Below are 72089 nucleotides of genomic sequence, written 5' to 3'. Positions count from 1 at the left end.
CAGCCTTAGCAGCAGCTCCTCCTCCTACATATGATTTGGGATCTTCACAAGATGCACCCTCATGGTTTTTATCCTTTCAGCAAGACTTCTCCACTTTTTTATCTGACGTGCAATCTGGGATTCAGAGTATCAAGGAGAAAGTTACCTCACTTGATCAACGCATAACTCAGATTGAGGAACATCAAGCAAAATCCTCTAGGGGTGGTGATCCCATGGACATCAGCTCAGCTCCTCGCAGTGAAGTTGATAGTTCTGAAATAGAAACTGAGGACAAAGAAGAAGGATCTAAAGAAGAGGAAGATTAGAAAGATGAAGAAACTAGAGTAGATGACCAGCTGATGTTGTATTTATAAGTTGTTTGCGTTATATGACACTATTTACTAAATTTGTTTTATGAGTTGTTTTTTTTTTTTTTTTTGACACTTTTTGAATGTAATTTCCTCTATGTGTAAATACATCTTTGCTGTTATAATATGACTATTTCCTATCCCTTGCTTCTTTTTGAATAATGACAAAGGGGGAGAAAATTGTTAGCAAAGATAATAAAAAATGAACTAAAATGTAATATGCTAAGGTGAAACATGGCGCATAACTTGTAAAGATACAAGTAAAAGTGAATAAGTTATACAAATATACAAGTAAGAAATCAAACTTTATGAGCTAAAAGATCCATATTGAATAAAATGCGACACACTTGTTAAATATTACTACATGTTGGATGAAATGCTTATTGTAAGGGGAAACCTTTTTTAAAGGAACTCTCACCTTTGCTCCTTGTTTGTAATCATAAAAAAGGGGGAGATTGTTGGCCTAACTGGACTTTTCAATCAGTTTTGATGATAACAAACAAAAGATAATCTAACTTGGAATGGTTGAGTAATAATGTTTCAAAATTGGCAATAAGGATCATCATGGATCATCAAGCTATATTCACCAACAAGTGATCCAAGAGAAGCACAAAGCAACACCAGATTGATCAATGCATGAGGAATCTAAAACCAACTCAAGCTAAAGTCCAAGAGATTTCAAAGTGACTATGTCATGGAAGATTTTAAGCTTAGAGTATAAGGTTTTAGGATGAGCAATGTAAGTACTTCAAAGTTGAATATTTATTGAAATATCATTTGAAGCTCTTTAGGGGAAATATGTGGACTTAGAGACCTATTTTAAAATCCCGTAAAATGTTTTATAAAAGAGTAAAGAAAGAGAGCAAAACAGATTTTTGAAACTAAAATGAAAAAAACCAGAAAATGGAGAGTTTAGAAGACTGAAGTCAATGCCCAAAAGATTGAAGAGTCAACTTCAGAAGATTGAAGTTTAAGTTCAGTCGTCTAAAACATTACTTTAGAAGACTGAAGATTAAGTTCAGTCATCTGAAAATTTATTTGTGAAACACAAAAATAGGCGGAAGCACATCAGAAGACTGAACCCTGACTTCAGTCGTCTGAACTCGAAACTTTAGAAGTCTGAACCTCAACTTTAAACGTCTAACCCTGTGTCCAGTTCAAGAATTTCAAAGCTTTAAATTACTTCAGAAGACTGACCCCAAAGGTTCAGTCGCCTGAATACTGTTAACAGTCAATTTTTTTAAATACTTTAAATGTTTTAAAATTGGTTTCTTGTGCTCCAAATTTCCTAAAACTTGGAAGATACTCCAAGTAATCTTGGGCAACACGAAAATACTTTTGAAAGCTTATAAATACATAGTTTTGCAAATCAAAACACACTAATAATTGAAAAATCTGCATCAAAGCTCTCTTGCATTCAAAGTCACTACTTGCTCAACCACTTGCAATCTAAAAGTGCTGACATTATGAAAGTGTTGATCATCAATCCCTGAGTTCTACATACTGATTTCTCATATATGGAGAAAAGGGGACTTGGTGAATTCTAATTTTGAGCTTTGAATTGTATTTGATCTTTTGATATTTAAATTTTGAAGTATATAGATTTGAATTGTACTAATCAACTTTGTGTGTAAACACTCTTTGTACACATCTACTTGCTATTTCTCTTGTAGTTATTGGACGATTCCAGGCTTGTTGGATGGTTGACCGAACGAGAGAATATCGTTTGGAGAGGCGGACTCTAGCCTACTTGAAGGAGTGGTTGTAAAAGGTATTGTTCCGTCCGGTAAAGGAACTAAACTAGTGGAATCCTTTGGTGGTTTGTCAAAGGCGAGGACTCTAATCCTTTGGTTGTGATCATAAGTTGATTGATTTACTTTCTTGTTATTATATTAAAGCAAGTAAGAAGCTAAAAAGAGATTAAATTTTTAAATAATTCAATTCACCCCTCTTGGAAAAACTATTCTAATTTCAATGCTATATGTGCATAAGATAATACAAAACGACATCATATTTCCCAAAGCATGGGACACAATTCCATACCAAGTAGAGCATAAATTCCATTACTTGGTGACTTTCCACCCCAACCTTTTCCATAGTTTCAAATTTAATTTTTAGTTCCCTTTCCCTGTTCCCACCCACAACACAATTTTTTCTTTGAAAAAAAAATGGAAAAAGAAAAAATCCAATCCCACCAACTTCAAATTGGCTGTCCAGGTACACCTAAGTCAACATCAAATCTAGAACATCCGAAGTGTCAAAATTGGTATCTCCATTTCTTAAAAAAAATGAAAAAGAAAATTCTCTTGACTTCCTATTTAATTTCACATTTGGACAAAATCTTATCATAATCTTCTTTTTCGGCTGCCTTACCTTAATCTAATCACTACCATGATTCTTTAACATCACACTTCCACTCATCAAAATCAAGAAAGCCATTGATATTGTTTCATCGTCAGTACATTTGGACAAGTTTGATTTCAATATAATAATATTTCATTTAAAAGTTAATACCTCCTCACTTCAAATAGTAATCTAATAGTAACCTAATCTGCTCTGCTCAATTTGTTCATAAACATGGAGTTTAAGCAAGAAAATTTTGAATTTAAAGTACGAATCAAAATTAATAAACATGCATTAACAAAGAAAACATCTCCATCACCACAATAATCACAAGAAGCCCAGCCCCATTTAATGATGAACTTCCATCCCAATCACCACATTCAACGCTACCATCCACCCAGAAGGCAAGAAATAGTTTTCAAAATAAATGAAACTAAAACGGAGAGAGAGTTCAATGAGAAACAGAGCACCAGAAAACACATGAAGAAGAAGAGAGTGAATGGCTGAATTGCTTTGCATTAAATTAGGCATAAGGAGAGAAGGTGTTGTTCGTCCATGTCACAATCATTTCCCATTTTGTTGCTCCCTCTGAGAAGGACTTCTCCAGAACCCAGTATTGTAAAACCTATCCCACATCTCCTTCTCCAAATCCATGGCCTCCTTCTCCGATTCATCCATTTTTCCCGCCTTCTCCGCCGCGGCGTGCGGCGGCGAATGATTGTGCAGCTCCGGGTCGACGCAGCAGCGTCGCTGCGGCAACACTCCTTTCTTGATCAGCCGCCGCCGGCGCTTCTTCCTGAGCGCCTTCCGGCAGAGCTCCGCCGGCACCTTGTAGACCGCGAGCACCAGGAGGTTGACGAGTCCGCAAGGACAGCAGCAGCATATCGCCGCGCACTCCGCTGTTGTGCCACCGGCGACCTCCGCGAACCGTGCGCTGCCGGTGGAAGACTGGTTTGTCAGGAGCGGCTGCCGGCGGTTCATCGACGGCGGCCGGAGCACGATTTGCCGAGGCATGGGGATCTGCAGCTGAATCAACCAATTACAACCCTTTAGGGAAATTGATCGAGGTCGCGGGATGTTGATTGAGGTAAAGAGGTGGAACTCATGCCAGAGTACAGGGGAGCGGCCGATTATGAAGGAGACAAGGCGATAAATCCGATGGGAAAATGCAATTTTCAAGAACAGAGGACGGAAATTTCAGTTACGGGATTCCCAGACTCGGGACAATAATTGCATAAAATACAAAAAATTAACACGAATATCTTATGTCCTCACGGGAATCGCTAAATTAAGAACAAAAAGACAAATTAGCCCTGCGCAACCAATCGAAACAGAGATGCAGCTCCGACGGAGATTTGTTCGACCGATCTTGAAGAAACCGAAAAAACTAATTAACTGAAGATACCCAGATGCAGAACAGGGGAGAATTAAAGATAGAAGGAATCAATTGAGGGAATGACCGACCCCCCTCACCAACGGATCAAGAACCGAGGATGAGGGGCGAGACAACAGGGACTTGCTGCTAAGCCCCGCCCTCCATAATCAGGGGAGCGAGCTAGCAGAGGCCAAGCTGGAGGACTGAACCGGCGAACCTGTTTTCGGTTCAGCCGTTGGGTTTTGTACCAACCCGAATGCGCCGGGATGAGGAGATTTTTGGGCCGCTAAACGCTTATCTGAAAAATAAACAGGGTGGAGGAGTTCAATAAAATAAAGCCTTTGACTGGTTCTCTTTCCTCATTCTTCTTGCCCTTCTTCTTCCTCCGCCCTGTATGGTTAATACTTAATTGTTTTCCATCTATGGTGACCTATAAATATGGAAATTAAAAGGCATTGAATGGGGGAAATCCTGAAGCAGAGAGAGAGAGAGAGAGAGAGAGAGAGAGGGGCGTGGGTGGAATTTAAAGGGGGGGAGACACAGAACCGGAGGTGTAATATGGCATCAATCGAGTGTAATTGATTCTATTGGGAAGTTGAGAACAGTGGATTTGGGGTAGAGTTCCTAGAGGGGGAGACAAAAGGGGCACCCTGCCCTAAAGGGTGAGAGAGGATGGGGATGCCGATGGTGTGTAATTTGGGGTTATGGGGTGATGAATTGTATTTTGCCTTTTTGTACCCACAGACATGGCTCTGTTGCTCTGCTTCCATGGGATTCATGAACTTGTGGCTGATATCTTGTGGGATTTCTAGGATCCACTTGGAAAACTCCCCCATGCAAGTGGAGAGAACCAATAAATTAAATTAATAATCCCACCAAGAACCAAAAAAAAAAAAAAAAAAATGAAAAAGAAAAGGAGAACATCAATAAATTCTTATTTTCTATATATGATTTTTATATAACTATCTTTTTTTTTCAATTTAAAATGTGAAAAAACAAAAAAAACAAAATTCAAACTTGAATCTAATATTGCTATTTCAAGAACATATTGTTTGTTTCTGTGATGGAGAAGGATGCACATAAAACAAATATTGCATAAGAATATATATATATAACAATTGACTTTGTTAAGATTGATATTAGAGCAATTGATATATATATATATATATATATATATATATATATATATATATATATGAAAACAGATATATTTTTAGTAGAATTTTGAATTGCAAATTTTAATATATTTTAGGTTAGTTAAGTTACATTCGATTCGCATAATATTTATTTTTATGAATAAAATAGAATAAGATAAAAATATAATAAAAATATATTGAAATATAAATAACTATATATAAAAAAGTAGAATAAGAGGCTCTTTTTGGCCCCCAAATTTCAGCATTATATTTTTTTGTTAATTTCGAATAAAAAAGTTTAAAATTTAATTCACCAATTAAACATTTTATGTGCAAATAGATAAATAAATATTATGATTGATCAATTTTATTAAAGTAAATAACTAAATGGAAAAGTAACTCAATAACAATAGAATTATCAAATTCATCTTACAACTTAAAATCAAGTGTGAATCACCGAGAAAAAAATATCAAATTATGCCACAAGAGTTTTTTATTCTCTCTATAAGAAATATGAAAAAAATTTAGCGATTTGAGATAGATCAATAGTCGTCACATTGGATTTAAACGAGTACGTTTTTACTTGTTAAAATGTGTTAGTTGTTGGACCTAGATAATTGGTTCCTAGGATGGTCCACTTGTCTGTTACACCCTGAACCTATAAATGGGACCCAGGGGTAAAAATGTAAACCAACCAATTCTTGTATCATGCAAAACATCTAAGACATAGAGCAAGGATGAGGGTCTGACCCCGTGGGGTTCCCAGGCACCCTATACACATCCAAACACACAGAATATACGCAGCGAAAATACGGTCATTCTATATACATACAGTACCATACCAGAGTCTATACAAGGACAGAATCAAGGTTCCATCAAACAACGTACAACCGGGTGCCCAACACATTTCAAAATGGCAACCCACAAAAACACAAGTCCTAACACTTACCCAAGCGCTACCCGCAGTACACTAGCAACTACACTCCCTACACCAGGACGCTAGTTCCGATTACTCGAAAGACCTATAAAAATGTATGTACAGTAGGGGTGAGACACCTTTCAGTAAGGAAGAACACAAGTTATATCGGTGTGTGGCATTTGAGTGTTATTATGATGAAACATACACGTAGTTAAATGCAGTTCTAGTACTAATTTCACACAGTGCATACATGCACACGCACACACACACATTATCAGCAATACCGGTGTCGTCACACCCATCGGCCTGAAGCCGGCTCGCGACATACGACATTGGCCCGTAGCCAACCAGCAAAACACGGCGCCACCGGCACTTGGCTAGTCCCCGACTCCCATGACATCATACGTGCGCTAAACTAGTGGATCCACACCCTTCCGCCTGATCTGCCGAAATAGGCTCACACCCTCAGATATAGAGCCGGACACTCTGCCAATCTACGGCTAACGATTTCATACGCCCTCGGATATAGAGCCGGACACTCTCAATACGTAGAATAATTTGGAACCGCGTTCCTACTAGCATTTCAACCAATCACACACACGTGCATGCTCATATAACCAAACAAACCACATCCATTTGATAATCTAAAATCATGGTTTTTCAAACATATACAGTTTAAAACAAGTCAAGGCACGACCATCCCTATAATACAGTATAAATCAACATATACATTCAGTTTTTAACAAAACCAATGATGCAGCCCGTCGCCCCCTTTTTCCCAAAATTGTAATAATGAAAAACTCATAATTTTCCCCGTTAGATCCCCCCAAATGAGTAGCCAAAACATACACAGGATCATGAACCATAGTTCTACCGAGTCCGATTTCAAAAATAACCGATATAAACACAATTCCCCTTACCTTTTCCCCAAATAGTAAATCTCGAACTCTAAAGCTCCTAAACAGTGAACCGAGTTCCAAAACCTACAATCAATAGTACGGAAGATACTCACAACACTGTTCTCTACTAAACTACCAGATCAGAATTGAAAATCGAGCCTTACCTCGATTTTACGCCAAAACTCGAAATCAGCCGAACCGAAAATCTGATCTGTAGAACTTGTAGAGAATCCTTCCACGATCCTCATGGTAACTTCAAATTTACGATTCTCGCAACGAACGTCGAATAAATTTAGAGAGATAGAGAGTAGAGAGAGTTCTAGAGAGATAGAGAGAAGATATTTAAGTTTTCTTAGTTTGGAAGTAATGAAATTTCTATTTATAGCCCTTTGACCCAGCCACTTCTCGTCGACGAATTGCATCCTTATTGATGAGGCTCTATAGTCTTCCCATCGATGAGACCAAGACCTTGTCGACGAGTCTGGGATCTCCAATTTTCTGAAACCCCTTGGCTTCTCCTCGTCGACGAGCCTCTGAACTTTGTTGACGAGAGATACAAGGCCTTCGTCGACGAACTATGACCTCATCGACGAAGCTTGTTCAAATTCCAATTTTACCCCTATATTAATTATTTAAACCCATTTATCATGGTTCAGGTTCTTACATCCTCCTCTCCTTACAAAAATTTCGACCTCGAAATTTGTCATCTCTCATCCACAAACTCGTATATACAATTGAATACATACACGTAACTACAGAGAAAACTGGCGACTACTACAGTGCATTCCCATCATAACACATACCTACACACCCTCACTTATGGTGGAGGAATACCGTGGTTACAACATAAACTGTCTCAGGAGTTCACAATATACACACTCTCGACGACTAACCACCTATTCCAACCCAAAGTAGGATGACGTACAAATACTCAAAACAACTATGGATACTTCTAGTGTATTTCCATTTCCAGTTCCCAAGAAGCCTCCTCAACCTTGTGGTTCTGCCACAATACCTTCACTAATGGTATATCTTTGGTACGAAGCTTCTGAATTTTACGGTCCAGAACCTGAACAGCTATCTCCTCATACGCTAAAGTATCCCCAATTTCCAAACCATTATAACTGATAACATGTGATGGATCCAACACGTATCTTCTCAACATGGACACGTGAAACACATTGTGGACCCTCGAGAGTGCTGGGGGTAGTGCAATCCTATAGGCTACCGGACCCACTCGCTCAATAACCTCGAATGGTCCGATATATGGATGTATATGTGTATGTGTATAGGGCATCCGTGTACCCCACAGGGTCGAACCCTCTTATTGTATTGTATCATGTATGTTTGAATTGATATAAAGATAGGTTAGTTTACTATATTCACACTTAGGACCCATCTATGGGTTTGGGACGTGACACTCCAGCCCAATCAATCCTCCATGTCCTATCTATCTCCCAACGTAACCCATTCTCTCCTTCATCTCCTAACTTTTAAAGCCCATCTATCCTTGGCCCATCTCCGCTTAGTTCCTCCACACCTTCCAGCCCATCTATTCTTGGCGCGGCCCAATCCCCTTCCCCTACTCCCAATCCTTCCCCTTCCCCTTCTCCAAACACAAACCCTACCTCAATTCAGGTGTTTGACGATCCTCCCCAATCTCGCTCAACTCGGCATCCTTCCTCTCCTTCCCCTATTCTTGTTCCACCACGATCCCCTATTATCACTCGTGCCCAAACAAATTCCTCTTGTCCTCGCCGTTTTACTGATGGTACTGTCGCCTACCCCACTCATCACTGTCTCACAAGTTCTACACAGGTTCCGAATGATCCTTCGAGTTTCAATCATGCCTCCAGATTTTCATAATATAATCAAGCTATGTAGGCCGAGTATGATGCGTTTCTTCAAAAATCAAGGCCAATATTTTAAAAATAATATCAATAAGCTATTTTTCATCAACTCTTTTCTAAAAGGTCATTTTAGAAATTCACAGGCAGTCAAACTAAGCCTAAGAATCTTAGATATTAAACCAATTCGAAATCAGCTTTCAAACATGCTAAAACTATGAGAATTACCATCTACTTGCTCTACCTTTCCACTTTACACGCATTAACTATTATGTGTTTCACAATTTTGAGTTCTTCATGGATGCATTTTATCTTTCTAAAGCACTTAGTTGTACTTTTGTCTCCTTGTTGCAATTGGGAATAGTCTAATATTGATAGGTCATATATACAAATTCATTCACTAGAATACGTACAACAATTTAGCATAATCCCATATCTTATTAACTACCTTCAAGGTACATAATATTATAGTATTTTGAGGTGTCATTAAATTCCATGTTGTAGTATGTGACTCATATAAAGTGGAATACATGTACAGAGAAAGTAGGCTGAAGAAAATAAGGAAACTGATCTAAAGAAAAACTGTCGATAATTTTCATAAGTACATTGATGGTTTCTTCCAGATGCCAATTAGGAAGAAAACCATTGACCGTTGATATAAGTACATTGACTGTTTTTTTCCAATACTGAAGAAAAATCGTTGACGATTTTGTTCGGCATCGTTTTTGAAATTTAAACTGGGACGGTCAATAGGTTGGGGGTGCGAGGGCAAATCCTAAGCGGAACGGTACAGAGGTATTTGAGGAATTTTAATTCTAACAGTTCTATATGTCTAGGGTTTATATAAATAGAATGATGTAACCCTATTTTTGGATATAATAAATTTCAGTCACCACTTGCTCTTATGGACATAGACATTTTATCGTACCATGTTAAATATGCGTGTGTGTTTCTTGCTTTTCTTTATCTTTTTGTGTTCCTCTTTTATTCATAATAATCTGCGTGTGAATTACTGGCATGGGCTCTATGTAGTGTAAGTATAATGCACAATTTACTAGGCTTAGTCCTTGGACTTTGATTCTAGAATTAGGCTCAACAAACTTATAATAATCATTTAGTTAAATTCAAATTTTATTTCACTCAGCCTTATAATTAAACTGCTCATGAATTTCGTTTGACTATTTTTGTGTTTGGATTATTAAGTAAATGAGTTCTAAAATTAAATTTAAAAATGGAATAAAATAATAAATGAGTTAGAACGAATTTTTATAGCTTATAAAGACTTAATACCTCTGTACTCGTATGAATATAATATATTTTTTAAAATAAAATATCTAACAAATACGTATGCGGGCGCAAGTTCACTGCAAGCTTCTCTTCTCCAACGTGATAAAGGATAAGGCTAGGAAAATGTGGGGTCCACTATGACGTGTCAAAACCAGAAACAACTGGCCACGGTGAACTCATGCTCACGCGGTTACTCCACGAGTGCGGTAACTCAATCAGGCTATGATTGACACCTGTTCTTCGTAAAGTACGAAACGTGAATAGTTGATGTGACGTGGCCTGCATCGATGAGCCCCACAGATGTCGACAGCTTTCGCTGTTCTACCACGTGGCAACTGTATCTTTCCTCTGATTATTTTATTTATTTATTTATTGGTGGGATCTATTCTCATTTTTGACTCTAGCAAATTGAAAATTTAAAACGGTAGCCTGCCTGCGTTTTGGTGCTCCGCCCCCTACGGCCTACGCCCCGCCGCTGCGGGGGCAGACGGCCTTTGTCCTCCAAATCCGTCACGTGCTTTTTAGGTTAATATTTTTTTTTTTATTTTTTATTTTTTATAATACAAATTCATCACGTTCAATCACAAATAGAATATATAATATATTTATATATAAATAATATATAACTTCGATTATATTAGAGAAAATAATAATTGTAGTACAGAAAAAAAAGTAATAAAAAATATCACCCTCAAAGATTAACTCAAGTTGATATAAGTGGTTTATGAGATTTTTTGAAAATAAGATGCCTTCGTTTCATTTCTACAAAGAAGTTAGTCATTAATAGAATGTAATCAATTTGGTTCGGCCAATTTTTTGTAAAATTCAACACCTTAATTGAATTATTGAGTTCATTGAACTGAATCGAATGATGGTCTAAAATCGAACTAAAAATATTACTTCATTCAATTTGCCTTGTTCATGGTTTGAGCTCTTAATAGGCATCGATTATGCCTAATAAAAATTAAAGTGGATCTTGTTTATTTTATTATTTATACCAATTTTATTAAGAAATTTGTTTAATGAAATTCATATTTGATATATAATTGAATACTCTTTTTTTAAAAATGAATTATTGAATTGATTTTTTAGGAATATATTCAAGAAAATAAAAAAAAGTTATGGATTACATTCTTCACAAATTTCAAAATTGGCAGTTGAAAAAACCTTTTTGGTTTGGTTTGATTTTTTTTTTTTTTAAAAAACACAGAAGCCAAACTAAAATATTCAAGTTACTACTTTTTTTTTTTTCTTTTTCAATTGAATTGTACCAAATAACATAAAAATTTGATTGATTTCCACTTGGTTCGACTTGATTCAATCAATTTGAGAGGTTTCGATCGATCTTATTATACCTTTAGTAATTAATTTATTAAATAGGAGTTGCAAAATAGATGATACCCTTTTTCAATTTTTACCTTTTATTTTTCATTATATATATATATATATTAAAAATAAAGATAGTGAAGAAATTGCTATTTTTATTTTCACCTTTTACTTTTCATTATATATATATATATATATATATATATATATATATATATATTTCTTATTCTCTTTCGGCATAGATGATGCAATTCACATGTAAGATATGAGTAGACGTGTGTATTTAAAATCTATTTAGCCGTCTGATAGTAGTCATAGTCTTAGACTAGTAGTGCTTGTACCTCCAATTTTATTGGTTGTACCTTAATAATGGAATGAGGAGGAGAGGAGGCATGCCCTAAGCTTCTCTCCTTAGACACGAATCATCCTTGTACTTTGCCACCCATGTTGTTGTCTTCACCCGTGGACTGTTCCAATGGGCGAGCCCTTTGTGGGTCCCTATCATTTTTTTTACCTATGTAATTTGAGTTTTTCTCCATGGGGCAAGCTACATTTAATTTTTTTTGTTTCTAATCTTCCTCTAAGTGACAAAGTTTGAGATTCAAAGGTCAAATCAATTATAAATAATCCCTTATATTATGGTTCGAGGATAATTTTATAGAAAACAAAAAAGTTTTTGTCGTGATTCTTTGATATTACAAATTTACGTGATATCAAGTGAATAAAGAGAGAGATAGATTTGTGTATCTAGTACCCCTTACTAGAGAAATTATACAGGAGACCTCCCCCTCTATATATCCATATGTCTGTTTTCTTAATGTTATACATGTGATAAATTAGTCATACATTCATCAATATCAAAGAGGGATCCATTTTCATTGAGTGCATAATTAAAGAAATAGGTACACAGACACGTGAAATGGTACGTCCCCCGTATAATTTCTCCTCTTACTATGAGTTCTAATAATTATGGACTTGTGACATATAACATTATTCATTCTAAAGGGAATACGTAAAAGTCTATAAATGCCATTTAGTATAGTCATTACAGAAGGAGAATCTAGTGCCATCAATTTGATACATTTAACCTATAAGAGGAAGCCTATAAAAAATAGAGGCTTATGATGAAGACATGCTTTAAGTTAATCCACATGAAGATTATGACTAGTTTATCTAAATTATATCCACATGACGACTTAAGCATCAAAGAATGCTTTGGAAGCTATTAGTGGTTTCCTAAACTTTATTTTTCTTTGGTATAAATGGTTGCCACGTTTTGTTGGAGCTTACAAGATGCCTTGGAGTAAGATCAAGAACCAAAACAAAATACATAAAGCTATTATAACTAATATGTGTAGTTAGATTAGTTGTTCAATTGCTGTTATTGTATCTATATATAAGAAGACTACTTGTATAATAAAAGTAGTAGTTCAGTTTTTCTAATAAAAGAGAATATAGTTGATTCTTTCTGCTTGCATCTCAAAAAGGCATTCCTGTATTTTACATGGTATCAGAGCAATGGCTTCCGACAGACACATTGATTGAACTTCACAGGGAAATACTTATTGCAGGAGCAGCATAGTCATCTTCAAAATTCGAAATTCAACTGTAGACACAACTGTGGTTGATCAAGGGAGTTTTTCAAATTTCAGAAATTAATTGATTCAATTTCTGATTGTTCTCTTAATTTTTTTTTTCTTTTCTCTCTTTACTGTTCCATTTCTATGGTGGAACCTGAATCTTCTACGCATTCTGCTTCTATGGCAAATGCTGATGAATTTTCAAGAAATCCGTCGGATGATTCTTCAAGTGTATATTACTTGCATCCATCGGATAATCCTGGTGTTCTTCTAGTTTCTGAAATCTTGACTGGTGCAAATTATGTTGCGTGGAGTAGATCTATCTCCATTGCTCTTACAATTAAGAATAAAATTGCATTTATAGATGGTACTCCGCCTCAATCAAATTCTGGTGATTCTCGGATTCAAATTGCTTGGTTAAGAGCAAATAATCTCGTTTTATCTTGGCTAATGAATTCCATAGCAAAAGAAATTCGTGGAAGTCTGCTGTACTTCACAGCTGCGTGTGATGTTTGGGAAGAACTCAAAACAAGGTATCTTCGAAGTGATGGTCCAAGAGTCTTTACCCTAGAAAAATCTCTTAATTCAATTTCTCAAGGAGCAAGATCAGTCACTGAATATTTCAATGAATTCAAGACACTCTGGGATGAATATATTAGCTACAGACCAATTCCAAGTTGCAAATGTGGAATTCTTGATAGATGTTCTTGCAATCTTTTAAAGATTTTTACAGATAGACAGCAATCAGATTATGTGATGAAATTTCTCATTGGTTTGCATGATTCCTACTCTATGATGCGAAGTCAATTACTTCTCCAATCACCTTTGCCTTCTATGAGCAAAGTTTTTTCTTTGCTACTACAAGAAGAAAGTCAAAGATCATTGTCTAATGTTGTTGGTTTTTCCATGGATTCTCATGCTATGATTGCTGCACAAACACAGAAGTCCGTTATTACTAATGGTACTCGTTTCACAAAATCAAAAGCCAGAGGAAATATTATTTGTTCTCATTGTGGATATACTGGTCAGCTTGCAGATAAGTGTTTTCATTTGATTGGATTTCCACCTAGATGGAAAGGTTCACGAGGCAAGAAAATTATTACTCAAAATGGAAATACAAATACAAATTTGTCAAATGCAAACGTTGCTTCTTCTTTGGAATTAAATTCAAGCATCTCAAATATATTTTCTCAAGAGCAAATTCAAAACTTGCTGTCCTTTGCAAATAGCCTTTCAAATACAAATGCAACCCCTACAGCAAATACAGTCTCTACATCAGGTAGCATTTCCTGTCATGTTGTTTCAGCTGACAAAAACTCTTCCCCATGGATTCTTGATACAGGAGCTACGGATCATATGATTTGTTCTCCTCATTTTTTCACTTCAATTCATCTATCGAAACAACCATCTGCAGTTCATTTGCCGAATGGTCAATCTGCCCCTGTTATTTTTACTGGAACTGTTCATTTTTCAGCTGATATTATTTTACATAATGCTCTTTATATTCCTTCTTTCAGTGTTAATCTCATTTCTGCTTCAAAACTTACTAAAGAAAATTCTATTGGTTTATTTTTTCTTCAATCCAAATGTATTTTGCAGAACCTAATCAGCTGGAAGATGATTGGTCTTGCTGAAGTAAAATCTGGTCTATATCATCTACAACAATCTCCTGTTATAGCAAGGGATAAATCTGATCTCAAGTGTAAATCTTCTGTTTCTTCAGCAAATAATTGTACTATCAATGCTGATATTTGGCATTTTCGCCTAAGACATATTCCCTCTACTAGAATGAAATTTATCAATGCTATAAATCCCAATGTATCAGCAAATCCAATTCATATATGTGAAGTTTGTCCCTTAGCCAAACAGAAAAGGCTTGTATTTCCTGTATCAAGTAGTTATTCCAATAAAGCTTTTCAATTAGTTCATTGTGATATTTGGGGTCCTTTTTCACCTGTTTCATATTCTGGTTTTTATTATTTTCTCACTATTGTAGATGATTATACAAGATTTACTTGACTTTATCTCATGAAAACCAAAACAGAAACTCGTAATATTCTCACAAAATTTGTTTCTTATGTTCATACTCAATTCAACACATTGATTCAAACTCTTAGAACTGATAATGGCCAAGAGTTTAAGATGCCTGATTTTTACAATAGTCATGGCATAATACATCAATTATCCTGTGTTGAAACACCTCAACAAAATGGTAAAGTTGAAAGAAAACATCAACATTTACTTAATGTGGCTAGAGCTTTGCTTTTTCAATCCAAATTGCCACTTTCTTATTGGACAGATTGTGTGCTAACAGCCACACATCTTATTAATAGAACCCCTTCTTCTAATCTTCAAAATCAAACACCATACTTTCTTTTATTTCAAAAACATCCAGCTTATAACTATCTAAAAGTTTTTGGGTGTTTGTGTTTTGCTAGCACACTCACTGCTCATAGAAGAAAATTCCAACCAAGAGCTTTGAAATGTATTTTTCTGGGTTATCCTCCAAATGTAAAAGGGTATAAACTTCTGGATCTTGTTACTCTCAAAATTTTTATTTCCAGAAATGTAGTTTTTCATGAATCTATATTTCCTTCCATACCAAACACAATTCATACACCTTTTGTTTTTCGTAATTTTCCTCAATATTTTGATTCTTCAAAGTCCACCCATTCTTCAACTTCTATTACACATACTCCCCATTTTGAGGACACTTCCATTGAACATACTCATATTGATACTCTCAGAAGATCTCAAAGGATCAGAAATCCTCCTGCATACTTAAAGAATTTTTATTGTGGTAATATGGCTCAAACACTTCCAGCATCTCAATCATCTTCCAATTGTAACTCAGCTTCTGTTAAAGGTAATCCTCATTCTATTCTTCATTATCTTTCTACTTCTCAGTTATCCCCTAAATATAAAACATTTGTTGCTGCTGTTACTTCCACTTTCGAACCTCACACATTCAAACAGGCTATTGTTCATCCTCAATGGCAAAATGCCATGGCAGACGAACTAAAAGTTCTTGAATTAAACAATACTTGGGATCTTGCTATTTTACCATCCAATAAGACTGCAATAGGTTGTAAATGGGTCTATCGTGTAAAGTTCAATGCTGATGGCACAATCGCGAGGCATAAAGCCAGACTAGTGGCCAAAGGCTATACTCAACAAGAAGGGTTATATTTTTTTGATACTTACTCTCCTGTTGCTAAAATGACAACTGTGCGAACATTACTTGCGGTTGCTGCTATAAAACACTGGCATTTACATCAATTAGATGTAAATAATGCCTTCTTACATGGAGATCTTAATGAAGAGGTATATATGCAATTACCACCAGGCTACTCTTCAGCTAATGACCCTCGTGTATGCAAACTCAAAAAGAGTATCTATGGATTAAAACAAGCATCACGCCAATGGTTTTCCAAGTTATCCACCTCTTTGCTGCAAATTGGTTTTACTCAGGGCAAATCAGATTCTTCTCTCTTTATCAAAACAACTTCCTCAGCTTTTATAGCTTTACTCATTTATGTTGATGATGTTATTATTGCTTCTGATAGTATTGATCAGATTAATGAAGTTAAGAAATTTCTCCATGATTCTTTTACAATCAAGGATCTTGGTGAATTAAAATACATCTTGGGTTTGGAAATAGCCAGATCAGCTAAAGGCATTGCCATATCTCAGCGAAAATATGCCCTGGATATTCTCCAAGACAGTGGTTTCTCTGGCTGTAAACCAACCAATTTTCCCATGGATTCTACTCTGAAACTCAATATTGCAGATCTTTCTCCTTCCCTAACTGATCCTGCATCATTTCGAAGGCTTATAGGTCGATTGTTGTACTTAACTATAACTCGGCCTGATATTGCTTTTTCTATTCAAGCATTAAGTCAGTTTATGGCTAATCCAAGTACACTTCATCTTCGAGCTGCTGAAAGAGTTCTCCAATACATTAAATCTACACCTGGTCAGGGTATTTTTATGTCTGCAAACTCATCTCTTTGTCTCAAGGCATACTCAGACAGTGATTGGGGTGGTTGTTTGGATACTCGTAGAAGTGTGTTTGGTTTTACAGTTTTTCTTGGCGATTCTCTTATTTCCTGGAAATTGAAGAAGCAGCCTACTGTCAGTAGATCATCTGCTGAGTCTGAGTACAGAGCTTTAGCTACAACTACATGTGAAATTCAATGGCTTCTTTATCTATTAGTTGATTTGCATATTTCTCATCCTCAAGCTGCTTTATTATACACACACAGCAAACCAGCTTCTGAAATTGCCTCTAATCCTGTACATCATGAAAGGACTAAGCATATTCAGCTGGATTGCCACCTGGTTCGAGAAAAACTGTAAGCAGGCCTCATCAATATAATTCATGTTCCTACTAAGCACCAACTAGCTGATATCTTAACCAAGCCTCTTGGTTCAATCCATTTTCATCATCTTATTCACAAGATGGGAATGATAAATATCCATTCTCATTTTGAGGGGGGGTGTTGGAGCTTACAAGATGCCTTGGAGCAAGATCAAGAACCAAAACAAAATACATAAAGCTGTTATAACTAATATGTGTAGTTAGATTAGTTGTTCAATTGCTGTTATTGTATCTATATATAAGAAGACTACTTGTATAATAAAAGTAGTAGTTCATTTTTTCTAATAAAAGAGAATATAGTTGATTCTTTCTGCCTACATCTCAAAAAGGCATTTCTGTATTTTACACGTTTTGTAGACATATGCATGTCATTCATGCACACATGCATGTCAATTCATACCCATCCATGCACACATATCCGTGTATGCTCTTGCACACTTGTCTCATACATATTCATGTGCAATATTCACACACTTAAACATGCATGCATCCATGTATTGGCTTGCATGCATAGACATATTGTCAAAAAAAGGACCAAAATTGTAGGATCAGTTTTAAAGGACGCGGAATTAGTCACGTGGACCGTAAAACGGATACGTAGAAACTCGATGCGTAATCCAAAGAAAAAAAAAAAAAAAAGAGAACCAAAATTCCCAAAATAATAAGATTTTACCTTAATTTTTTTTATTATAGGTCAAAATCATTATCGAACCTCTTCCACTAATCATTGTTGTGAGAATTGGGGGAATGATAAGATTTTGCAACGAAAGATCCCCACGTTGGCCCGCTTTTCATAATTTAAATGCTTGGGGAGAGCTTCATGGGCCAACCCAGCTTCAGCTTCAGCTTCGAAAGATGTAAGATGTTGGTGCCCAACATCTACAGAAACGTGCAAGCCCACAAGTTGATTTAGACGGTTAGGCAAATCAAATTAGGGCTTAGTTGGCCCAATAACTTTCCAAATAAATAAATAACATAAATATGTTTATTCAAATTGTTCAAGAAATTATTCATTTTATTAATTTTATTTAAAAAAAAAAGAGTTATTAGAAAGAAAATATTGACCAGGAATTATCACAACAAAATTATGAAATGTGTGAAATACTTAAATGCTTTGGTTAGGCACTCTCGAGATTGTTTGTACATATTGCAGTAAATATGCATATGAAATTTGATAATTGATTTTAACAATGATATCACATTTTAGCACATTATTTTGCACTATTTGTTCAACATGATTGTCTACTTTTTTTTTTTTTTTGATAACCCGGGAACTCCTTCTATCATCGTGCCACTTTGAACACTATGGTACAGCACTAAATCAGGAGGTGAAAATCGCCCACTCATTGACACACTCCTGATAATTCACCGAGACAAACTCTGAAGGGGGAATCGAACCTGTGACCTTGGGGTCACCAAAGTCACAAGTCGCCCTTATCACTTGAGCTAACTTCACTGGGCATAATGGTCTATTATTAATAAATTCGGATGAAAAAAGGTGGTATTAATATAAATTGTATGTAGTGCATAGAATTTGCAAGATGTTATAAGGGACTTATAGACTATAGACTATGTAAATTTGTTCGGTATAGGACAATTTAAATTGTGAAATTAATTTATGAAAAAAAAAAATAGTCATACACTATATTAATGTCAAATGAGAATTTTAAATGTAATTTTCAAGTGAAAATTAATTGTGCATATTTTTGAACAGATATAATATATCAATAACAATATGTACAAATATATTATTTTTATGAAAGATCACTTCTGTAACTTAAGAATATTGATGTAGAAAATGTTTTTGACATTATTTGTAATAATTAAATCAAATATAAATGTACACATGCCATGCAAAAAATTGTATTAATGATGGGCTAGTTTAGATCAAGGGTTTTGCTTGGAGAAAGGTTAGAAAAGGAAAATTGAAAAATAAATAAATCATTTTTTACTATATTTTCTCAAAATTGTTCCCAATTGGTTCAGAAATGGTTAGGCCCATTAGAAAACCATCCCCTTTCGCAGTCTCCTTGCTTTTTATAGTGGGGCCTTGTCCATTATCATCGTCTCAACACCATCCTTCCAATTTTGATGGAAGAATTAAGATTTGGCATTTCAAGGCTTTAATGAAAAGAAAAACACCTTGCTGATTTCTCTAAGTTAGGTTATTAAACACACTTAAGTGGTGTTTGGTAGCATAGTTTTTTAATCTTTAATTTGGATTTGTATGAATTTATAACAAATTTAATATAATTTAATATTAAATTTTGTCTAAATCCACTCAAATCCAAATCAAATATTTAAAATTTATGCTCTCAATCATTGGGTTTGAAAAGTTGTAAGAAATTAATATATAGTTTGTAACTATTTCCCAGTAATTTCTGAATCGAAAAAATGTTCAATTTATTAAGTGTTGATAGTAAATATTATACTATATGAATTTTCAGAAGTCATAATTTTATACTATATTATTTAATTTTTCTCAAATTTCATCCTTCCACTTGTCTATGCTGACAGAGCTAGTCCCCTCCTCCTCGGCAATGTTTCACTCTCTCTCAAATCTGCTCTTTCCTAAAGAAAATATATCCTAGATTTATTATTAGAAGTTGGATTACTAGATTGTAAGCCTGCAGATACATGAATAATAAAAAATCACAAGCTTGGAGAATGCCTAGACCAAGTGCCAACAGACAAAAGAAGGTACCAGAGATTGGTTGGGAAACTTATTTATCTCTCCCATACACGGCCTAACATCACCTATGTAGTGAGTGTAGTAAGCCAATTCATGCATTATCCAAGTGAAGATCATATGAATGCGGTAATTCGTATTCTCCAAAACCTAAAGTCCTCCCCTGGAAAAGGACTCATGTTCTCAAGAAACAACCCCTTGAGGGTTGAAGGTTATATAAATGTTGACTGGGTAGGGAATATTTCAGATAGAAAATCCACCTCACGCTATTTCACGTTTGTTGGAGAGAACTTGGTTACGTGGAGAAGTAAAAGGCAACAGGTGGTAGTATTATCAAGTGTCGAAGCCAAGTTTCATGGGATGACTAAAGTTTTGTGTGAGCTTCTCTAGCTTCGAAGACTATTAATCGAAATTGTTCGACTTTGCCCCAAGCTACGAGATTGACTTATTCTGTGATAACATGACTACTATTGACATTTCTCATAATCCAATCTAGCATGATCAGACCAGGATGTGGAAGTAGATTGACACTATGACGCCACGATTTTCGTACAATTTTTTTTCTCAATAATAAGTAAATAATCACACGTCATCAATGACATTCACAAATCGGTCATGTCAACAATCCTACTATCATTCGCCCGACCCGATTCGCATTAGGTACCAGGTAAAAAGTCATTTTTTTTATAAAACCTAATAGCGGAAGACAGTGTATTTATATAATTTAGAATACAATATCTAGGGTATCTACATATACACATATACATCATTATCACAAACTCAAAAACTACTCAACTCTAGGGGAAATTACACAACCCCTAATCCAAAAACTCATCATGTATGTTAGGGTCTCAGCTCCCTATGATCATGGAGCTCTATCACCTAGTCTATCTCTGTTCCCTGAAAAATTTAAATAATTTGGGTGAGACACATCTCAGTAATACGGAATAAATTATTTACAGTGTGTGTGTGATGACCCAAAAAAAAATATATATATATATATATATATATGATTAAAGTACAATAATAATAAAATAATAAAAATGGTCATTTAGTTAATATCAATATATAAGTATTTTTCTGTAGGATCCTTGATTCCATATTTGATGCCTAAGAAAGACCTTGTCTTAGCGAGTGCTCAGAGACCATTGCGGCTCAGTCGCTCCCTGGAGGTCGGCCTGGTCAAAATGGAATTTCATAGGATAAACAGGATAGACACTATTTGTACACGTAAATAAGTATATATACATAAAATAGTGTTTTGACAGACATAATTTGTCGAAATACATAATAAGATAATAATAATATAGGTATCATATGTGGGGCCCACAATACTATGTGGGGTCCACATGAGTCCCGGAGCCACAAGACACTGTTTATATACGTAAATAAGTACATAAAATAATGTTTTAACTGATATAATTTGTAGAGATATATGATAAAATAATAATAATATAGGTATCCTATGCGGGGCCCACAAGACTGTGTGGGGCCCACATGAGTCCCGAAACCGTATGAAGGTTTTCACAAGTCTCAAAACTATGCAGGATGCATAAAATCGTATAAGAGTTATTGGAATTACGTACGATCCATTTGGGTCTCGAAATTTGTGTGGGGCCCACAAGACTACATGGGGCCCACAAGACCATGTGGGGCCCACATGAGTTTTTAAAATTTAAATTTAATTCTTGTTCAAAAATAAAATAAAATAAAATAAATACTAAATATAGTTTAAAATTAATAACAATGATAATAATAATGATTAAGAAAAATAATAAAATAATAAAATAATTAGTTAGGTAATGGATTAATTAATAAGGTAAGTAATTAATTAAAAATTTATTTAGTGAGAATGGTGGCAAGCACTCCCAAATGGCCTCCACTCAAGTTTAAAATTAATAACAATGATAATAATAATGATAATAATGATTAAGAAAAATAATAAAATAATAAAATAATTAGTTAGGTAATGGATTAATTAATTAGGAAAGTAATTAATTAAAAATTTATTTAGTGGGAATGGTGGCAAGCACTCCTAAATAGCCTCCACTCAACCCATACCTTGCCCATTCTTTAATTTTTAAAATTATAATTTCACCTATCTCCCCACACTTTTATAAATTCTATTTCTTCCCCAAAATTTTCCTATAAATAGGGAGCTCTCAACCTTCATTTTTCACAACAATTTTCCAAGGAAGAGAAGGATTAGTGAGTGAAAGAATTTGTGGTGGAGAGAGAATTTTTGAATAAATTCTTAATCACCCACTTTTTCCGATCTCATTTCTTAAAGATAATTATTGTGTTCGTAGCACACGGTAAAAGAAGAAGGTAAGTAAATTTGATTATGTTAGTATTTTTATTCAAAATTTATACCCGAGTTTATTTGTAAGTAAATTTTGATTATGTTAGTTTCTTTTTATTTTAAATTCATACCCGAGCTTATTTTGTACGTAAATTTTAATTATGTTACTTAGTTCCACAAAATTTCCATGAGTTTATTTTTACGCATATTTAATTATACCAGTTCTATCTTTACTATACCTGCATTTATTTTTGGGTTAAGAAATGTTCCAATCCCCTCGGGTAAATTTTCAGCATTTCTTTCTATTCAAAAATAAAATTATATATATTTTTAACACAAAAATTGTGTGGCATGAGTTTAGTTCTACGTTACATTTTTTTTATGTAAATATGAGTAAAGCTGAGATTTTCACGGTATTATTTTAAATTGCATAAATTATAATAAGATGATTTTCAAACCCCTTATGGCAACGAAAGTTCAAAGTTACAGATGCTCGGTACCGCAGCTTAAAGTTTATACGGATCAGAGTGCACCCACACTGTTTACAGAGTGGTTATTTATGTTAGTGGATTTCTCCTGAGTGCACACCTGGTTTAAGTCCAGGACTTAATAAGGAAAATCTCACTTAAAGTTTACGTACGTTGATTTAGTTTGGTCGGCCAGCCAGCTAAGTCCAGTCTTCGGACCGCACAACCCAGTCATGGGGGTAAACATGACTTACGGCAAATAGGCCTAAGGGTGGTTTTTATAATATATGTTTATACATATTTAATTACGTATACAAGCTACTGATGATTTGAAGGAAAAGTATAAGTTTACGTGAAAAGGATCATTCTGGTGCTTAAATGACGATCTAAGGAAAACGTATAAGGAAAAGTATATGTATGTTTATCATTAAATGTTTTTACAGTTTTAAAGTTAAAAGTTTAATTTAGCAGTTATAATATATGATTATAAAAATTTACTGTTGAAATTGATGACAAAAGTTTTATGCAGAAATTTTTAAATTTATATTTATTCTAAAAGCAGTCTTGAAGTTATATTATTAAATATTGTTTTACAAAATTCTTTAAAAGCTCATTTTAGCCACACACTAATAATAATCTTATTTACTTACTGAGCGTCGTCTCACCCCAATCATATTTTATTTCAGATAACTCTGAAGGACATGTCGGAAATCAGGCTTAGCAAGCATGCGGGTGGGGATTAGAAAAATAAAGATTAATTAGAAATATAGTATGATTTCAGATATTTACGTTTGTGTAATTTTCTTCTTTTGAAATAAGTGATTGTAACATGAATAATTAGCGCTCTGGTTTAATAAGAATCGAGTTTATTTGCTTCCGCTGTAAATCAGTAGTAAAGAGTTAATATCCCAGGCCCCTCGGGGTCGGGGTGTTACAGTGTGGCCATATAAGTTCAGTTATAATACACTTTACTTTTCAAATCATCATTTCATTTGAGAAAATATACTGATATATACATTCTTATAATCATATAGATATACAACACAAGCTTTTATAAGCTTTAAAACCATTTCTTAAATTCAATAATTTTCAACAAATATTTACCCCGAAGTTCCTGAGAATAGGGAAGGTTACCCGCCCATACAAGTAGTTTCCCTCTGCCCTAACACGTTATGCAGTCAGGAATGGCTACATCTGATACCTATCAGGGCACTCACCTTACTCAGTAAGTCCTCAGGTGGAGAGTTTCACTTCGCCTCAATTATTTATTTTATAAAACACACACTCTTTCATTTCTCATAATCATTTCCCATTTTAACTCATTACATATTTATGTATACATAAATTCACATTTGTGTACTTTACATAATACATTGGATCACATAATTCCCATTTTCAACATATTCACGATTTCCATACTGAGCATACCTCTCAAATGGCATCAGTAGGAATCTCTCTCTCATACACACACAGAGTCTCCATACTGCGAATACCACCCCAACGGCATCAGTAGGAACTTCACACACACACACACACAGAGTCTCCATACTGAGCATACCTCCCTAACGATATCAGTAGGGACTTCACATACACACATAGTCTCCATACTGAGCATACCTCCCCAACGACATCAGTAGGGACTTCACACACACATACAGTCTCCACACTAAGCATACCTCCTCAATGACATCAGTAGGGACTTCATATACACACATAGTCTCCGTACTGAGCATACCTTCCAAACGGCATCAATAGGGACTTCACACGCAATTTTCATGCTGAACATATCTCCCCAACGACATCAGTAGGGACTTCACACACAATTTCCATACTAAGCATACCTCCCCAACGACATCAGTAGGAACTTCATAACACAATTTCCATACTGAGCATACTTCCCCAACGACATCAGTAGTAACTTTATACATACAATCTCCCTACCGAGCATACTTCCCCAACAACATCAGTAGGAATGGAATACCACCCACCCGTAATTATTGTGCGGTATTGGTATATCATCAATCATATTTCAGTATATCTTAATTCAGTTCATTGTAAATATGCTAATCATTTTCTATGCACTTTCATTATCTCATAATAATATATATCATATTTCACGTATTTCCACATTTCTCAAAATACTCATATTAGTAATTTGTACAAACTCATTTTTCATGCAAATAATTTCTACTCACGTATAAATATCACATCAATCATTCTCGTTTCAATATTTTCTCAAAAAATACACATCGTTATATTCCACATTTTACATATAAGTCACATACCACACAATTTTCATTTAATATTCACAATTTAATATTACTCACATGCCACACAATTTATCTAATATTTATATCATAATCATTTTCAGGAAAAATACCATATGCTTATTTTCACATATTAATTTAAATAGTAATTCTAAAAATATTGTTATAATTTATTCCCTTTACATGACTTACTGAGAGTCTCATTAGGACCTAAATCCTACGTCCTTGGCGCTCGAAATTCAACTCCTGAAATTTGCATTTTTCCCAGATTAATTAACCTATTTCTCCAAAATAATACCCATCTAACCTCCCCTAGGCTCCATATACTTCAAATTAATATTTAAACTAACACTTAATAGTCCCACTTAATTTTTTGAATTTTACCTGCGGATCCCAAAATTACACCCGCGGCGCTCACTCGGATCTTAAATTTCAAAAATCCTACTTCAACCTCAGATGCTCAACATTTTAGCATTTCTAAATTAATCCTAATTAATTAAAAATATGGCCCTTAATAACCCCCGTACCGCAAATTTGGGGTTTTGCCCACGACGACTCCATGAGAATTTCGTCCCGCTAGACTTGTAGAGAATCGTATCTAAATTCTCGTGGTGGTGTTCGTTCGTCGATTGGGCTTATAATTTGTAAAAAATTAAAGAAAAAGGGGAAGTTGGCTTACCCCAAGAGATACGCCTACGCCGCTCCTACTACCGATCCGCTCCGGTAGAAATGATGGCAGCGAAGAATGGAGTCCAGCAGTATCTTCAGATTTTTGATCAGGCGAAAATCCGCCACGAAACCGAGGAGAGAGGGAGAGAGAATGAGCGGAGGAGAGAGAGTCCATTGCGCGCAGGAAGACAGAAGAAGAAGAAGAAGAAAAAAAAAGAAGAGAAAAAAACAAAAACAAAAAAAAAAAAAAAAAAGCTTCAGGAGAGAGAATAATAATAATAATATATTTAATTAATAATAATATATTTTATTAATAAAAAAATAAATTTTAATTATTATTTTTTATTTTTTATTTTTTTTATAAATTCGATTAATTAATTGCTTAATTAATTAATTAATTAAATTTTTTTTTTTGGAATCACTCCACTAATCTTCTATATCCCTTTTTGGGGTTATTACATTCTCCCTTTCTTATAAAAATTTCGTCCTCGAAATTTGCTCTTCATCTACTTCCCATCCTTAGAGAGAAATACCCCAATTTTATTAATTACCCTCACTTATGGCGGAGGAATACCGTGGTTACAAAGAGGGTTCTGGGAGATTACAACTATTCCAAAATTCTCCCAACGCCATTCATATTTCAAAATTAAAAATCCTATCTATCCTACGTTACACTATACAAATAAAAACTACATAATATCATTCTTTTCACTCTGACTAGTTCAGCTCTAAACACCACTGAATAAGTGCGGATATCTTTGGTGCATCTGATCCTCTAGTTCTCAGGAAGCCTCCTTAACGGCATGATTGCGCCACAAAACTTTTACTAGTGGAATCTTCTTCGTACGTAGCTCCTATTCCTTCCAGTCAAGAATCTGCACTAGTACCTCCTCATAAGCTAAAGTGTCTTCAACTCCAGTGCTTCATATCTGATCACATGAGAGGGGTCTAGAACGTATTTTCTCAGTATAGAAATGTGGAATACGTCATGGATCTTAAATAGGACCAATGGTAATGCCAAATGATAGGCAACTGGACCCACCCTTTCAAGAATCTCGAATGGTCCAATATACCTAGGACTCAACTTACCTTTCCTCCCAAACCTCATAACTCCCTTCATCGGCGTCACCTTCAGGAACACGTGATCTCCTGCGTCAAACTCCAATTCTTGCCGACGAGTATTAGCGTAACTCTTCCTCCGGCTCTGCGTTGTCCTGATCCTGTCTCTGATGAGTCTGACTTTATCCCGAGTCTGTTGTATCAGCTCTGGCCCCAATACCTATTTCTCTCCAACCTCATCCTAGTACAATGGGGATAAGCACCTCCTGCCATAAAGCGCCTCATATGGTGCCATCCCAATGCTGGCCCGGTAGCTGTTGTTATATGAAAACTCAACCAGTGGCGTATACGGCATCCAACGACCTCCAAAGTCCAGCACACATGCTCGCAACATATTCTCTAGAATCTGTATCATCCTCTTTGTCTGTCCATCAGTCTGAGGATGAAAAGCTGTGTTGAATGATAACTGAGAACCCATGACCTCTTGTAGACTCTTCCAAAAATAAGATGTGAACCGTGGGTCTCTATCTGAAACTATGGACACTGGGACACCATGGAGCCAAACTATCTTCTGGATATATAACTCAGCCAATCTATCCGTGGAGTAGCTAACTTTGATCGGCAAAAAGTGGGTAGTCTTCAGTCAGTCGATCCACCACTACCCAAATAGCGTCCTGTCCACGCAACGTCGACGGTAATCCTGTGACGAAATCCATCGCTATATGCTCCCACTTCCACTCAGGAATGTGGAGTTGCAGCAATGATCCCATCGGTCTATGATGCTCAGCCTTCACTTGCTAGCATGTCAAACACTAATCCACATATTGGGTTATCTCCCTCTCATGTTACTCCACCAGAAGGACTTTCGAAGATCCTTGTACATTTTAGTGCTACCTAGATGTACAGTATACAAGGACTGATGTGCTTCCTCTAGAATGACTTTCTTGATCTCAGGGTCGGCAGAAACGCATAACCTGGTACGGAACCTCAAGGCTTCATCATCTGAAATGCTGAACTCCGGTTCCTAACCATCCTGTACCTTTCCCACAAGCTCTACTAATTCTGCATCATTCCTCTGAGATGCTTTAATCCTCTACTGTAGAGTCGGCTGTAAAACCAAGTCAGCAATAAATGCCTGGTGATCGCCCTTTACCAGCTCCACACCGAGCCTCTCTAGATCCATCTGAATCAGATATTGAATCTCCACTGATTTCCGACTCAAAGCATCAGCAATCACATTAGCCTTTCCCAGGTGGTAGCTGATAGTGCAGTCGTAATCTTTTATTAGCTCCAGCCATTTCCTCTGCCTCATATTCAGTCCCTTCTGCGTGAAGAAATACTTTAAGCTCTTATGGTCAGTAAATATCTCACACCTACCCCCATAAAGATAGTGCCTCCAAATCTTCAGTGCGTAAATAACCGTCGCCAACTTTAGATCATGGGTAGGGTAGTTCTTCTCATATTCTTTCAACTATCGTGAGGCATAGACTATCACTCTCCCTTGGTGCATCAACATGCATCCGAGCCCCTTATGAGACGTATCACTGTAAATTACGAACCCCTTTTCTCTTGAAGGAATCGTCAACACAGGCACAGTGATGAGTTACTGCTTCAACTCCTAGAAGCTCTGTTCACATTTATCAGACCACTCAAACTTCACTCCCTTCCTAATCAATCGGGTAAGTCGGCCTGACAATCTAGAGAAGCCCTCAACAAACCTACAGTAGTACCTAGCAAATCCCAGGAAACTCTTGATCTCGTGCACGTTCTTTGGTCATACCCAGTCTATTACCGCTTCAATCTTACTTTAATCAATAGAAATACCACTCCTAGATATGACGTGTCCAAGGAAGGTAACCTGTTCCAGCCAGAACTCACACTTCTTGAGCTTCGCGTATAACTTCTTCTCTCGCAACACCTGCAACACTATACTCAGATGCTTCTTATGCTCCTCTGGGCTCTTCGAATACATATATATCATCAATAAATACTACCACAAACTGCTCCAAGTACTGGTGAAAGACCTTGTTCATCAGATCCATAAACACTGCAGGAGCATTCGTCAACCCAAACAACATAACTAAAAATTCATAGTGCCCATACCGTGTTCTGAATGCCGTCTTCGGAACATCTTCTGCCGCCTCAACATCTCTCGGTGTTAGTGCTTAAACTCACGCCGGCATAGTATTCCTCTGCTATCCACCTCAAAGTTCCTGGTAGCCTCCTCTATACGGTCGAGGAGCAGCCGCTACGGTTGTCAGTGCCTGGAAGTTCTGCGCAATATGCTCATGCTGATGGCACTAATAGCAAACAACCTCTCTCACTCGACACTCTCCAAGGTGCCTCCTTAAACATCTGAAACAAGGAAGGGGCACCTGTCTGCCCTGTACTGCACGATCTCCTCCTCCCCGTCGTCATCCTCCCTTGGTCTCATATCTCCTCCATGGCCCTCGATTGGGCCCTGCCTGAAAATCAAAAGGCGCGAGCCTCTTCCTCTGGCTCTAGGCTGCTGCGCCTCTCTGTATGCTGCTTTCAATCACCGCAGCTCTGTCCAATATCTCCAAGAAGGTCTGAGCTCGGAAACCTACCACCTGCTCATACAAGTTTTGTCTCAGGCCCTCTTCAAACTTCCTCGCCTTCCTTTCCTCATCTGGCACCATATATGGGGCAAATCGGGACAGCTCAACAAACCTCGCTGCGTACTGCTGCACCGTCATAGACCCCAGTGTCAAGTACATAACTCTGATGCCTTCGCACTCCTGACCGTAGTGGGAAAGTACCACTCGAAGAAAATCTCCCTAAAGCGACTCCATGTCATCGCTATAGGATCCGGCCTCTGCTCCTCCGGTACTCTCATTGACCTCCACCAGCGCTTTGCCTCCCCGGTCAATTTAAATGTAGCAAATAACACCCTTTGCTCTTCTGTACATGAGCGGACTGCCAGTATGTCCTCTATGTCCTGAACCCAGTTCTCTGCTACCAGTGGGTCCGCTCCTCCAGCAAAAGATGGAGGTCGCATACACGTGAACTGCATAATCGTGCAGCTATTTTCCCCCGAGCTCCTCGCCATCTTAGTCATCACCTGCTGAGTGATGCTACGCAATACCGTGTCAGGGTCTGCACCACCGATACTAGAAGGTCCAACTCCCTCACCTCTCGCATTCATGTTGCTGTTTCCCGGATCCATCCTGCAAAGGAAACAGCTAATCTCAGCATATAATCACTATCACACAACCCACACACTACAATAACTCATAAATTATTCTTCTATCCACATCCTTAATCCTTATTTAAGATTCAGTCCTATCACTCAGAAACAAGACCTAGCGGTAGTATCCATGGTTTTCCTGAAATCGTCACCCCAAGAAAAACATAAAACAACCCCGAAAGTCCTGCCTCTAGGGCACAACATAGAATCCTAAATTCTCACCTCATCCTCGAACAACCACTAACTCACATTTCAATCTACCCATCACCTATCTACCTCAAAATCCACTTCTATGCTCTGGTATTGTATTCCGCTATCTACTAAAGTCTGCAGAGCCTAGCAACCTAGGCTCTGATACCAAACTATGACGATCCGATCTTCATACAATTTTTTTCCTCAATAATAAATAAATAATCACACGTCATCCATAACATTCACAAATCGGCCATGTCAACAATCCTACTATCATTCGCACGACCCGACCCGCATTGGGTACATGGGAAAAAGTCATGTTATTTATAAAACCTAACAGCGGAAGACAGTGTATTTATATCATTCAGAATACAATATCCAGAGTATCTACATACACACATATACATCATTATCACAAACTCAAAAACTACTCAACTTTAGGGGAAATTACACACCCCCTAATCCAAAAAATCACCATGTATGTCAGGGTCCCAGCTCCCTATGATCACGGAGCTCTATCACCTGGTCTATCCTTGTTCCCTAAAAAATTTAGATAATTTGGGTGAGACACATCTCAGTAAGACAAAATAAATTATTTATAGTGTGTGGCCATACGAGTTTAGTTATAATATACTTTACTTTTCAAACAATCATTTTATCTGAGAAAATACACTGATATACACATTCTTATAATCATATAAATATACAACACAAGGTTTTATAAGCTTTAAAACCATTTCTTAAATTCAATAATTTCCAACACATATTTACCCCGAAGTTCCTGAGAATAGGGAAGGTTACCCGCCTATACAAGTAGCTTCCCTCTGCCCTAACACGTTATGCAGTCAGGAATGGCTATATCTGATACCTATCAGGGCACTCACCGTACTCAGTAAGCCCTCAGGTGGAGAGTTTCACTTCGCCTCAATTATTTATTTTATAAAACACACACTCTTTCATTTCTCATAACCATTTCCCATTTTAACTCATTACATATTTATGTATACATAAATTCACATTTATGTACTTTACATAATACATTAGATCACATAATTCCTTTTTTTAACATATTCACAATTTCCATACTGTGCATACCTCCCCAACGGCATCTGTAGGAATCACACACACACACACACACAGTCTCTATACTGAGCATACCTCCCCAACGGCATCAGTAGGAACTTCACACACACACACACACACACAGAGTCTCCATACTGAGCATACCTCCCCAACGACATTAGTAGGAACTTCACACACACACACACACACACACACACAGTCTCCATACTGAGCATACCTTCCCAACGACATCAGTAGGGACTTCACATACACACATAGTCTCCATACTGAGCATACCTCCCCAACGGCATCAGTAGGGACTTCACACACACATATAGTCTCCATACTGAGCATACCTTCCCAATGACATTAGTAGGGACTTCACATACACACATAGTCTCCATATTGAGCATACCTACTCAACGACATTAGTAGGGACTTCACACACAATTTCCATACTGAGCATACCTTCCCAACGACATCAGTAGGGACTTTACACACAATTTCCATACTGAGCAACTTTCCCAACGACATCAGTAGGAACTTCATAACACAATTTCCATACTGAGCATACTTTCCCAACGACATCAGTAGGAATTTCATACCCACAATCTCCCTACTGAGCATACCTCCCTAAGAATCTCGAATGGTCTAATATACCTAGGGCTCAACTTACCCACATCGTTATATTTCACATTTTACAATATAAGTCACATACCACACAGTTTTCATTTAATATCACAATTTAATATTACTCACATGCCACACAATTTATCTAATATTTATATCATAATCATTTTCAGGGAAAATACCATATGCTTATTTTCACATATTAATTTAAACAGTAATTCTAAAAATACTGTTATAATTTATTCCTCTTACATGACTTACTGAGAGTCTCGTTAGGACCCAAATCCTACGCCCTTGGCGCTCGAAATTCAACTCTTGAAATTTGTATTTTTCCCAGATTAATTAACCTATTTCTCCAAAATAATACCCATCTAACCTCCCCTAGGCTCCATATACTTCAAATTAATATTTAAACTAACATTTAACATTCCCACTTAATTTTCTAAATTTTGCATGCGAGTCCCAAAATTACATCTGCGGCGCTCACTCAAGCCCTAAATTTCAAAAATCCTACTTCAAGCATATATGATCAACATTTTAGCATTTCTAAATTAATCCTAATTAATTAAAAATAAGCCCCTTAATAACCTCCATGCCCCAAATTTGGGGTTTTGCCCACGACGACCCCACGAGAATTCCGTCCTGCTAGACTTGTAGAGAATCGTCCCTAGATTCTCGTGGTGGTGTTCGTTCATCGATTGAGCTTATAATTTGTAAGAAATTAAAGAAAATGAAAAAATTGGCTTACCCCAGGAGATACTCCTACGCCGTTCCTACCACCGATCCGCTCCCGTAGAAATGATGGCAGCGGAGAATGGAGTCTAGCGGTGTCTTTCGATTTTCGATCAAGCGAAAATCAGCCATGAAACCGAGGAGAGAGGGAGAGAGAATGAGAGGAGAGAGAGAGTCCACTGCGCGCAGGAAGATAGAAGAAGAAAAGAAGAAGAAGAAGAAGAAGAAGAAGAAGAAGAAAAAGAAAGAAAAGAAAAAAACAAAAACAACAAAACAACAAAAAAAACCTCGTGAAGCTTCTTTGAAGCTTCAGGAGAGAGAATAATAATAATAATAATAATAATAATAATATATTTAATTAATATTAATAATAATATATTTTATTAATAAAAATAAAAATAAATTTTAATTATTATTATTTTTTATTTTTTATTTTTATTTTTATTTTTTTTTTATAAATTCGATTAATTAATTAATTAATATTTTTTTTTGAATTACTTCACTAATCTTCTATATCCCTTTTTGGGATTATTACAGACACTTCATGAAACAAAATCTTGAGATTAAGGCAATTCGATTTCCATTCGTTAAGTCCAAAGATCAGTTGAGAGATATACTTACAAAAGTTGTACGCATTAGGAGCTTCTACAACTCACTTGGAAAGTTGGGCATTAGAGATTTATATGCACCAACTTGAGGGGGAGTGTTGGCGTGAGTTGTCCTCCGAGAGATTATAGGAGGGAATTTTGGATACAAATCCCTCAATTATAGGAACAACTTTCAATTTAACCTTTATATATATATATATATATATATATATATATATATATATATATATAAAACTAAATATAGATAAATTTTCTCTGTTATATATACCCATGCATCCTTGTAAAGAATGTATTTAATATACGGAATGTTTCTATGTTATGTCATCCCAGACTAGGCTAATTGTGCCTTTTAAAGCATTGTAGAACCCCTTTATCCCTTCGAAGATTAGCATGTTTTTTTGGTTGACCATTAACAATAAAATTCTCACAGCTGATAACTTGTAGAGGAGGGGGTGAATGTTGGCTCCTATGTATTATCTATGCAATAAGGAAATCGAAGAATTGGATAATCATTTCATACATTGCTCCTTTAGCAGAAAAAATTGGAAATCAGTTTGGAAGAGGTTAAACCTCAATTGGGTCATGCCAAAACAACCGTCTTCATTATTTTGTGTTTGAAATTATTCCTAGAAAAAAAAAGGTTCCTTGGAAGACTCAAATTTGCATTCCCTACCGCCATTTGCTCGGAAATCTGGAAGGAGAGGAACGGGAAAATCTTCCAAGATAAGTATTACAATGCCACTTTGATTTCACTTTTTTTTTTGTGTGTGTCAAATTTACATCAATGGAGTCGGTCTAATAGTAATCTCAAATTTTGAATGGGAAGGAGTTTTTTGCTACAATTCCGGATTTGAGAGGCTGACTTTGTTTTTTCTTTTTCTTAGAGTCATCCTACTTAAGCAGAGTCTGAGTATCTAGAGTGCAGCTTAGCGTCATGCTGAACCTTTTTTTTTTTTTTTTGACGAGTTGTACTTTTTGAAAATTCAAGCTCCTTGCTTGTCTCTTCCATTATTAATAATGCATTTACCTTTCATTAAAAAATTCCTAAACCAACATGAAAATTCTATAATATTTTCAATAATTCTATATCCCAAAATCCACAACATTAGAAGGGATTAGCGATTCAAGGAATCAAATCCCACAATAAAACAATTTCATTTTCCTAATTATTTTATTTTTTCCTGTATGTGAGTCTTTCCATCACCCTCTTAAGAGAGCAATACAATTCAATTCTTGAAGATGTTCAACAAACATCCCTTGGGACTTAATTAGTCCACTAAAAATTGGGAAACAAATAATGTTAAGGAGGCCTTTGATATCATGGCAAAAAAATTATAAAAACAAAAAGGAAATAAAGGCTAAACATTAAAACCTTAAATTAAAAATAGAAAAGTAATAATTTATTTAGTTAATAACAATTACATATAAATTAAAGCAAAATTAAGAATATAATGAGAATAATGAAGTTTGGAAGAATTCAAATTTAAAAATGTTGCGATAAAATTGGCATAATTATATTTATTTTACTTAATTATATATTTTTCAATTTTAATCCCAACCTTTTTGGTTTTCCAAGAACGGTCTTAGTTTTTGTACACACACAAGCATAACAATTGAAATGCGGGAAAAAATATTTTTAAATAATAAATTATTATTTTTGTTAAACTTTTAGAAAATTATGAATATTTTCATTTTAATTATATTTTAAATTAACAATAATTTTATTTTAATTTTTCATTTTAAAATGTGTATAAAATGATTTAGGCCTTGTTTTGTTTGCACGTAATTGTCTTTAATTTTAATATAACTTGACTCTTAATCTATGGTCTAAATTCAGTGGACCAATCTTATTTTCTAGACCCCAAAATTGTTGCTAAATTACTCATGAGTAAATCAGGAATCTTCATGTTATTAATTCGATAAAAAAGTTTATTTATAATTTTATTGAACATTCTATCGTCCATGTAATATTTTAGCCGACCCCATGTACTGGGATTTAGGATTTGGTTTGTTATTGTTGTTAATAAACATTTGCTCTAAAATTTTAATTGGTGAAATGTTAAACTACTTTTAAAAGCCAAATGGATTTTTAACGAATAGTCTTCATGTGACAACCTATGCCCTTCTCAAAATACCCTTGGTTGATGTACAATATTTAGTCTCACGATCTTTTGAAATTCCCAAATTAAATAAATATAAAACTCTCCTCAAATTCTCCTTCTTTCCCATCTTTCTCCTCATTTTTTACATGGCTTTTAATTTTCAACTTCTCAAACTACTTTTAAAAGCCAAAAGAGTTTTTTTTTTTATAGTAGTCCTCATGTGACAACCTATGAACTTCCCAAAATACCCAGTATATCTTTTCCCAAACATCCCTCAAACTCTCCCCCACCATTTCCTCATCAATTTTTTTGATCCATTTACATCAAATGTGTTTATTTTTTGAGGACTTGCAATTCCTTTTTTCTTTTATTAGATATCTAAACGATAATGGGTGTATATGAAAATTAATGATATTTTAACTTATTTATTTTATGTAACTATTGGAGTGTTTAAAGGCTCAATAGGATGGCTCTAGGCATGTTATATGGTAGATATGGAACAAGTATATTATGGTGATTTTATCGAATAGGGGCATCTCAATAATTCTCGCTATCAAAATCTAGTCATAGCCAATTACGTTTCCATGTAGGGATATGTGTAGGATTATCTATATTATAGCTTTCTTGGATCGAAGCACAAATGGTTCTCAAGGCTTGTTAGTTAGAAATCTAAATACTGCACATTCGTATGTTTTCTTACAAAAAATGATGCTTCCTTTTCTTATTAGTTGGAGATATTTCATCAATGGTGAGTAAAGAAAGAAGAATTAGTATGGCCAAGTCTTATGAAAGCTTATTTAAATTTTTTCAAAAAATCTTAAGAGATATCTTTGAAATTTTCAAATAACTCATGTGATATAGTCTAATTTTTATGAAAATAAAAAAGCAAATATATGTTAAGTTAAATTGTAAAGTCACATGCTCTTTTTAATAGTTTGTGCAGGAAACACGATGTGGTAGATTCAAGAAGTAATAAATTCGTAAGTTGGAATGTCATTGAGTGGTTTGGGCAATTTGCTCACATCTTCTACACTCAAAAAAGTTGAAAATAAAATTTTTTAGTGGCTCACTTGAGAAATATGTTGGTGTTTTATTTACTCTAATGTGTGATCCACACATTTCTATATACATCTTTTGAAATATTTCACAAGTGCATGAATTTTCTACTTTTATACTCTAAAAATATTTTGTTCACAATTTTCTATTTCTATTGTATACTGTTGTCAATGCTTTTCATCATTTTTGCAAATGATCACTTCATTATTTCATAATTGTTTATTCTTTCTTATAAGTGGCATATTTGTCATATATATTAAATTAAACTAATCCTAAAGGACTAAAGGGGAAAACATGGTAATCCTTAAAGTGACAAAATCAAATTTACAAGTTTATCCTTCATAAGATATTCATGTAAAATTTAAATTACTCATATGTCCCAAAATTGAATTCTCAGTGAGTGCTTTTATACAAAAATATCCTGTACTTAGAGTTATTGTATTTTAGGATCCTGACATCTTCTAACTAGATGTAATCTTGCAAATCAACCTTCAATTCTGTTGTTATGCTAGAAAGTGTCTATTCATCTTCTCACATTTATTGTGGGAGTGCAAGCATCATCAACTATTAATCTTCAAGTGATCTAGATGAATTTGATTCATAGTTTTAGGTATATATATATATATATTTCAAGAAAGTTCCTAGCCAGCCAACATTAAGCGGAAGGCCAATTATAAGCCCCCCTCTATTAATTTCTTGTCTATCGATTTCCCTCAGCCTCGATACATTCTATTAACCTTGCCTCTCTCTCTAATCCAAAACCTTCTATCCAATGCATTGTCATGAACTTGAACTGCTTGCACTACTTTGCTCACTATGCTAAACTCTTCATTAAAGAGTCCCCCTTTTGCTCATCTCATGAAAATTCCTCATTAAAGTAGTTCTTGCGTCTGTGAGAAGCCGATCTTTCTGGCTTTCCTTAACAAAACTGCACTTGCACAATGCCCCTACATCGACCTATTTTTGTTCAAGATCCTTAACAGGTTTGTGACTCCTTCCTCCTTGTGCTAATCAAGACCCATGATTGATAGTACAGTCACTTTCTTTTGCTCAGATGGGACAACCAATTCGAGACCATTTCTGTTGACTTTATAGGTCACGCTCGGTTTTGATTATGAAAAATACTCATTGCAACTAATGGGTGTTTGAGGTTTTGTGCAGGAGCTAAGATTGTTAAGATCAAGATGTGCACAAAGCAAGTAAAGCCTGAAGACCAATTTCTATTCAGCATTGTAATATATTTCATTTAATTGGTCTGTAATAGTAACTAGGGCTTTGGTTTGTAATAAACTCACACACATCACATGCATGATAATACGTAAGTTCAAACAAACCATAAATGAAAAATGACCTTAGAAAGATTTTAGGGTTTTCCCTTCAGTTGACCGACATCGAACTTTTTTGATGTCTTCTAAATTGGACCCCAAGTGACCTTAGGACACTCACCTTTACACTTGCATATATTAGGCACTTGAATATGATTTTTATGTTTCGAAACGGGACCGAAATGCACATTTGGTGCACTTTCGATCGACCGGCCAAGGCAGTTCATTTTGCCCTGGTCGACCGAAACAGGCCTGGGTCAACAGTTGACCAAGGCCCTAGTCGACCGACCCTATGCAATTCAAAACTCCTTGGTCGACCGAAACCCTCCCTTGTCAACAAATTGACCACCTGGTTGACCGAACCATTGTAGTTCAAAACTTCCGGTCGACCGAAACCCCCTGGTGTCTAATGTTTGACCATCTGGTCGGCTGTGACAAAAATGAACTCCAACTACCTAGTCGACCGAGGGTCCTTGGGAAAAATCCCAATGGTCTAGTTGACCGAACCAGCCAGTTCAAAATGGCATGGTCGACCAAACCTCGATAATATGTAAAATCGCCTTTGGAAAGGCACTTTCGGTCGACCGACTATTCAGTTCATTTCTTGCCTAGTCGATCGAGCCATATGAGTCCTGGTCGATCGGACCTCTCTAGTTGTCCTGATTTTTACCGCAGTTAAATTTTTTTTGAACAAGGTTAAAATATTTAAAAGGTCATTAAACTTTCCTAATTATTCCCAATAGGTCCCTAATGGTTATATTTCAAGGGGTGTCTATAAATACCCTCTCATTTGGAATAATTAGTATGAGATTAAAAATATTGATTAAGAGAAATTCTCTAAAAATCCCAAAACCTATAATACTCATATACAATCCCCATTCACTCATGCTTACCTTCTTCAATCTCTTAAATCCTCTATAAGTTGATTGAGTGTTTATATTTAATAGGTTTGCTCTTCCATTCATATTTGATTGATTTATTTTCATTGAGAGCTAAACCTAAGTATTCTTAGGAGACTTTGTTAATAAGTCTATCCTAAGAAGACTTTCATTTGATTTTCTAGGATTGCACCTTCATTGCAACATCTTGAGAAGATTGTATTTGTTTTTGGTTGCAAAATATTTTCAAAATGCTTTCAAATATCTAGTGTGTTTTATCTTGATAAATCTTTGAAGAGATATTTGTTTGTGTGAGAAAAATCTTTGTTACAATATTCATTGATTTATATCTTTAGTTGAATACAATGATTAAATTCTTTTTGCAAAACAAACTTATACATTGCTAGAGCTTCATATATATATATATATATATACTGTTTGGTTAATATCTTTGTTTGAGCACTTAGATTGAATACATCTTGCGATACAAAGATTGTAATGTTCACACTCTCACGCACTGATTACAACGATAGTAAATCTATTTGAGAGTAGACATCTTAAACCACACTGAGCTTACATATTAAATCATATTGTGGTGTCTGTGATTGCGCGTATCTAGGTACATATCTGCTTTACTTGAAAGCATATTCGTTGTACCATCTGGTTGTATTTTAAATACTGCTGTATTTCCAAGCACGGGCCTAAAGAGGGAGACTAGCCCTAGAATAGTTTCGGATTGGCTTAGACTCGGTTAAGAAAGCTAGGTGCGTCATCCTGTTAAGGCGTGTAGGTTGAAGTCAGCCCCGCTAATTGACCTGGTTAAGGTTGAGGTCAGCCCTGTGTTAATTTGACCTGATTGTAATCGGTGTCGCTCCACCCTTAAGTGAGTTATTAGTGGAATCCTTGAGTTTGCGAGCTTGAGGCGGGGACATAGGCATAGTTGGCTGAACCCCGATAACATATTGTGTGTCTGTTCACATTTCCGCACTTCATATTTACCGCACGTGTATATTATTATGACAATGATGCGCTTGATTTAAGTTTCTGTATAGTATATTTATCAGCGTATTTGGAACTGCATAAAAAGACCATAGGTTGTAATATTCAGCTAACATTTAGGTCAACTTAGGAGAAAAGTTTAAAATTTCAATTCACCCTCCCTCTTGGGAATACACCAATTCTAACAATTTCACCTCATTCTTCTGGTTCATCAATTGTCTTAGGACAATGGCTGTTGACATCATTGCCAATACGTCATTAATGATTTTATTGGTCCAATTCTTTGAAATGTGTTACTTTGCTCCCTTTATTACATTGTTTTGTGATTTTATTTTCAGCTCTAATGGTGAGAAATAGTCGAAATTAAAGTGAAAATGAAGGAGAAAAATTGGATAATTGTAGCTACGACTATAACTAAGTTTGCTATTAGATTCCAAATTTCAATTATTTTCTTATATTTTCTTTGCCATGGAATGGTTTGCGGGATGTATGAGATGATAGACACTTATGATTTTAATCCAAATACAACATCTACATGCATGCTTTCTTTATATATATAGCTTCTTATTCTCAAGATTGTTAGTTTAGGGACATCCTATTTTTCCTTAGGATAGGTTCATCCCATTTTTTGTTAGAACTATTGTTAATGGAGATTTATTAAAGAAACTTGATATACATTAGTATTTTTCCTTTTAAATATACATATTGGACAACGTAACAAAATAATAACAATGATATAAAGCTTGGATATGTTATTTACAAAAAATAAAAATGAAACGATGGCTATTTAATAATTGAATTGATCTTATGAGTTTGGTAACTAGCAGTTTCACTATATCTCTTCCACCCAAATTTAATTAGACATAACATGGTACGTAACTACATAAAATTTGATGATTAGCTATTGGAATTGTGTCATGCTTTTGGTCTAAAGATGGAGATAAGTTGTGCTTACTGGATTGTTTTAAAGATCATTCTGATTTAGATATATTATTGTTAATTTTCTATTTTGATGGATGATAACTTTTTTCTCTTGTAATTTAGTGATTTGTGGGTTTCATATATGGTAATGGGGGTTTCTCAAAAGTGTTTTGGAATAGATTTAGAGATTGGATAATATGTCGTCAAATTTAAAATCTAAATATGATGAACTTTACTAATTCTCAAACAAAGTTTGTTATTAACCTAAGGGAGCACAAGAAGCTAAGCGAAAATTACAAATGTAAGTTTTTGGCACTTAAGTTTGATTCAAAAATATATACGGTCAATGCAAATTTAAGCCTAAAACTAAGAGTTAAATGTTTCCTTCATTTTTTTATTGGTACATTATTGGATGAATCCTTTTAAATGGTCTATGAAAGTCATGACCAATTAGTTATCCATTTTTTTTTTTCAAAATTTAATAACATTGAATAAAAAAAAATTATTTGTAAACTTTTGCTCAATTAGGTTAAGTAAGATCAAGTCATGGCAATTGGCTCACTAAATTTAGGCATCCTCTGTTGTTTGAAAGAGTAAAGTGGACTTTCATTCAATTTATCGGATCAATTTGTCATAGGTGACAAGACCAATCAAGATAAATATTTTCATGAGAATTAATGCGCCCAAAGCACTAATAATTGAAAATTTGGTGCTAATATTAATTTTTTTTTTATTTTAATTTTTCTTTTCATCCCATCAAAATAGATTTTGTGTCATTATGTGTATTGTGATTCTTGGGTTTCTTCTTTAAATACAAATATGCATAGTTTCTTCTTAAGTACAAATAACTGAGTATATGCAAGCAAATTACATTGAATGAAATGAAGTTACTCAAACTCCTTACATAATGTTGAAATAATATTTTCTGTCATATATTATTCTCATTTGTGAGGATATTAAAATTTTAAAAATCTGTTAACTTTAGGTCAAATAGACATAATAGAATTTATTAATTTACTAATAAAATAAAATAATTATTTTTTTCAATTGCCTAAATTGATCTTATATACAAAGGGGTAGGTAGAACTTAAAACATGACACCATGCACACGCAATCGCATGTGTTCTCTTCTAATGCAGGTGTACCTAAAGATTAAAAATGTTCGATAAAATGTCTCACCTAACATACTGTTAATTACTTTTACTAATAAAAATCATGTTCACTAATCAATTAAATTGTATGATGTAAGTTTGAATTCATAATTTTCTTTCTTGCTTCTATCATGCACAGTGAGTCAAGAAAATGGGGAAAAGCAATTATTAGTTGGGCTTTAACTTATCCCAAAAAGAAAAAATACATTTCTTCCTCATCCCGACGGCTGATGAATATCAAAACTTTCTGCCTCTGAACATTCAATCGATTAAGAAGAACATTCAATCACACCAAAGGTCCAAAAAAGAGAAAAAAGAGCCATTAAATTAATGGCTATGAACATGTGACCTATGAATTCTGCCCTCTCACGAGGCTTCTATATTCTATAATCCCCTTGTACAGAACTTTCCTATTAAGAGGCATGCTGTCCTTCTCCTCCACGACCACCTTCTGCTGCTCTCTTTCATCATAACCTCTGTGTTTTACCGAGCTAACCTCTCTCTTAGCCATTTCAGCAGGAGGTGGTTTTGTCTTTTTCCGGTATTCCTTGTTCTCCGACGATGGCTCCACCACGTCCGCCGCGAACCGAACCCTCCTCCTCCGCTGCCGCCTGTTGGGTTGATACTTCTCCGATCCTGCAGCTCATCAAAACCATAAAAGCTCCAAGAATGAACATGTATGTTCTAGAACAGGCCAGGGCATTGGAAATTGGAATACATTTAACTACGATTGAAAAGACAATAAGAGAACAAAAAAGGGGGGGGGGGGGGAAGGCGAAGGGAATAGGTAGGTAACCAGTGGTGGGGGTCAATTCTGATTCAAACTTCTTCATGAAATGTGAGAGGAGACGCTTGTGGGCATGCATAGCAAGAAGAACCACGCTCCCTGACACTGCAAAAACCGTCATGAATCCCACTCCCACCATTGATGACGAGCACCTCGACATCTCTCTCTCTCTCTCTCTCTCTCTCTCTCTCTCTCTCTCTCACGGTCGCAAACAAAGGGTATGAGATGAGATGAGAATTGAGAGTAATTGATAATTAAGGACTATATATATATATATATAATTGACTTGCAGAAGAACGTGAACGTGAAAAACGCCATTGCAGGAAAGGAGCAGCAGGAGGAAGGAGAAGAAAAGATGAAATGAAGAAAATGAACGTGTGGAGAATTGAAGGGAGAGGTAAGGGATAGGGACAACTGGTGGCATGCAGATGTATGCAGTACTCGTTTTCCGTCTTTTCCAGGCACCATCGATCCCCACATTGCATTGACTCTTTCGGAGACCTCAAAATCATCCATCGTCAAATCATTCTTTTTCCCCCCTTTTCTCTTTTTTTCTTTTTTTTTAACCCAAACGACACTCAAGGAATCCTCCTGCCTCCCCGCCCCTTTATTTTCGCATATTGGGCCTCACAAGCAAAGTCGCGGTGGTACGATAGACGCGATAGGTGGGTGAGGCAGGGCAGGGCCGGGTTGAGGTTTTTTCCCGTTTTATTATTATTTTTTTAAAAAATTAAATAATACACTATTTGGAAAAAAATTTTCCTGTATAATGTTTACGCAATCTCGCAACTTGATGCTACAAAATTTAAATGTGTAACGTTTCTCGTGATGACGCGTGGCAAGGTAGGGAAGTAAATCTCACAGGACCAAACTGTGAGATTTTCTTCAAAGATGAACCGTGAGCTAACGCGTGATAAATCTTGCAACTTGGTCCTGTGAGATTTGCATCGCCAATTCAAATGCTTTTTCTCCTTCAATTTTCTTCGCGGACAGAGTAGGGAAAGCATAGAGAAAGAGATCGGAGACGTGTTGCAGCAGAGGGAGAGGTAGGGGCAGAGGCCGGACGATTGCAGGTTATCGTTGTTGGCTTACCATTGCTCGTGAACGTTGAGGAGGAAGCTATAAAAGGGGGAGACGAGGTAAGTTCATTTTGAAACCCTAAGCTCATTTATTTTTGAATTGAAATTTAAATATTTGATTGATAAAATTGTTAGTGTGGCTCATAAAATCGTTAGTGTGGTACATAAATTAGTATGTATCACCTTTAATTTGTTGATTGAAGGTATCATTTGGAAACGCCCAAATTTGAGGAGGTATGTATTTTACTTCCTTTCAATTTTTCCATTTCATCTGTGACATATTTTAACTTTTAGTACATTCTGTTCAAATAAAGTCCTTTCTGAATTTTGGTGAATACTATTTTATTACTATTACTATCACTGCTGCTGCTGCTGCATTGTTTAAAAATTTTTACAAGGCAAACATTTGTTTCGAAACCATGGTTTTTAATGGCCTTTATATTTTTATGATTATTAGTATTACTACCGGCTGCTGCTGCTGCATTGTGGTATGTTAGTAGAACAAAATTGTACTCACTATTCAAGTGAGTTGGACTTTAATGGCCTCTTATACTTTTATGTATATACTAATAGGTTATTATAATAAAAATAAGAATTATTGATAAAAATGATATTATTATGTTATGATAATAATGTAAATAACAGTTACAAGTTTCCAATCTATTATTCTTACCAGCCATGGGCACGCACTCTATTAAAATTTTTAAAAAATTATAATAAAAAATTAAATAATATAAGAGCATTTTGAGATAATTTTGATAGTTATAGAGATATTATGCGATAATTATGGATATAAATTTGATATAATTATAAAGGAATTTTAGAATTATGGTGGGTACTTGAAGGGGTATTTTGGAATGATGATTGGTAGTTATAAAGATAAATTTAACACTTTTGAAAGATGACATGAAAAAGAATTCCTTTATAGTATTAGAGATAATTATAAAGGTATTTTGAAATAATTGTGGGTAATTAAAAGAATATTTTGAAATAATCATGGCTAGTTATAAAGATAAAATTGACATTTTTGAACACACTAAAGAGAGAATTCTCTTTACATAGTATTAAAAATTATTCTAATTAATTATCAGTCATATTTTTTGTTTATTCTTGTTGATATTTAGGATGATTGAAAATTCTAAAATAAAAATTTAACTTGTGAGAATATAAGACGAGGCAAAGAGTACTATAATATATTATAATTGATTAGCTTAGCATGAATGAAAAGAGGTGTTATGTCATATGCTTATACAATTTTGTTTTTCATAGATTTTTACAAACTCCTGAGGTCGATCTAAATGGCAGAGCTCGAGCAGTGTTCCGGTGATGGTATTGTTGTATATGGGGGAGGGGGGAATTATCACTAGAGTAAAGGGTGTTAGTTATAGTACTACGCTGGTTTGACCAATTCGAATTAGTCATAGGTATAAATTAAATAAATTGTACTCGAAAATATATCAATATTTACAGATTGATCCAGATCAATATGCATTGTAGGTGACCGCAAGATACCCTATGCAAGAGTATAATGATGCAATCATCTACGAGGCTGTTCTCGTAACTGATGATTACGGTCTGTATATTGTGTTGAATGCACACTACGTAAGTACGACATATTTAACTATGCAGTTATATGTCGAAACCATTCCTTACATGGGCATGGATAGGCATATGGGGATGACTGCCGAGCATGTGATTAAAACGGAGGAAGACACCCAATTGACACGTCATTATGATATGATTGCAGAAGAAGATATGCCTGTTGTGGACTTCAACGAATGTCCGGGATCGTCGTTCAAGTTGCTGACGTACAAAAGACCTGTTCTTCACACGGATGATCAAGGAGGTTGCAATGAAGTTTCAGCAAAAGGTCCAGGATCGTTGTTCGCCATTGGGAACAACGCGTTAGACGAGGGAATGAACATTACGAATGATGTTAATTTACATGAGTACACGTACGAGCAGGAAACGAGTGAAGGGTTAAATGAGTTCCTCGATGATGTTAACCCACCCCCCGTGAAACGAATGATGCCACGTACGATGCCCAGTTTATGGACAAACCTCCTATGTACTGTCTAATTGACGTAGATGCTGCAGACTTTTAACGTGATGAGGAGCTTCCTATACGGGTGACTCGTTGGGATGAATCTTCTGAGCTGAGTAGGGATATGCTATTCGGGTCAAAGGATTGGTTGATAGTGGCAGTGCGAATATATCACGCTCAAACCCACCATGACTTCCACATTGTGCAGTCTACCCCAATGTTATGGGTTGGTAGGTGTAAAGAGTCTGATTGCAGATGGAGAGTGCGGGCAATGTATCAGATGAAACACCGATTATTCGAAATCACCCAATATGATGATCCACACACGTGTTTGAACGAACTTCTCTCACAGGACCATAACCAAATCACATTGTCCCTCATTGCTAGGGAGATCATGAATATGATCAAGGGAGATGCATCAACATCAATCGCCACATTGAAAGAGTTTATAGATCATTGCTTCGGCTATTCGATCTTGTATAAGAAGGTTTGGTTGGGCAAACAGAAGGAAATTGCCTAAGTATTCAGCAATTGGGAGGTATCTTATCAAACTTTGTCGAAGTGGATGGAAGCGATGTCCGCATACAATCCTGGTACTATAGTCAAGTGGAGGTGAACTCCTGTTCCAGGTAACGAGAACACCGCAACATTTGTATCCGTATTTTGGTTGTTTGTAGCATCTATTCAATATTTTCGTCACTACCCTCCCGTTATATGTGTGGACGGGACACATTTGTACAGTAAGTACAAGGGTAAACTCCTAATTGCGACATGTCTAAATGCAAATAGGCAAATATTTCCCCTTACATTTGCTATTGTTTAAGAGGAAATCTTGGACACATAGAATTGGTTTTTGTGATGTCTTTGTTCCATTACTGATAGGGATGACATTTGCCTTTTATCATATCGGCATCCAGGAATTCTCGCTATTGTGCAACGCAATACCGATTGGCAACCACCACGTGTCCACCACCGATTCTACCTTCGACACATGGTCAGCAACTTTAATATGAAAGTATACAATGTCAATCTTAAGCGTATGGATGAGCGTGTGGGAATGGAGCATCAGGTAAGAAAATTTGGCAAATGGATGGAAAGGAAATTTGATGAGGGTGGAGAACCAGTAAAGTCGCTTTTCAATCAGATCCCTCTTCATATATGATTCAGTGCCACGACGGTGGATGAAGGTATGAGAACATAACCACTAATCTTGTGGAATGTTTCAACGCCGTCCTGAAAGGCGCACGTAGCATCCCAATAATGCCCCTTGTGCAATTGACATTTTATCGCGTTGTACATTATTTCAATAGCCGACAATAGGCTGCTCGTAACGCAATATTTGGAGGAAATACATTCACTCTGCATATCTTGCTAGCGATGGAAAGAAGGAAGTTGAAGGCGACCGGACATCGAGTCATGACGTTCAACCTGTCTAGGGGTAGTTTTTGTATCACAACCGTGCAGTTGGGGCCCCATAAAGGAAAAAAGGTCCAAACTTTGAGCATCTAGGGTAGACGCGAATGCTCATGTGGGAAGTGGCAAGCTTTACACTTTCCTTACTCCCACCTTCTCGCTACATGTGCAAAGATATGACTGAACGCGGTCTAGTACGTTGAGTCCTATTAGAGCACTACCGAGCATTATGCGACATATGTTGCGTGAGACGTACTGGCTAGCATCCCCGTTGCCTCCTTTGCAGACAATTCTTGCATATGCTTGACATAAAGGTTGGCCTAGGAGTTCATGTATACACAATGAGATGAACGCAAGGGAAGGTAGGAAGAAGAGCATATGCAGCATATGTCATCAAGAAAGACATAACCACATAAGGTGTCCGAGAAGGACCCAACCTTGGGATGCAGTTGGACCGTCACATTGACTTTGTACGCATTTATAGGATTTTTAGTACACTTCTTGGTTTTTATATATTTATTGAATTCCGATGGTACATTTTGCAAGATCGATCCAGGGCCGTCTAATCGGAGCGTGTTGATGATGGGCGACGATCATCGATCCAGGCGAACGTGGGTTGATGGGCACGCCGACCCCTTGTTCTGTGGAGGGGGCACGTAGTTTACCTAGCGCTGGTTGGAGGTAGATGACCGCATTGTCAACTGGATACACGCTGCAAGGTTTTACGACATATATCAGATTGCCCATATCTAGTTGGATTGGCATCTCATGACAGCTTTGGTGGAGAGATGGAAATCGGAGACGCACACGTTCCACCAATCGCATGGGGAGGCGACCATCACATTGCAGGACGTCGCCGTTTTGTTCGAGCTACCGATTGATTGGAGCCCCATCACTAGTCGTACTGTCGGGCCAGTAGAGGGACCTACAGACCGTCAGGGACAACTCGCCCTGCGTACTCTATGCAAGCATTTGTTAGGAGTCGTGCCACCTAACAGCGAGTTGGTTGGTGCACACATTTGTATGCGGTTCCTCGAGGGAGATATGTTTCATCAGCTCCCGACAAATGCAAATGCGCAGACTACAGTGTGCCACACACGAGCTCACATGTTCCGCTTGATATGTGGGGTGCTATTTTATGATGTTTTGGGGACCTATGCGCATCTGATGTTCCTTCCAGTCCTTACGGACCTGGAAGCGATTCTTTCATACAGTTAGGAGTCTGAGACTTTGACGTGGCTTTATAGGGAGATGTGTCGCACCGCTCACTTGTTGAAGACACAGATTGTTGGCCCACTCTGCTTACTACAGGTTTGGGCTTGGGAGAGATTTCCGTCAGCTCTTACGCGGTGAGGTTTCCTACAGATTCAGAGGGGATAGGACAGTCGTCCGGTTGACCCACTCCTACTCGCATACCAGTTAGTACCAACATCATTTATCCCTCCTCATTCATTTTATAAGTACTACGAATATTAATTCTTAGTACTTACTAGTCGTTACATTCGTAAACTTACGTTTAATCTTATACAGATGGAGACACGACTTGAGAGCACCATCGGTTGTGCAACACACATTGCCTTGGTACAGGTTCGAGTTGGACATGCACTGAGAGCATGAGGTATAGTCCAATTAAAGTGTAGCACACAGTAGTCTTTTTATTTCTTCTAGATGCGTATAGTTCGCTTACATTTTACTTATGTTTAAGTGCAATTCCTATGAAGGCCCTACATGACCGAGATTCTAACCGACCTACCTTACAATTATGCAGTAGGGAGTGACCTGTGGGTAGCTCGAGTGTCATTCATATGATTTTATATTATCAAGTGGTATCTCCCTAACCAATTCATGTGGTAGTTCGACTATCGACAAGGCATTCCCGACCGCTTCTTAACGTCGGGGGTAGATGTAGATCGGGATGACCTCTATGACATGGATGGATATGGTTGAGGTGTCATGTACTGGGTGACTACGCACGCGATATTCGTGACTTTATGGGAGCATCGACGAGAGTATGTCATACCAGAAGTGGCGTAGGATGGCCCGATGCTTTTGGATGACCCATACTTTACCTAGTATAGGTCCATCAAACGATGCTTCGTTGATAGGACCACTGCTGTATATTTGAGCCTCGTAAGAAGACTTTAACCCACACTTCCTTTTGTTATGTGTACGTTACGATTTGCATAGGTAAACCAATTTTTTTTTGTATCCTACAGTCTGACATACTACATGAGGCAGATCAGATCTTGCCAGATCTCGCTATCCACTGATAGATGAGTGCTGCATTGTACCTTGTCCACGAGGACGGTCGATGGATTTCTGCTGCTCAACTTGGTGTAATTGCACGAGGAGGTCGAGCAACTCCAGTACAAGGACGACATGCCTCCTCTTGTGGTCCAGTGAGTCCTATCTCCTCGCCACCGGTTGTACAGGTGGAGTACGTGTTCAGTCCATTAGCACCGTATGTGCCTTCGTCAGCAGCTGATATTTCGGGACCGTTTAGTAGACAAGCTGACGCCCCATCTCACTCTGCTACCACCCCCATCAATGTCATTTTTATTGGATGACATTTTCGGTGGGGAGGAGGTCGATGCACCCGCTATGCTGCCTCGTTCTCATCCGGAGACATCTTATCAGTCCTCTCTACGTGCGCTTGACATGGATGATGATTACGAAGTACCTCTTGGTGGAGATGATCCACATACAAGACGATGACGGGACATGACACCAGATGCAGATGACTAGCAGGGAGAGGGCAAACATAGACGACAGCCACCACGACCTCGAAGACGATCTCGTTGCAGCACCGAGTAGTATAACATTATTTTCATTTCATTTGTATAACATTGATTATTTTCATTTCATTTGTATAACATCGTTGTATTATTTATGTATAATTGGGAATGTTTATTCATTTTCCCCAACATGTATATGTGAATGAAAGTTGTGCAATTATCAAATATCTATTACTTGTTTTATATTTGGTTTGCTAAACGAAAAATTATAAGATTCAAGTAAACAATAATTTAGGCATAACACAAGTCGAAAATAAGATAAAGAAGGAATGAATTTGATGGTTTGAACATTTGAGATGCAAACACAGCAACACACTTGTGAGGTGGAGTGAGTGAGTGAGTCAATGTTTCTGACATGAAATGGAGTAAGGGTAGATTTAAAATAAGTTGAAATGGGATAGTGAAGAAGAATTTAATAATTCATAATCCAGTAAAAGAAAATGTTTTCGATCAGGTGAGATGACAGAAACTGATTCATCTAATGACTAAGACTTTTTGTTGTTTTTGGTGTTAAATTTATAATACGAATTGAATTTCAAACTTTTAGGTTTTGAATTTAAATTTTTATAAATTAAGTAAAATTTTATAAAAATACAAATTTAATACTTAAAATTTGTATTACTCCAAACAAAATTTTAATTTCAATTTATTGTTTATATTAATACTTGGTCAATTATAGACGTTTGTATGAATTTAAAAATTGAGGAATTTTTGTCATTTTGGGTAGACAGTGATTGGGGCCAATTATGGTACAAAATTTAAAACATTTATTATATATATATATATATATATATATATATGAATATTTAATAGAAACAAATATGCATTTAAGGGGTTAATTAATAAGAAACAGACTCCCAAATAAATAATAAGTCGACTCTTTATTTTTTTTATTGGGTATAAAAAGTAATTCTGCTCTTCGACGACCAATAATAAGAAATATGCATTTTTAATTATATATATATATATATATATATATATATATATATATATATATAAATATAAGTGTGGCAAATCTCGTAGGATCAAGCTGCGAGATTTGATTGACCAGGGCTATAGGTTTTCGATGCGTGATAAATCTCGCGACACCAAGTTGCGAGATTTGTTTAAATCTCGCAAGACAAAGTTGCGAGATTTGATTGACAAGGGCTTTTAGATTTTTGACGCATGGTAAATCTCGCAGCTTGGTGCTGTGAAATTCATTTAAATCTCACAACACCAAGCTGCGAGATTACGTAAGCATTAAATTGGGAAAATTTTTCTCAAACAGATTATTATTTAATTTTTTATTTTAAAATAATAATAAAACGGAAAAAAACTCGGTCGGGTTGGGTTACTTTGTTTATACGTAGAACATAAATTCGACTAATTAGTTAATGAATTATAGATGGGAACTTGTTAATAAAAATAATATTTTTATTTAATTTTTTGATAAAGTTTTTTAACAAATAGGAGTTGAATTCTTTTTAAAAAGTACACATTTATCTTCTTTTTTTTCTTAAGTTTCCACAAATGTAAGACAAAATTTTACAAAGCATAACTTATTTTGATTGTTTTTTTTTCTTTAATATTTCAAAAAGTCCGAATCATTTTTTTTAATAAAAAATATTATTAGCTTAAACGGGGGTACGTACCCAAGACCTGCACTTGTGGGGATTGAGGTTCATCATGCATAGTGTATTTTTTATTTTATTTTATAAAATATAAATTTTTACAATTAATTCATTTGTAATCATAAAAAAATATATTATTAACTTAGAAAAAGTATCATGTGTTCAATGTGGCAGGAACAACAAATTTAAGTTCAGTCAATTAGGACTCGTAATATTTTGAAAACTTTTATGAAACTTTTAAAAAATAATGGAAGAAATCTAAGAATCTAATTTCAAATGAGGAATATAACTATAAAAATATGAGATCAATATGCCAAAAATAACAATTTAGGGTTCACTTGAAATTAAGGCCCATAACAAAATATAAAACTCAAACTAATTACCCCTTTAAATCTTTTTTATTTTGACTTATACCCGAAATTGAGTGGATACAATTCCAAAAAAGATTATTAGAGTAAGTTTATTATATGTATTTTAAATGAGTTTTTTGTAACTCAATTGAGCATAGATTCTGTGTAACCTAAACCCACTTACTTCATTAAATAAATAAGTTGAATTTGGATTGACCTAATTATAAATAGGTCACTGTGTACTAAGCTTGAACACAATTTAAACAAGCAGACATTTCCTCCCATGGGCTTGAGAGGAAGTGTTGGTGTGCATCCAGTCCCACATCGCCTTCGTGGACAGTCTCAAACTAGTATAAGATATTACTCTCTCTCCTTAATACTTAAGTTTTGAGGATAAACTCAACTGATAGTCAGTTATTAAGTATGAGGGAAAGTCTCACCCCATTGGGCATTGACTTGTTTGTTCACCGTAACCCCCCTTCTCATTTGCTTCATAGTCCGAAAAACATATGAATACAGACCCACTATTCCAACCAAAATTGCCATTAACATTATTGCCACAATACCAAAAAGTTTGTTGTACCTAATATTCTAAATCTTTGAAGTTAGCAATAAACAGCCTATTGTAAATTTGTAATCATGCAATCAATAGAAAAATATCACAACAAAAGATCTTAGATGAGCCTACGTTGTTTTATCACATATATCCATATTTTATTTGAAAATTTTGGTTATTTTATCACAAAAGATTTTTCACAATAAAATTCTTATTTTTACTTAAAAAAGGGGGAGGAGGGGGATGAGAGTAAAAATTTAAAAACAGAGGAACAAAAAAATTTTAAAAATTAATGAAGCAGAGAATGGGAGATCCATGTATGATTTTTTGAACAGATTAATTTATATATTGTGCTGCGTGTGTAAATACTGTAGCAGAGCTCTACTGAAGAACATATATTGTTGCAGTGGGAGACAGCCAACATCGCTCCACCCCTTTCAGGGTTGTCTCCGCCATGCATGTCACTATCTCCGGCGTTCGTTCAAGCTTGTCCATCTCCTCCACCGATTCTGCTATCTCGACCGCCGACGCCATAAACGCCTCTCTCTCTGCTGCCACTAGAAGTTCAGCTTTGGTGGGGGCTACTAGAGTTGTTAGTTGTGCGTGGGAGGGGTTGCCGGAGCGGTGAGCTATGTGTGGATAGGATGGAGCTGCGGCTGTGCGTGGGCGAGAGTAAAGGGGAAGGGAAAGAAGAAAAGATTAGGGTTTTGGAAAAATTAAAAAACTTAAATGAAAAAAGTGGATCATGCGGCATAAAAATGTGTTCTCCATCAAGTGTTTATTGGCTTGGTTTATAGGTGATCGGTAAACTCTGTCTACCTAAAAATTTTCCCTACTAAGAGTTTGTCAATATTTACTTGCAGTAGTGTGTAGATGATGTGGCAGAGTCACTCTATTTAATAATTAGTAGTGTGATATTCCGTGGAAGGAAGACTTAAAAAGGATTTGATGTTACTATTAATATCAATAAGGTGCACATTTTTTTTCGGGAACCTTCTCATAAGAACTCCACGGTTGAGCGTGTTTAACTTGGAGTATTCTTAAGATGGGTGACCTTTAGGAAGTTTTCTCAGAAAATGTGTAAGTAAGGACAAAACATACTAAAAAAAATAGGTGTTGGTCTGTGAGGCTAGTCATTAGTCCGATAAGGCCTACCCCCTTATTGTCTGGTCCACGTAGAGGAGGAGAGACGCAGTGCTCCTTGACAGACCCAGGTTGGGACATTACAAAATGGTATCAGAGAAATTACCCAATCGAAAGTGTAATGAGATTCACATCACCTGAGTTTGGAAATGTAGGTTCGCAACGAGGACATTGCACTTTGTAAGTGGAGAAAATGTGATACCCCTTGGAAGAAAGATTTAAAAAGGATTTGATGTTACTACCCATATCAATAAGGTGCATCTTTCTTTTCGGGAACCTTTCCATAAGAATTCCACGATTAAGCATGCTTGGATTAGAGTAATCTTAGAATGTGCGACATTCTGGAAAGTTTTCTCAAGAAGTGTGTAAGTAAGGACAAAATACACTGAAAAAGATACGTGTAGGTCTGTGGGGTCAGTCATTAGTCCAATAAGGCCTGCTCATGTTGTCTGGTTTAGGTGGAGGAGATACGCAGTGCTCCCTGACAGACCCAGGTTGGGGTGTTAAAAGTAATATTCGGATTACAACAGTAATAACATACCTCCAAATTTATAGTACATAATTTTACTCAGGCAAAGGATAATTGTCACCATGTTTCGATGGACCACCTATCCACATGAAGCAAACATCCCTGAGCAATGTCAACACCGATGTTGAATCTTGAATCGAATGGGAAATTATGAGATGTGATTGACAAATGGGTCAAAATAAATGTCAACAAAACTTATTACCACTAACATGTTTTATCCTAAATGTAGTTAGGACACCAAATTTGTTTACTAGTATTTATTGATTTTCTAGGTATGCCTAAATGCAAGAAATGGGATAGTCATGGTCTTGGCAACCAGGTTAATTGAGTTAAGGAGTACTTTTATGTAAGGGAAAGATATTAACATCCCATACACACCCAGTACACAAATGATTGATATCAGATTAACTTAAGATTGTTTGGGAAAATAGCTTATTAAGACCCAATTTTTTTAATTTTATTTAATTATCACCTCTATTAATATGGTTAACCTTTTACAAGAATGCAGCAACCCTCTCCTCAAGATCATCAAAGGCATGCACAAGGCATAACCTCAAGATCTCATAGGATTAATTTTATCAAGTGATTTTTCATTAATGTATGGAAAGATCTCTTGCAAAAGAAAGGGACTTCATTCCCTCGCCTCCTTAGAGAGATGCACATGACATAACTTAGGGTCTGTCATCAGATTGATTACAATTATGGGCGATATGCAAAGCAAGAAGAAGTAAAAGAAAGCATATAATACATGCAAATAGCAATAATATGCAAAACTATGAAAAAAGAGATGCAAAAAGGACAAAGATAAGTTATAATACAATGAAAATTAAGGAGCTCCAAAGGGCCAAAATTTTTATTTTTAAATGGAATTTTTCTTAGTTTTAAATATTTTTCTTTGATTTTACTAACTATTATTCTATTTATAGAATTTCTATGAAATCTAAGAAATTTATATTTTTTCCTAGCTTTCTAATTTTTATAATTTGAATTAATGTAGTGCACTCAAATAATTTAGTTTTTTTCTGTTCACGTTTAATTTTCTTTTTATCCCCCCAATGATATAATTATATTTTAAAAATGTATTTCCATATTTGGGCGTATTTCATGATTTATCAACACATATTATACGCACATAATAATGGCATTGTTTCCTACGAAGGTGGACGTGTGAGAGCTTTTTTAATTATCTTAACACGCAGAAATAAATTTGGTGAAACTACACTGTTGATTCACCTTCTAACTCCTCCATTAATTGGAAGATCACGGCTCTAATCCGGTCTCTAAAGGGAGGATTTTCTAGAATTGTAGTAGAGGGTAACGTGAAGGCTCATTGGGATTGGGGTTGAGGATAGTTTGTTGTGGCAGGCGACCTATGGAGACCCTTGGTCTACCACGTAGTTTCTCAAAAAAAAGAAATGAAAAAGGAAAGGAAAAAACTAAGAAGAGAAAAGAAGGAAATTATATAAGCGACCTTCCCCTTCACATGTTCGTATGCTTATATTTTAAATGTTATACATATAATAAATTAGTACTAAATTCATTAAAATTAGAGATGTAAAGAAAGTAATTCAATTTCAATAAGTTTATAATTTAAAAACTACATACATAAACACGCGGGGGAGGTTTTTTTGTATAATTTCTCAAGAAGAGAAGGATAATAATATATAATTGCAGGTAAGCGAGCAGGCATGCAAATCATCAGCTCAGGTAGCTGGAGAGGATCATTGATTGGGTCAATGTTGGTGGGTATTCTTTCTTACTTTCTGGATCAATATGCCAATATAAATTATTGGGAGGTCGAACTCATTATTAGGTGGGTATGTATTAAATACTTATTAATGTTGTCCTCTGTATGTAGATCTGGTTTGCATGTAAAATGCTACAGAGGCAGCCATTGCAATTAATTCCCAGCTCCACACGCATCAGCTAGCTTCTTGCTTTTTATTTTTATATTGTCTAATATATACGACGGGCAAATTATTACTTCCCTGCTATTTGGATGAGCTCGTCATCTCTCTCTCTCTCTCTCTCTCTCAGGGTATGGGACAACTTAGGTAGGAGCTATGAGTTCAGAATTGAGAAGAAGGATTATATAATAAAGAATGAGAACGTGATAAACGCCATTGCAAATTAAGGAGCAGGAAGAGAAGGAAAAGACTGAAGGAAAGAGAAGAAAAGATGAAGAGGATGTTCATTTGGAGGACCATCAATCCCCCATTGGTGCGTTCACTTTTTGGAGGACCTTAAAAATCCATCAAACCTGTTGTAGTGTCAAGCTTGAAGAAAAAAAAAAGAATCTAAGTCGTCCATATTAAAAGAGATCCAATGGCTGCTGTTCTTTTTACACTTTTGTTATGAGGGCATTGATATAATTTACCTGTAATTAATTGTAAATAAAAAAAAATAGGGGAGGGGTTTTAATTTCTGTTTTGGCAGCTTCAGAACAGATTCAGCGTAGCCGAGACTTCCCTTCCATTTCAGAGCCGAGAGGAGTGCCTTCACCTGCGAGAGAGAGGACCTGCAACCCTGAGAGTCGTCGCCGACCGAGGGAGATTTTTCAGCCGTTGTGCACGGAAGATGGAGACGGTAGGAGGAGGGTTCGGCGTTGGGGATCTCTAGCCTCCAGTGGAGGTTCACATACGGGTAAGAGGAAGGTAAACATAGATCTAGGTTTTTGGGAGGGTTTCTTGCAGGGAAATCAGGGAGAAAGATAGGAAGAAACCTAGGATTTTTCGCAGGTGTGAAGAGGGGTTTTTTGGATCATTTCTTGAGTTGATTTTTAGAAGAGATCGGTAAGCCAAGAGAGGTAAATCTATGTACATGTATTTATTTCCACCGTATTTAATAAAGCGTCTCTAAATGTGAGTTCCTGCCATGGATGTAGGCCAATTTTTGGGCCGAACCACATAAATGCGTTCTTGTGATTTGTGATTGTGCATGTTTATGTTTTGCTGGAATTATTGTGACTTTGCTGAATCTTTTTTGGTGAATAAATATTTTTCTTGATTAGGCCTGACGTACATGCACACATTGAAATAAACAGGTTTTAGTTTATGTGTGGTTGTGATTGCTGCAGAACTAGAATCAGATTCTTATTGTGGTTCATGAACACTTTATATTTGATTATAATCTGTAAATTAGAATAAACAATCAGGTTATTCACACAACAAGTGGTATCAAAGCCTGACTATGTAATGGGGACCCCTAAGTTTAACTTATACTGAAACAAGAACTTATTAGAGAAAATATTTTTTCATAATCTCTTTTTTTGAAAACTTTTTAACTGAATTTTAAGAAATAATAAAAATAAAAACCTTTTGACCATTTATAAGTAGGGCTGTTCTAGATAGATTAATTAGTAAATATAATAAATATTAGTGGCACATTTTTAACTTTAAAAAGTAGAGTAGAAAATAATCATAAATGATGGCATATTAATTATTGATGAAACATAATTTAATTTTGAAATCAAAAAGAACCATCTATTAATTTAAATTAATATTAAATAAGTCATAAATATACATTAAAAAAAATTATAATTAATTAAAAATAGTAATATTATATTATTTTAGTTAATTAAAATGTCAAAATTTTGATTAAAAATAATAATTAACATATTTATTAGTTAAACTTCTAATTAGAAAATATTATTATCATTAATTTAAAAAATATTTAAAAGTAATTATATATTATTGTTACGCCCAAAATAATCTAACCTATGGTAGCAGGTCAACGCCTATCTTGCACCTTCTCCGGGTTTGACATCCAGACGAGTAATCAGCTCCAACCCAATAAAGAGGATGAGAGATCCACGCCAACGGCTTTAATAGCCGAGTAATAGGTGCACGCACTTATGGCTGGAGAGCGATTCACGCCCCTGCGCAATAAATTTGAGCCAACCTATGATCAACTCGAGCCCCTATAAGAAGAGACTCGGAGATAAGGCCAAGGTAAGTGATTCAACACAATTATACTGTTGCATTCAGCCTCTCTAAAAGCATTCCTCTTACTTATGCATCGGAGTGATCCCCCGGAGTACATCTTAGGTCCTCCAAGTCTTTCTTTTCTTCCTCTTTCATGTCAACGGGAGTCGAAGGAGCTTCCCTGCTATTTTTACCCAGCAACAATTATTTTATTATGTACTATAATATATTAATTATTGATGAAATATAATTCAATTGTAAAATAAATAAAAAGAGTCATCTATTAATTTAAATTAACATTAAATAAGTTAAATATTTTAATTTAGTTATTAGTATTATTTTTAAAATAAATTAATGTGATAACCATATATTATAAATGTACCTTAATAACAAGATTGTTATTATTATTTAAAAAATAGTATTATATTTATTTAGTTCATAGAATATTTAAATCTTAACTAAAAATAATTAAAATAATTATTAATTAAAAATGTTAATAGTTTTATTTAATATATACTTTTAAAAATCACATATTAGTTTGTTATGTATTGTAACATATTAGTTATTAATGGAATATAACTTAATCTTGGAGGAAAAGACCCTTCTATTAATTTAAATTAATATTAAACAAATAATTTTTTTTAAAATTGAGTGATAATATTAACACGATAGTCGCATTTTAAAAATTAATTAAAATAATTAACATAATTATTAATTGAAAATGTTATACTTCTAATTTCAAATATTTTTGAAAGTAATTATATATCATAACATGTATAACAATATAAATTCATATAGTACCTATAATAAAAATGTATTTAAATGTTACTTTTTTTTAAATACAACCAAACACCACTTATAATTTTTTAACTTTTTCAGCTCATCACTAATGCTTATTAAAGTTAGTATTTTTTTTTTTTCTGAAAATATTTTTTCACGAGTAATCCCAAATAATTCCTAAGAAATAGTTGCGTCAAAATTCGGTTGTCCCAGTGCAAAAAAAGCAAAGTACATCATGAATTACACTTTATGTCCTTAAACATACTTATGAAAATTTTGAAGTCATACAGCAGAGTACAAGGGATGGCTCAGTGGCCTCATCCCGCCTAATCAACCAGTTCAAAGCTGGTTGAAATATATGAACTGTGAAGAAAATAATCTAAAGTGATTTTAATTTTATTCTGAAAGATGAAATGCTATGGGGGTTGAGGGGATCTCATATCAAGCTGCAGGCACAATTAGAGGAGCCAGGCGGTTTGGTCTTTTGCATTGGATCCATCCAAACATGTCTGATGCATGTGCATCAAAATGAAGCTACTTAAAGCACCAGCATCCTGAAATCCAAAATGCCCAATCATGTCGAAATCGTTAAACCACACCATCGATCAGACGCAATTGCCGCATTAAAAGAATGAAGTTTGATACTTAGAATTTAAAGTTGTGTGAATTTAGCTAAATACAAAACAAATTCGTACCAAATCCAAGTATCAGAGTTTCATATCGTACCTTTGAAGTTAAAATTGCCGTCGTCACGCAACAATACTTCTCTTCACCTACGAGAATCACAAAATTGTTAAGACAGCACAAAATTGTTAAGACAGCAGATCACAAAACATTAATCGTTTGGAAATTTGAATTTTGAACTCTAAAATTAGATTTGTGTGAATTTAGACAGAATGCACAATAAAATTATATTGGGTTTTGTCAAAATTCAAAAAAATCCAAATCAAAGCTCAAATGCTCCCTAATACAACAGAAGTTTCAATCCACTAGGAGATGCAGGGACTGTGAATTATCAAAATCTGTCCACTAGGCAAAATCAAATAGAGCTACCAAAAGAAAGGAAAACGGAAGCAACAATAAAACGCAAGCATATAACCCAATACCTTAAAACAGAAAGATATTGAAATCTACAAATGAGTCTCTAAGAATAAAAGGTAATTTTAGGGGATTCCGGCATTGGGAAGGCAAATCCAATAAAAGCAAAAGAACGAACATAACAGAAATTCGTAGAATCATACTGCATCATAGATACACACTCATATGGAGAGTAAACAAGAAAAGAGCGCGACATCTGGTGCTTTCTGCAGATATAAAGTTCAACTATTCCAAATATTAACTTTATAGCCTGAAAGAAAATGATGAAATATCTTTTAAATCAATTATAATAATTTGATGCCTACTAGAGTTATAGTAATTATGAAGCTTACAAGGATTGAAAATTTTCAAACGAACATTCGCCATTGCACCTAGTTTAGAATAAGAGAGTAGTTTTCAACCTATAATCTCTATTCTCTACCATAATTTGTGAGTAGCTGTCTCATCATAATTAATTTCAACTTGTAGACAATTGCACATTATGCCCCACACAAGAAAATGTAAGCCAATAAACCATGGATCAACTTGCTAGAAACATATTAATAAAATAGATGCAGAATGAAAGGACAGGAAGAGGGAAATGATAGGGGAGAAGGGTGGTAATAAGCAAGGGAAAGGCCTTGACATTCTTAAAACAGGCCTCACCAGATGACTCCCATTTGTCAAACTTCACAAGCCATGTGTCTGAACCAATCTGTGTAGGTAAAACCCGATCCACCCACACACGAAACGGTTTTCCCTCTTTGTCTCCATAGCACTTTTTCATTGCATTAATGCAGTCATGAAGGGATAGCTCAACACCAGATGGATGGACAAAAACACCAGATGGATCCTGTAGAAAAAAGAACATGTAAACAAAGGTGACCAACTCAGACACAGTGCAAAAGGAAAATTTTTAAAAGAGAGTGAATCAAATTGAACAGAACTGCATTCAAGTGAAGGCCTAAAAGTATGAAGTGTTCCCCACCACCCCCTTGAAAAAATAAACAAATAGAAATTGACTCAATAAAAGCACTGTATCTTCAAATCACAAGAGGAAAATTTACAAGTTTTTACCTCAATTAACTTCCCAGTCAATTTCTAAACCTTCTTGTCAGATTAATCCACCAACAGTTTATACACAACATACACTCGCAAAAACCAAAAAAAAAGAAAAAAAGGCAAATAGAATTAAATTTTTAAAAATTCCTGTAATTCATTAATCGGTCTTATATCATATTTCAAAATAATTTCATTGCAAAGGTTTGTAGTAATAAAATGTTTGTGTACAATCGATTTCTAAACCTTCTGGTCAGATTAATCCACCAACAGTTTATACACAACATACACTCGCAAAAATGAAAAAAAAAAAAAGGCTAATAGAATTAAATTTTTAACCAAACCTGTAATTCATTAATCGGTCTTATATCATATTTCAAAATAATTTCATTGCAAAGGTTTGTAGTAACAAAATGTTTGTGTACAATCGTATTCATACAGATAATTTATAATTGTTCAATGTTTGTATGCAATCAAATCTATACAGAAATTATATCTCTTCAGGGTTCAAATATTAAACTAATATTTGTTTTATACCAGACACTAACTACAAACCAAAAGGGGATGAAAGTTTTCTGAATTCTCACTTCATGGCCCATTTTCCCTAAAGCTAGTTGCATTGAGCAGGTAACAACATTCTGCTATAGAAATCATAATCCCGCAAAAATTGATCAATAACAATTAGAAAAGGATCCAGAAGTGCCTAGCAAAAGAATATGTAAACATCCATATCAGATGTGGAGGAAATGGAAACACTTCCCCATAGAGAACTATAACAAGACTTTCTTATACCAAATAAAATTCACATGCAACATATGTAAAACAAAATGAACTGAAAGGTAACAAAGAGAAGATATCAAACATACACAAACTGATCTCAGATGTGCCATATACATCTCACAGCTCTCAATTTCTGCACGCCTCCATCTCTCGTATAACAAGTAAAACTCCACTAACTCACTGCCAGGATTGATATTTTCAAGATGGAATTCTGATAAGTCTGCAACATCTCTTGGAGAAATGTTTGGGCCTAAGCTAAAATGACCTATAGCTTGTATGATCCCCGCTGCACACCTCTCAGTTGCATGGACTATGTGGGGGTTATTTTTAGCATTTTCAGCATGCCATTGCAACAATTCTTCCTGGGCATTGCTAACCTGCATAATGAACAAGCCATGAAAACATAAAAATTTATACACGGCTAAAAATTTCCCTCTGATGCAGAGGCTGGAATATATTGGAAGCAAAAAACTAGGTGACTACCATAACACCATACACTTCAGAAATACTGAATAGCTCAGCATCATTTCCAGAGTCACCACAAGCTAAAGTGTTGGTGGGTAATTTTCCCTCAGCCTTTAACTTTCTCAGCAAATATGCAAGCGCTTGCCCTTTGCCAGCACCTTGAGGTAGCACATCCAAATACATCCCCCCACTGTAAATTATTTTAACATCCAACTGGGCAACAACAAAAAATATTTGAAAGATCAATTAAGAAAGCTCACAAACTACCATTGAAAACTAAAACAATGCGACACACATTAAATTTAGGTTTATGCAAGTTGAAAACACCCTAATTTCAAATGTAGATCACTGTTGTCAGCCCAACAACATTGGTCCAGATGTTAAATCATACCCCGCGTTTCTCTAGACGCTCTGAAAGAACCTTCATAATTTCCTGAGCCTTATCCTTCTCAACGTAAAAGCTAACTTTGTGCGGTCGTTGCTCTGTTTCTGACTGCATTAACATCACATATGTCAAATAAATTTAAGATACTGAGAACACAAACTATTCTTCATTGGTTCATTGTCAGTTTCTTGCAAATTAATCCAACAGAACCTAATGTCCTCCATCTACCAAGGAGAATCATCAACTAAATAAATGCAATAATTTGCGGCCATACCTGCAGAGTAAGTTCAGAAAACTTGCTTGTTTCCTCTGTGACTATATTCTTGTCCCATTTTTTATTCAGGAATTCAATCCACCCATCATCCGGCACCATTGATTTACCATATGTTATCTCAGTTCCCACAGACATTATGGTTACATCTGGGGTTAACATTGGTTTCTTTTTCCTCAACTTCTTGTAAAGTGTAGGAGACCTCCCAGTTGAGAAAACTAGCAGAGAATCATGACGGTAGTTAGTTTCCCACAAGGCGTTGAACCTAAGCAGTGAGAGGTTTTCAGAATCATGATGATCAACCTGCAGAAGAAAGTGTTGTTCAATAAACGACAGCAGTGAAATCATAGCTGGGCAACAATGAAAAGCACACAATTATCAAGCTCACCATTGTCTGGTCAAGATCCGAAACAATCATGAGACGTGCAGGACTGCTGAGACGATCCATGGTTGCTCTACCACCACTTCTTCTATCCTGCAAATCAATTGACAACTTTAACCGTGCCGACTTGAGCAACCCAAGATCCTTTAGAAACTGAGTTCTCAATCCCCCCATGAAAGTCAGTACATAATTGAGCAAAAAACAACAAACACAATAAGTGCATTTACAGGAGACCCATTAAATTCCAAAGGAGGAAATAATTTGTTTTTAAAAGAAAATGCACAAACATCAACTGATTAAAGAAACAGTAAACACGTGAATCTTCGCTAATTATCCGTTTGACAGCTGGGAAGCCGGAGGAAAATTTTAAGACTCAAATCAATGTTTTCTGCAGTTTCTCAGCAACCAAACAACGGCATAAACCGAAAATAAAAATTAAATACAGTGATGCAAACGTAACAACCGCGCACCCGGACTCGAATAACTAGATTCCACAATCAAGCCATCACCTTAATTTCTCCAAAATCACTTCAATTCAAATGAAAAAAATCCCAACAAAACAAAGAGAATCTAAAGAAAACTCACCTGCTCCCTCTCCGATAAGGTGAGTCACATTTCACAACTAGTAAAGTGGATGACTCATTCACCTCCTGCCACATGGGCACTGTCTCCCAAGCTTATATCAAGAAAGCCTTGAGAATTAATTAAGTTAAATAAATTAGCTACACATTTTAGAAAATTAATTGTAATTTTAAATTTTGAACCTAACCTAATAATTTCTGATTTGCCTCTTGATACATGATATGGACCAATGACTCCTAATATTACTTCCTAAATTTTAACTTTAATCAATAATTATTAATTAAAAATTATTCAAAATTTAAAGATTTGATTGAGGTATGAAAATGCTTAATATTATTGACGTGTGATGTCATCAAGGTGTGCCCATGTGTATTTGTCGAGACTAGATTTGATGCGGGTTGGTGACTAGGGGTGCATAAAAATTACTGAAAAATCAATAACTGGACCAAAATCATCTCGAAATCAAAAGTGATTCGATTTTTTGGTATTCGATTTTGATTTCAGTTTTAGAAAGTATACATTTTCGGTTTCGATATTCAAAGTATAACTGAACCAAAAAATTGAAAACCTAATTTTAATATAAATTATATATATAAATTAATATGATTACTCAATTATGATTGGTCCATATAATGGGTTAATAATATGTAATTTGCATTATGATGGTTTGTAGCAGCTACTAAACTAGTAGGAATTGGGAACAAAAAGATAAAGTCCAACAAAACCAACACGTTCCGAGCTGTCTAAACTATTTAATAGGTTTAATTTTGTAAAAATTATGAAACATTATTAAAAAATGCCCAATTGATTCTCAACAACCATTGTGAAAAATAATTGTTGAATATTTAGAAAATCGGTTAAAAATTGAAAAAACCGTAACCAAATCGGAAAATATTTAGTTCTCCGTGGGATAATAAATTTGGTTTGGTTTCGATTTTGGTTCAGGCATTCCAAAATCTATAAGGTTTGGTTTGATTTTCGATTTGACCCATAATCGAACCGATTACACCATTCGTTCACATACATATAATTTAAATTTAGAGATACCAAGTTAACACTTGAGTTCACACACGTGATATTTTAATTTAAACTGATATGTGTTTTTAATATTCAAAATACCTTTATAACTTTTCCATGACTACTCTCTTAATTAAATTAAAAATAGCCTTTGATTCATGTTCATTTTCTCTACTGTATGGGTTTGTTTAGTTTCTAAATATAGTTTTATTTTTAATTTTTATTTTTAAAAAATTCAAAAAAAAATTGGCTATTTTTTCATTTTACAATATTTGCATGAAATTAATGGAAAAAATAAACAGCTTTGACATTATTTGCTTGTGAAAATAGTTTTATTTTTCATTTCCAACTTTTTTCAAATAATTACAAATATGTCACCTTATTTTTAAAATTTTTCAAATTTATATAGAAAAAATTAGAAAACGTCTCCTCATTTCCCTAGATTTCTAATCATCACTTTGTGTAAAGGAACATAAAATTCATATCTTAAACTTTAATTGTGTAGATTATGCGTATAATTTCTTTTAAATCCACCCAACTCATATACAAGTCTCAAAATTCATAATTTTAAATATCATATTATATAAATTTTGAAAATTAGAAAATAAATTATCTATTTTGTGATTATTTTGAAATCCAAATTTTTTTTAAAAAAATCATATTTAAATAAACTTTTTATTTTCTACATTTACAATATGAATCTTGAGAAAATAAAAAATAAGCTAAAATTTTCATAATTTTTTGAAAAAAAATTAAAAATAAAAATATTTTTCATTACGAAACGAGACCCCCTTTTTTTTTTTTTTTTTTAAAATACTCAAAATGGGCACCTTTTTTTAAATGCAAAAATAGTCTTGAAACATCTAGGTGATGTTCGCTCGTGAATAATATAATTTAATGAGAATCTTAATAATATGAGTCATATTCTACTATAATACATTCAAATATTTCTTTTCTTAAATGATCGTGCCAGAGATCCATTAGATATTCAAATAATTTATCAAAATAGTAAGTCTACTCTTTTACTCTTCTCCATTTAAATACTAATTATTATTAACTCGATTGGTAAGTCATAGTCTTTAAAATTTAAATCCTAATCATTTAATGAGATGAACCTTAAATTTATCGCCGCCTAAACTTTATATAAATATATCAAATTTTTTTATTACATAAGAATTCCAACCACCAACGAACCCTTTGAACTCCCAGGTACTGTACCAACCTACGGATCAGCATCTTTTGCCATCAGGTCTCACTGATTAGGGTAAAGTCAGAATGCAAACACGACTTTTGTGCATCAGTTAGACGTTCGACCAACCCGACCCCCGAGACACATCTTCATCACCATTCACGGTCCCTGCTGGCTCATAGAGAATTCTCACCATCCACGGTCTTTGTTGGCTCACAGAGCGAACTCTCACCATCCACGGTTCCCGCTGGCTCACAGAGTAAACTTTCACCATCCACAGGTACCACTGGTTCCGTGAGTGTATCTACTTGGAATTGAATCCCCAATGCTCATTTTTACGTACTGATGTCTTTCTACCGTGTCATGCCTGTGGGGGCTAGATATTTTATTTCTTACTAGCAGTGTTGGTGTTGAATTGGGTGACAATGTAAGACCAAAGGATAAGGTCGTTATATTGAGAAATTGAGAAATAAGGCGTTGAGTGCTTTTTACCACGACACAATGAAAAAATAGAGAGAGAGAGAGAGAGAGAGAGAGAGTGTGTGTGTGTGTGTGTGTGTGCCTTTTTCTTAGCTGCATATGCCTTATTCTTTATCTTTCTTTTTTAGTAAAAGTCTTATTCTTTCTTAGACAATAAGGCATATTCGTATTCGTAACCCGATTTCTCTCCTTTTTTTATTTGTCTTAAAAATCTCACGTGACGACCATATGGAATTTCTTAATTTCTAGGCGTAAGTATAGAATTTTTTGAATTAAATAATTAAGGCAATGCCCCTTTTCTTTGCATATATAAGATGGTCTTTGAAAAACTACATTATCTTACACAAAACATAGGTACTTAGGTTATATTTATGAAACGAACAATAAGTTAACATAAATCCCACCTCCCCCACCACTCCATGCCTCCAAAAGAAAACGTAAATAAATAAACAAGTCAACATAAAAATAAAAGTGAGATCGTTTAGAACCACATATAGAAAAATATTTTATTTTTTTAAAAAAGTGTTTATCTAAAAGTAGTGCGAGATTACTCATATAAGTACTTTTTCCAAAAAAATAATTTTTCAAAATTACTTATTTTTTGAAAAAAAAAAAAAAAGTAGTTTGGAAAAGTATTTTTTGAAATAAATATTTATTTAAGTGTAATCAAATGCTAATTATTATTACAAGTACTTAAAATAAGTACTTTTCTTAAAAAAATACTTAATTTTTAAGATGTTCCAAACGTGGGATCAATGTTCTATATATTGAAATAAGTCATTTCAAAGCTTAAGAAGATTAAGGTATATCAATCATTATTATAGTAATTAAAAAGAATTATATGAACCCATATATTAATTATCAATATTTCTTAAACTTAAAACTATTAGTACAACCACTTTTTTCAACTTTTCATAAAACCTCTTTTAGACTATTTGGTCACTAGCTTTACAATGAGCAGCTAACTACCCACTCACTCTCTTTGTAAGCATGTTTATTATCCACTCTAAATATGCGCGTCATTGACTTGTGTTTATAAGTGGAGCGCATATAATTCTAATATGCATAACACCCTAAAAAAAATTTATTGGAGAAGAAAACCTCTTAGTAGGTAGGTTGGTGGTTTTAATTGATTGGGAATCTCATTTGCTAGTTTGCTTTTTATTTTATTTTTTTATTTTTCACTGAAATTTTGACTTTAAAAACGTTGTTTTATAGAATTTTATTTTTAGAGTAGTTAACACTTACCCACTAAATATTACACTTTTTCTTACCTACTATTTTAAATAATTTTATCATATATATAGTACAATATCCACTAGGGGTGTAATAGATTTATTACGGTTCAGTTATGAGCCAAACCGAAAATCGAGTTGAACCTTACGGTTTTTAGTATTACCAAACCGAAACCGAAATCGAAATCGAACCAAAGTTATTATCCATAGAGAATTTAACATTCAATAGTTCGGTTACGATTTTTAATTGATTTTTTAAATATTCAAAATTTGTTTTTCACAAGAGTTGTTGAGAATCTATTACCATTTTGACTTTTTATTATGTTTTATAATTTTAACAAAATTAAACTTGTTAAATAGTTTAGACAACTAAGAAGGTGTTGATCTTGTTGGACATTTTATTTTTGTTCATAATTCCTATTGGGTTATGTTCAGGATCACAGAGGTCATTCCACCTAGGTTTCCCAAATATAGCTGCATTGACCCCTATGATTGTAGATATTTTATTCATTCTAAGATATTAGTTTCCATTATACATACGGTATCATTTAATTGTAATTATTCTTTGTATTTATAAATATAATATTCACACCAAACCGGAGGGACACCACCCTTACATCTCCGTCGCCCCCTATTCTCATCATCAACTTCCGACGACATCATTCTCTGACGTCGTTGTCTCCATCCTCATCGCCTAACTCCGGCGTCATCTTCGGCAACCCTTGCTAATCGCACACTGCTGCACCAATTCCCAGCAACACCACTCTCAGTTAATCGACTCTGCGCATTCATTCCCAACCGTCGCAATCGCCTACCTGCTTGCCGATGGTCACCACCACCTTCACCTACCATGTTCTTCTGGATCTCCATCTTCGCCAATTCCTTGATCGTCGCCACCGCCTTCGTGCCATGATTCGTCGCCGGCACACATCCTTTGCTCGCCGCTACTGCTTTTGTTTTGTTCTTCGTTTCTTTGTTTTTGGTCTTTCACTCCATCCCTTAGCTCTCTCCTCCCATTTTATTTTCTATTTAATTCTTTTGTGATTAGTTCAAATGTATAAGTAGCACGCTAACATAGGGCACTATTTTGTATCTTTTCTTATATTAAAAAAAAAATGTACTTAAGCACCTCCCCGGTTGAGATCAAGGTAAAAAAAAAAAAAACCTCTTCTATTTGTCTCCATGGCTACTAATACTGCAGGCACCGAGAATTTTGATGATCCAAGCTATGTATTTTATCTTATTAATTCCGACAATCCTGGCATCGTCTTGGTTTCCAATCTCTTGATTAAAACCAGTTACAATATATGGAGCCAATCCATGGTCATTGCCCTCAGCACCAAGAACAAAGTTGGCTTCATTGATGGTACCATATCCAAGCCCTCCAAGACCTCTTCTGCCGAGTATCGACAATGAAATCGTTGCAATAATATGGTAAAAGCATGGCTTCTCAACTCTCCTTTAAAAGAAATTTTTGCTAGTATTCTTTTTTGTAATCTTGCTCGAGATATTTGGATAGATTTGAAGGAGCGTTTTTCTCAAGTTAATGGTCCTAGTATGTATTATCTTGAACAAGAAATCCATAATCTTGTTCAAGGTAATACATATGTGGCCACCTATTTTACAAGGCTGAAATTGCTATGGGATGAGCTGTCGTCTCTTCAGTCTAATCTCTTTAAGGGAGATGTTGCCCCATACTAACAGTACCAGTGCACCATGAAGTTCCTTATGGGACTTAATGACTCCTATGGTGCGATTCACGACCATATTCTTTTGATGGATCCTTTGCCCACGATCAACCGCATCTACAGTTTAGTTCTTCAAGAAGATTGTCAACGGAACATCTAAACTCCCTCACCTGTTGATGGGGTTGCATTAGCTACAAAAGGTATTCTCTCCACCCCAAAAGATGGCAAGTCGTTCCGCAAGCCCAGACCAAAGTATACTCACTGTCACAAAGAAGGTCATACTAAAGTGTACTCACTATCACAAAGAAGGTCATACTAAAGTCCAGAGTCCACATTTTCTTCGGTTGAAAATAAAAATTTGTAATTTAAGTATATAAATGGTAGAATATTATAGAAGGGTGTAGAAGCAGAACATTAGAGGAAGCCTTATTCAAATTAATGTCTATGGGTTATGGTGGGAAGCCCACTCGGGTGGGCCAATAATGCCCACATCTGCCAAAGTAAACATACAATTAGATAATGGGTTTACTAGAAGGAAGTTAGATACAACACTCTTTATAAAAGCTAAAAATGATCATATGCTCCTAGTACAGATATATGTAGATGACATCATATTCGGGACTACAAATGATGAGTTGTGTAATGAGTTTACCAAATGCATGCAAAATGAATTTGAAATGAGCATGATGGGTAAACTTAATTTCTTCCTTGGACTTTAAATAAAACAGGCCAAACATGAAACATTTATATGCCAATCAAAATATGTTGGAGATTTGCTCAAGGAATTTAATATGTGGAAGATAGTAAAATTTTAGGAACATTGTTAGAATTGGTATATTCCCAAAAGATGGGTGAATTGGGTATTTTAAAATTTTCTTTCTTTGATACTGGAAGCAAAACAATTTCTATTTCAAATAAAGCCGATTTTCCAAACTCTTGGTCATAAATGTATCTTCCAATGTCTTCCACAATTTTTTTGGAGATGTCTCCCTCACAACACAATATTTATGATTTTTAGTGAGACATGGATGAATCGTACCACATGCCTGAAGATTGATCTTTTTCCAATCTCTATCACTCATATCCACCAGTTTATCATTCAAAGCATTATCTAATTCTTGCTGATACGGGATGTACATCATCTCACGTTGCCTCATATCAAAATTATTGGTACCATCAAATTTCTCCACCTCAAACCGAGCATTAGCTATCATATTTGACAATGATGTCAAAGTCGTTGGGGTTGGAGTTAGTGTGGACAAAGTTTCTTTTACTGCAATGACCTAGGATGAATAGTACGTACCAACTATGTCTACTCTATTTTATCCTATGAAATTCCACTTTGACCAGGCCAACCTCCAGGGAGCCACTGAGCCGCAACGGTCTCTAAGCACTCATTTAGACAAGGTCTTTCTTAGCCATCAAATATGGAATCAAGGATCCTAACAGAGGAACACCTTCGTATCGACACTATGCAACCTAACTCTGATACCAATTGTTGTGTCGAACACCCCACTTGTGCAAAACACCAATACTACAACTAATGCTATTGAATATATAAAAAACTAAAGCAATGCAGAAACTAATAATAGAAGATAGAAAAAAAAAAAAAGACAAGAATTTAACGAGGTTTGGTATAGAATTACCTACATCATCGGGCACCGACGATCAATTCATTACTTCTTGATAAAGTATAACTTTGAGGTGTGTTTTACAAATGGAGAGTTGAGCTCTTTATATAGCTTCAATCTCAAGTCCAAAAAACACTTCTCACCAATGTGGGACAAACAAAGAAAAAATTCAAAACAACTTTTCTACTAATATGGGACAAAAAACAATAGTACATTCAGCTCAAACCCTTGGAGTATGGTGATAATGGCCTATCCATTGGCATGTAATACACAGAAAATTACAAGGCGAATCACTCATCGCTCAAGCATTTGAGGGATAAGGGGCCATTTAGGTGTGACCAAAGGAGAGAACCAACTATAATAGTTAGAATTTTTTAGTATATTTTGTCAAATTCATGATTAATATTTTTGTATGATAAGGATTAATGTCTAGAATTTATGATTTGTAGTCATAACATTGATTAGGTTTGATGTAGAAAGTGTATAAGTATGTGTAATTTTTATTGTAAAAGGACATTCAATCATCTTTCACAAATAATACAACTAGCCAATTGCTAAACAAACATCGTCTCTCTCTCTCTCTCTCTCTCTCTCTCTCTCTCTCTCTCTCTCTCTCTCACACACACACACACACACACACACACACACACACGAGCGTGCGTGCGCACACACACACATGCACACACACACACACACACATACTACTATTTTCTATCTTTGCCCATTTCTCTTCCAACTATTCATCCCCTTTTCTAATATGTGTTTGATCACCTTCCTCATTTCTCCCTCACTTTATGATTTTCTACAAATTCTACAATTCCTTCGTTACCATCCTTTTTTCACAGGATATCCCTAGAAAAGCACCATACTAAATTTTTTTACGAGAGCTAGCATAATGAGTCAATTCCCATTCATATTTACTACCCCATCAACCAATCGTCAACATCCACATTATCAAAAGGCACTCTGTGCTTTTTCACCACAAAACATCTTTTTTGGCATGATTGATGGACACTATATATTGTCAATTACTAGAAGTACATGATGTATTATTAATAGAGACATGATGCTACTAAAGC

The 72089-nt window shown here is 35.3% G+C and overlaps 3 protein-coding genes across 6 annotated transcripts; all 3 read right to left on the bottom strand.

Annotated features, from left to right (window-relative positions):
* Nucleotides 1-2930: 2930 nt before the first annotated feature.
* LOC131163529 (uncharacterized) lies at nt 2931-4899 on the bottom strand. The gene has a single exon (XM_058120126.1). It carries the CDS (start codon nt 3702-3704, stop codon nt 3255-3257), a length of 450 nt encoding a protein of 149 aa, XP_057976109.1. The 5' UTR covers nt 3705-4899; the 3' UTR covers nt 2931-3254.
* Nucleotides 4900-41909: 37010 nt separating this feature from the next.
* On the bottom strand, nt 41910-42995 carry LOC131157302 (uncharacterized). Its single transcript, XM_058111355.1, has 2 exons — nt 42554-42995; nt 41910-42393 (listed from the first exon to the last, which is right to left on the bottom strand). The coding sequence occupies exons 1-2, from the start codon at nt 42702-42704 to the stop codon at nt 42107-42109; spliced, it is 438 nt and encodes a 145-aa protein (XP_057967338.1). The 5' UTR covers nt 42705-42995; the 3' UTR covers nt 41910-42106.
* Nucleotides 42996-58987: 15992 nt separating this feature from the next.
* LOC131147261 (sucrose-phosphatase 2-like) lies at nt 58988-63984 on the bottom strand. Of its 4 annotated transcripts, none has more exons than XM_058097043.1 (9): nt 63774-63984; nt 63195-63281; nt 62810-63109; nt 62542-62643; nt 62169-62363; nt 61772-62062; nt 60513-60699; nt 59496-59542; nt 58988-59323 (listed from the first exon to the last, which is right to left on the bottom strand). In XM_058097043.1, exons 2-9 carry the CDS (start codon nt 63252-63254, stop codon nt 59228-59230), a joined length of 1278 nt encoding a protein of 425 aa, XP_057953026.1. In that variant the 5' UTR covers nt 63255-63281; nt 63774-63984; the 3' UTR covers nt 58988-59227. The 4 variants fall into 4 exon arrangements, with proteins under 4 accessions (XP_057953026.1, XP_057953027.1, XP_057953028.1 ...); XM_058097044.1 differs by having other exon boundaries at nt 63659-63840; XM_058097045.1 differs by having other exon boundaries at nt 63698-63786.
* Between the last annotated feature and the right edge of the window lie 8105 nt (nt 63985-72089).

This window comes from Malania oleifera, chromosome 1, assembly GCF_029873635.1.
Source record: "Malania oleifera isolate guangnan ecotype guangnan chromosome 1, ASM2987363v1, whole genome shotgun sequence".
Taxonomy (NCBI): Eukaryota; Viridiplantae; Streptophyta; class Magnoliopsida; order Santalales; family Ximeniaceae; genus Malania; species Malania oleifera.
The sequence above is the reverse complement of the archived record's forward strand: the minus strand, read 5'-3'. Positions and strand labels throughout refer to the sequence as shown.

Coding starts and splice junctions, on each gene's coding strand:
- LOC131163529 (XM_058120126.1), bottom strand. CDS start 3,704: ATGCCTCGGCAAATCGTGCTCCGGCCGCCGTCGATGAACCGCCGGCAG.
- LOC131157302 (XM_058111355.1), bottom strand. CDS start 42,704: ATGTCGAGGTGCTCGTCATCAATGGTGGGAGTGGGATTCATGACGGTT. Junction 42,394..42,553: donor AGAATTGACCCCCACCACTG/GTTACCTACCTA, acceptor GATGAGCTGCAG/GATCGGAGAAGTATCAACCC.
- LOC131147261 (XM_058097042.1), bottom strand. CDS start 63,362: ATGGGGGGATTGAGAACTCAGTTTCTAAAGGATCTTGGGTTGCTCAAG. Junction 62,364..62,541: donor AGCGTCTAGAGAAACGCGGG/GTATGATTTAAC, acceptor GTTGTTGCCCAG/TTGGATGTTAAAATAATTTA. Junction 59,324..59,495: donor CGGCAATTTTAACTTCAAAG/GTACGATATGAA, acceptor TTTGGATTTCAG/GATGCTGGTGCTTTAAGTAG.